Source organism: Neltuma alba, unplaced genomic scaffold, assembly GCF_004799145.2.
Source record: "Neltuma alba isolate B1F8T4 unplaced genomic scaffold, ASM479914v2 tig00002446_pilon, whole genome shotgun sequence".
Classification (NCBI taxonomy): domain Eukaryota; kingdom Viridiplantae; phylum Streptophyta; class Magnoliopsida; order Fabales; family Fabaceae; genus Neltuma; species Neltuma alba.
The window spans coordinates 1,004,379-1,073,736 of NW_021632864.1; the positions used below are offsets into that span (position 1 = coordinate 1,004,379).

Genomic DNA, 69,358 nt, shown 5'->3' on the forward strand with positions numbered 1-69,358 from the left:
AGCTAAGTGAGAACAGCTGTCCCATGTTGTAGAAGATGATGATCCCAAAGGGAGCTCAATGGGAGGCAGCCAGTTTAATTATTTAGATGATCCATACTAAAATCTTTAAAGATAATCCATACTAAAATCTATTTTTCTTCTCTATTCAGATGATAAGCGTTTCTTCTCTATTTTTCTTCACATCTAAATTAGATGATCCATACTAAAATCTTTAAAGATAAAAGTGAGATATTATAGACTCGAGTTTTTAGGAAGCAACCCTTGTAACAATAATCAGCATTATCTATTTATTATTTTGAAATTGAATGAATATTTTGTAGTTATTTTTCCTAAAACACTTATTTTCATGCCAAAAAAAAAAAAGGTCACCGAATGCACAGTACAAAGCAAAAGGATGTTGGTTTTTCCCCCCAAACAGGATGTTGGTTAGATACTTACAGCAGAACCATGCAGCCAATTTCTCCACCACGACAGGATATACTCTTAGATATAGTTTTGTCTTCCGGTACAAGAGAAGACAAAAAGCCTAAAAAATAAAACCATGACATGAGATTGAAATTTCAGGATCTTTTTTTCCTTAAACTAGGGCTGTCATATGTTGAGGAGTTGTGTCAAAAAATGAAGAAGCAGTTAATCCTTCCGAGCAAGAGTTCTATGGGTTTTTTGAGCGATATCCTTAAGAAAATAGCAAAGATGCTACTTTATCCGGCTCTAATTATAAGACTTTGTTCATAATCTACAAACAAGGTCTTGTAATTAGAATAGGAAGTAGTATATGTTGAGATAAATCCGTGTAAAAGTGTTAATCCTTTCACTTCTAAACATAAAATTTAATAAACCAGTTCATAAAAGTTTGGAAAAATTTAAAAAAAAAAACAACCATTGAATTTTAAAATGCTCAAAAATTAAAAAATGTGTTATTATTTGTTTTTTGAGTGTAATTATTTTTTTACAGGTATAGTAATGATTTAGAATTTTGAAATTCAGTGATCATATTTTAAGATTTTTTTAAAAAAAATTCAGAAAATTAATTAAATCTATTTATTACAAGTAAGAGAGGAAGGCAAAACGATAGAAATTACTTATAAACACATTTTATATAAGTTAAGATAAAATTCCTCTGACACTGTAAATTATAATTAAAAAGTTATTTATAAACGATTCTGAAATAGAAATCAGATTGTGTTTGTCCTTGAACATCGAGGTGTCATCCTTGTGAGATCGCTCATGAAGCGAAGAATCAAACCGGGGTGGTTGACTAAAGGTCGAAGGAGTCAACTATGAGGGTTTAAACTTTAAAGCAATTAGTGGGATCGAATCCTCAGGGCTTCCGCCTCTGAAACCGACCGAACGTGGAAGAAGCCATGCCGCGAGACAAGTGTCCTCCCCCTCAACTTCCACGCCTGACACGTGGCGGCGTCGCCATGCCCGCCGTCCAGTTCGTTGTTGCCTTACTATGTTGCCATGTTCTTCTTCTGTATTCTGATGCCTCCTTCTGCCCTCTTCGCCCGCCACCTCATCATCCACCTACCAACGCAACCGCCACAACCATGGCAGTATTATTATTTCTGTTTTCCTCTTTTTTATCCGACGAATCCAATTTTTATTTTCTCGCTCTTCTCCGATAATGGTAAAAACTTGAAAGACTTCTTGTGAAGGGAAAAAAAAAGAGAAGAATTATTGATTGTCTCTACCTGCATTTCTGTGGAATGTTCTTATTTCCGTCAGATTGGAGTTAGTTACAGTTGACTAAGCTTAATGCCCTGAAATGGGATTTATTTTTGGAAGTAGTCTGCTTTTCCTTTTTCTGCAACTATTTCTATTTGGAGAACAAGCTATGTTTCTTTGTAGTATTGACAAAATGTGCCGCAAATGAGAAACTTTAAAAGAATATGGAAAATGTTCTGTGAGGTAGTTCAGGTTAGTCTCAAAGCACTTCGGTTTCCGTACTAAATAGTACTACTATTACTGTGGGTTCTGCACTTTTTCATCCAACATTAGCTTTAATGATGCTTTTAATTAGTAATATTACGGACCACGGAGCCAGCTATAGTATTGAGATGGTGCCGTAAGTTCAGAAATGAAAAATAAGAATTGTAGTCTAATACTTGGATGAATTACATATGTTTTGATATTCTTTCTTTGTGTGATCAATCAGGATCATAAGAACAAATGCCAAGGTAAAGGGAAGGATACTGATGTTTCTTGCCTCAGACATTCATTAGGTTTACTCGATGCCAGCTTCTTCAATGATGAACAGGTCATTTCGTTTACTGGTGCATTTGATCTTTCTGTGTTACTTGGTGATGAAGACTGAATGTGAAGTGTGAATAATTCATGTTCGCTGACCTTAGATTGTAGAGATTGATGAGGGTGTACGTGAACTCAGTATCCCAAATATACAAGCAAATCGGAAACTTGTGGCTTCTGAAAATGGTGGCCTCCATTACCCACCCGCTTTGGTTTTCAATCCTGACTGGGGCTATCGATCCCTGAATAAAACATTTAACTATCCTTCTGTTTCTGGTACTCGGAGACCAGAATCTGATGAAGACATTTCCTTCATGACTGTAAGTTATTCATCCCCACTAGAATACTGATTTGAATTTGACCCATATTGTGTTATTTGTGACTTGTACTATTTTGTGATTTTAAACCAGGTTCTTGAATTGGCAGAACTCATTAGAACAAAACAAATCACTTCTCAGGAGCTTACACAGATTTTCCTTCGGAGACTAAAAGAGTAGTACTGAGAACACTGACATCTTGGCATTTATTTTGTGGGTGTGTGTTTTCTTACTTAATGAAGTGATCTGAATATAACACCAGGTTCAATCCTGTTCTCGAATCTGTGATCACTTATACTGAAGAGTTGGCTCACCAGCAAGCGAAACAAGCTGATGAATTGCTTGCCAAAGGAGTCTATCTTGGTAGACATCTTTTTCTAGCAAGTGAATGTTTCAAAGTGGTTCAATTTTCTTCCGTTCTTTCTTTACCATGCAACTCCATAAAGGTTAGCAATATAATGTGATGATTACTCGACTATTCTCTCTTGCATCTTAACCAACTGTAATTTATAACGAAATGTACAAGTTTATTTCCCGGTATTGAAAAATGATCCTTTTGATTTCAGTTCTTACATCTTGAACGAGATGTTTGATAATACATTTTGGATAAAGAACATCAGTTGAAAAAGGATAAAATATTTGAGTAATTATGGCCACGGGGTAGAAAAGATTTACAAGTTAGTTGACCTCACAAAAGTCCTTGCCCTGTTTGAGGCAGAGCTATAATTTAGCCTATAAGCCTAGAGAGTTGGCATGTGAATTATTTTGTTGTATATGTACTGATTTTCAGTGTTTTTTTATTTAAAATAACATTGGGTTTTCTGATAGGCTCTCTTCATGGAATTCCATATGGTTTGAAGGATATAATATCAGTTCCCAGTTATAAAACTACATGGGGCTCAAAAACTTTCAAAGATCAAGTTATTAACAAGGAAGCTTGGGTCTACAAGAGGTACCGATGCCTTTCCTAAATGTAAATGTGTAGCCACTGCATCTTTAGAAAAAGAAGGAGCTGCTGACTTACCTCATTTAGGCTAAAGGATTCTGGAGCTGTTCTTGTTGCAAAGCTTGTTTCTGGATCTTTGGCATATGACGATATCTGGTTTGGGGGAAGAACTAGAAATCCATGGAATATTGAGGAGTACTCCACCGGGTCATCTGCTGGACCGGCTGCCAGCACCTCAGCTGGTATTCCTAAGAAGTTTCATCCAATCCTTAGAATATGATCCATCAATTACTGGTTAAGAAGATTTTTTTATTGCTTGTGTTTTCCGGGGAGGTGACTTTGTTTACTGTATTACAGGTATGGTTCCATTTGCTATTGGTTCGGAAACAGCTGGCTCCATCACTTATCCTGCTGCTCGTTGTGGCGTGACAGCATTGCGCCCAACTTTTGGTACAGTTGGTCGAAGTGGTGTAATGAGCATATCAGAAAGCTTGGTACAACCCATTTTATCCTGTTCTTCTGTGATTAGATGCAATAAATGCTGTACCTTACTTGTAATATTTAATTCTTGTAGGATAAGCTAGGCCCTTTCTGCAGAAGTGCAACTGATTGTGCTATAGTCCTGGATATTATCCGGGGAAAGGATCCAGATGATATCTCTTCAAGAGAGAGCCACATCGATAATCCTTTCTCAGTTGACATTACCAACTGGACAGTTGGATACCTTGATGATGCTGAAATGGAGGTTAGTTCAGGTTCATTTAATTTCGCTAGGTCTCAGATGAGGTTTAGTATCAGATATTTCTATACATAATATTTTATCAGTATAATACGTAAGCTGAAGATACTTATGGGATAACAATTATAGGTTGTTAATGTTCTTGCATCAAAGGGTGTGAAGATGGTACCTTTTCAGCTGAATTACACAGTTGACTCTGTTCAAGGTATACTAAATTTCACAATGGATGTTGATATGCTGGCACACTTTGATGAGTGGCAACGATCAGGCCTAGATAGTGTGTATGAAGCGCAAGACCAATGGCCTACTGAACTGCGCCGCGCACGTCTAATCCCAGCCGTGGATTACGTACAGGTTCGTTCTCTCTATCTTAGTTTCCTGGCATCTTCTGCCTGGTAGCTAATGTTTGTTTTTCCATATTATGTTACACCTGGGTGAAGTAAAATCACAGAATCTTGAATCAACTGAAATATTTGGTCTAAATAATGGCACTATGAAAGAATCAAAGTGCCATGACCTTTGGATTCTTCAATTCATGTCGTTTGTCTTTCTTTCATGGCAGCTATAATCCTTGAATAATATAATTCTCCCATGTAAGCACGAATCATTCAGCATGGTATTTTTCGGCTGTATATACTTGTTACGTGGTTTCACATTTTATTCTTTGCAGGCACAAAGAGCAAGGGGAAAGCTAATAAAAGAGATAAGAGAGAGTTTCACGGTCGACGCCTTCATCGGCAATGTGACTGACTGGGAGAAAGTTTGCCTAGGAAATCTCGTAGGTTTACCCGTCATAGTAGTTCCAACAGGTTTCAAGAACATCTCCAATCCACCCCCTGGCGGCAGCAGGCGAAGAACCACCATCACCACCGGCATTTACGCTCGCCCAGACCAGGATCACATTGTATGAGTATGGCTGTAATTTATATTTAGCTGCAAGTTTTATATCTTCAATTATCACGTGACAGTGTTCTTGTGCTTGTCCTAATTTGCAGGCTTTGGCGCTGGCAATGGCATACCAATCAGAAACCAATCACCACAAACAGCGTCCTCCCATCAATGATCTTGGCCCAAATGATGCTATTTCTGATGTCTTTACCCCTCCCAGGGTCCTGCGTCATTGAACAGTACGTTGCCAAAAATGAAATATGCATGTAGGTGTGGGCACTATCATTTTCAGAAAGACCCCAAAATGGAGTAAAAGCCATGAAAGTAATCAAGAATGAGATATTTCTCTGAATATTCTACAGCTATTCCTGTGCTTGGCCGCTTGGCAATTGCTTTTGTGAAATTATATATGCTCTTGGCTGTTGTGAAATTCTATTGGTTTCGAATTTTGGTGAGTCATAATAGTGACCCACTAATCTATAAGCACCTAGAATTGCAAGCAATCATGCATTTGTTTTTCATTCGTTTTGGTAAAACAAATGGCGCAAAGTTGTAGCTCAGTCTACTGCTTTATTGAACGCCTAGGGAAAACGCCAATTGGGAACTTCGTTTCTTTCGAATCAGCAATTATATTCATGGAAAAGGATCGTTCAGAGGGAAATGACAATTGAGTCTTTTTAAACCCAGGTTGGAGCCGAGGTTAGGAAATGTGCAGCGTGTCGTATTAGACCGTGTCATGGGAAAGCAAAGAAATTAGAAATACAATAAATAGTTGCCAATATTAAGCAAGATGAAAAATTTGTTCTGTCTGACAGTGTGAATGATTTTTCTTTTCTGTTTTCTAAATCTGTTTCGAACTAAATAGGGATTTAAAAAAAAATATTACGACTCTGTTACTTATTATATGTTACTTGTACCTCAAAAGTTTAACTTGTAGTATAATTAATAATTTTTTTTAATTTTACCCCTATTAATTTAATAAAAAATTAATTAATCTCTCTCTCAACAGGGTAAATATGAAAAAAAATGGTTAATTTAATGTATTTCTTGATTTGCAGGTTTGGGAAACAAGTTACTTATAATAAAGAACAAAATGGTATTTATTAAGAGTTAAGGAAAATTATTAAATATCAGTATTTTTTTCAAATATTTTATGACGTACTCTTCTGGTCTTATCTATAGAGCAGAGAGAGAAACTTTTTTTTTTTGGTGATACAAGGAGCGGGCTCGAACCCGCACGCACACACACCACTCGGCCAAGAGGCCGGTGGTGAGAGAAATTTTTTTTGGTCTAATTTATAAGTCAATTCATTAAAATTGTACTATGAATATACTTTTCTGATCTTTAATATAAGATTCATTTAATTAATTTGATTAGATTAAGGAAGTTAGGTAAGTTAGTTAATTATAAGAAATGTAATAAATTTTTTTTAAAATACCATAATCATCTTTCTTAATATTCTATTTTTTTCTTCTACTTGATTATGTTTCATGGAGTATTCATAAAGGTAATTTAAAAAAAAATGATAAATATAAAAAATGAGTCTTGTATTTAAGATCAAAACTAACTCAATAATTGAGTCTTATATTAAAGACCGGAGGAGTAATATATTATCCTTCATTTATTATAGTATAAATAGTCTTTTTTAAGGTGTATATATTAAATAGGAATAAAATTAAAAAGTTATTGTATTTTAATGAAGAGTTAATGTAATTTAAAGTTTTTCTTAACCTATATAAAATATATTAAAAATATTTTATAAATAGTATCAGAGCAGAATGTAATTTAATAATCATTACTTCTATTCTTATAGATCCGGCATCGTGTGAATAACATATTTTCTCGTCTTGCGGGTGTTCACACATATTGAGCAAAGTGCTTGAAGATTTCAACGATGGAAGTGGGAAAAGGTGACAATTTGCATGAAGGCTATTGGATGGTAGCTTCCACTTCTGGATTGTGGTGTCCAGCTGGGAGGCCTGTGGGAACAAGCTATATAGAGATAGCTTAATAGCTATATAGTGGATGATCTAGGCTTCAACAAATAAAAAACATAGGTGCTTCTGCTAAATGCTAATCTTGTCGATATGTAGTGCAGATCAGACTTTATGGATCACATAGATGTTTTTCTAAAGGCATGATTATTCTCTTATTGAAGCAGTCGTATTTGAGAAGCATTAAATGTGAACACAAGATTCGAATATGAGACCATATAGCAGTATTTATAAGCAACTTTTGTTCATTTCCTCAAAAGAATTAGGACTTTTTTCCCGACCTTGGTGATTAGAGGATACTTTTTAGGTTAAGATCACTTCGAAATCTTGTCATCCGTACATCTAACATTTTAAAATATTTTATGATATATTTAGCATCTAAAATATTTTTTAGGCGAGGCTAACATCTTAAAGTATTTTTTTATCTCAGTGCTGCATATACTAAAAAATATTTTTAAATACTAAATATACCTAAAAAATAATTCAAGGTGCTAGATGCATAACAAAATACTTCATAGTATTAGATACATATGAGAAAATATTTTAAGGTGTTAGATGCACTACAAAATATTTTAAGAAACTAGATGCATCTGAAAAATATTTTAAGATGTTAGATTCATCTTAGCCCTATTTTTTTCCTTGTACATACTACAGTATTTGACTTTATTTATTTTATCACAAAAAAACCTTAAAAATTAAAAAATTGTGTATAGAAACCTCATTTGCTTATCAATTATTATCAAAACCCATATTAATATTGTAATAGCTCTCTATTTACAATTTTTCTATTTTTAAGGTTTTTTATGATTTTTTTCTTAAACATATATAAAAGGTTTTGTTCTATAAAAAGTAAAAATAGTTTTTTGGAGTCATCTACACACCCATGTAGCATTTTAATCCAGTATCGGAGCATAATTTATCATTTGGAAAGGCTTTTTAACATTAGCAGCAATGCTTGAACCAATACTCTCATAGGATACAAAACCAATCATTTTTTAAGTTGACAATGAAGCCACTCATTTTTGAAATAATCATGAAGTCAATTATTATCAAGCGTATCGTCAACTTTTAATCATGTTTGAATGGCTTATATATTTTCATTTATTTTCATAATCATTAAAAAATTTTTGCGAGCAATAACTTCCAGAGTTTTCCAAATAAAATATTTTTATTCTGTCTTTTAATTAATAAAAAATTGAATTGTTTGAATTAAATTTAAATGATAATATTTTAAAAAAACCAATTTATTTCTGTTTCTGTTTTTAGTCTTGAACCTCCTCTCAATAAGCATTACTTTTTCCTTCTATTTTCGCAAAGTTGTGATCTTGAATATGAATATGATATGATGCAGAGAATTGTTAGCTGGGTTCTGAGTCAGTGATGATCGGATTCGTGCACTTTCATTCTCTTCCGAAAAGAGGAAATATACATAATTTAGAAAGCAATAAATATTTATTTTTTGCCCAAGATTTCTATAAAGCAATGCGTTCTGAGGAAACATTTATGAAAAACAAAAAAGTATGTTAAGGAAACACAAAAAGTAGTTATTCCTCAAAATTCAAAAACATGCTCAACATGCACTTTTTAATTAAAGTCTCGAGTACAAATCGCAACTCAGAAAGATCCCAAAGGCGACTGCAGAGTTGAGTCCCAAAAAAAAAAGGGCGACTGCAGAATAATGAAGGATTTAAAATACAATTAATTGAAAATTATATCTTCTTGAAAAATAGCCTAAAACAAATAAAGATATTTCCTCCCTTTTTCTTTCTTTTCTGACGTGGCTTCCTCCATATATAGTTATGTACTGTGAATAATTAAATCATACATATCCTACCTTATTAATATCCTACCTTATTAATGAAAGATGTATTCGTCAATGCTAAAAATCATTTAATTTGACTTGATGGTGCAGATTAAATAAATATTTGATTCACAGGATAGATATTAAAATAAGATATGGTTATTATGGTAAGCCATTAAAATATAAAGTATATATTAAATATGAGTAAAGTTAAAAAATTATTACATTTTAATACATGGTTTTTTTTTGAGTAAAATTATAAGTGCCTGTTTGGGATCATGGTGAAAATTCCCTATAAGCACGTTTCACGTAAGTCGAGACAAAACTCTTCTCACATGTTTGTCTTATATTCCGTAAATCACTATTAAAAAACTATTTATAAGCTATTCCCTGAGATAGCTAATAAGATTTAAGATCTTTTTTTGGTAAAATATATTGGGAGTATTTTATACCGAAATAATGACTGGTATGATGAACACAATCAATTGACCGGTCAAATTTTTTTGTGCGTATTTTTAAAAATACTTTCTAAATTGTAAGATCTCTTATGGACCAGTCACAATCGAAATCCATTTAAATTGGGATTTGGTAAGGCATTTATGTTTCTAAAACTCACTAAAAGGAGGTGCTGAAAGGAGTTTGACTAGGATGTGTACTGAACTATCAATGGAGATACGTTGAAGATGTATAGGGCACTCCTCCCTAGCTAACAAGACATCCAACAAAAATCCCCACAATTGGATATCGCACGTTTTTCCCCCTTTGACTATTAGTTACTATCATTGACCCGAATAGAATCAAAGGGATGTTATTGAAAGTGCAATTTCTATTATTCATATGGAATAATATTTCAATTAATTTACATATTAACGTATCCTGTGATAAATTTGAAAATTTTATATCCAAATGGCAATACAAATTTTATTGGGATCTGAGAACTCTGCTATTTTGAGTGGAAAGCATTGGCAACCATTCATATCTTTATTTTTTTAATTAAATAATTTTTTATTGGACAATTTTTTTATATGGGTAGCAAGACCATCTATTTTCATTCCCTAGCATGATTAAAATGCAACCGCGTGCCCAAACTGTAGGTCAAACTTATAAATAAAAGTAAACATAGAGAAAAGGAGATCTTATCAATGGGATTGATAGAGAGTTTTTGTTTGTAATGGCTTTAAAAATTATAACAGATTAATAAATAACGACAAGTTAGACTGTTCGATCAATCTAACATTCAGTATATCAGACAATAGACAAATGTAGTATTTTCAATGGAGAGAATAAGATTTATTGTTATTTATGTATAATTTGTTTTATTACTACAAAAACAAATAATCCAAATATATTGTTGGATTTTGTTGACGTTATCATTCATATTCTGCTGAGTTGGGGTGTCAGCTCTGCACCCCAATGGCCCTCAAATTTGGTGTCATTTCTAAACATTTGATGTTTAGTTTCTTTTCATCGTTAGATTCTGAGTAACATTTTAATATCCTATGAACAAAAAAATAGTTTAATCTTTAATTTGTTTACGATTTTGATATCTTAACTAGGTTTGAGATTTCTGCTAGCTACAAAGAAAACATGTCAATTATTCATAATGTTGGAGAGAGGGATTTTGTCAATTATGTTAGGAAAAGGCTTTGGTTTATGATGGCTTTGAAATTGATCGACTTTGTCAAGTAAAGGACACGTAATGTCAATGAACCGATGAATAGTAAGTGGATAAGATCGTTAGAACAACCTAGCTAACTTCCAACATTCTGAACAATAGAGAATTGTAGCGTAACATGATACAGAAGATAAGAATTGTTGTTATCCTCACGTAATTTGTCGTCTTTTTTTCCCCCCCTCTTTTTCCTTTTGGATGAAACTTGTTTTTTTTTTTATTTTTCGAAATAAGTCCAAGTACACTATTGGATTTTGGTGATGTCACTACTCATATGTTGTAAATCTCGAGATACTTCCTGTGTCCCATATAAAAAGCTACGAAAATATGTTCAAAATTCAAATTGTGATGCATGTTTTATAGAAATTTGACATATCAGTTGTTTAAATTGAGTAAAATGACAATTACGTTAATAAAGTACTCTTTTAATCCTTAATATAAGACCCATTTAACTAATTTAATTAAATTAAAAAAGTTAGTTAAGTTAGTTAATTATAAGAAAAGTGACACATTTTTCCTAAAACACTATAATCATATTTCTTAATACCTCATCTCCCTCTTTTACTTGATTATGATTGAGGGAGTATCCATAGAGGTAATTTATAGAAAATTGATAAATATGAGAAATGAGTCTTATATTTAAAATAAAAACCAACTCAAAAATTGGGTTCTATATTAGGAACCGAAGGAGTATCTGCTATTTTGTTAAACGACTATTTAAATAATTCATAGTTATTCTTGATTATTTCATTAAAAGGAGTTTCTTTTTGTTTTCAAGATGTGTGAATGAAAATTCTATTTATCTATCAGCAATTCAGCGTCATAAAAGTGAAGCAGAAACACAAGATCAACAAGAGTTAAATCACTTGCTGGTCAGAAACACAAGAGTTAAATCACTTTACTAATTACTACTAGTGTCTCAGATAATAAACAGCTTTAAATTTTACTAAAGGGGTGAATCATATAATGACCGTTATTTCTATGTGATTCGTTTTGCTTCTATATAAAGTAAGCCCAAAATACATTGTTGAATTTCATTTCTATCCCTGCTTTTATATTTGTTTCCTAATTTATGATTTTTATTTCTATGAATTCCTAAAATGCTCTGTGTGTTCAATATATATATAAAAAAAATGAAATACGTGTGAATCATGCTCTCCAGAACTGGACATAAGATGCAACTTTTTGGGTTAGGCATAGTACTATATAAGATATTTTCAGACCACGTTTGAAATTTTACCCAACATTTCCCATGTTTTATTCTGCTAATTACATATTACAGCACTTCATTAATTATTTCTCATGTCTTTTTTCTTTCTGCTCATTTTCTCTCTCCCCCCCTCTATAAGTAAAGGTATTTTGGAAATATATATTTTTAAATATATTTATTACCTTTAATCAATTTAAAGTAGATTATTTGTATCTTATATACAAAATCTTAGAGTGATTAATACACGTTTTCGCTAGCAAAAAGGAAAAAAAAAAAGAGACTAAAAAGTTTGAAATATTATTGAGTAACGTGTAATTTATGTATCCCTAATGACCCTGTAACAAAACAAGTTTGAAATATATATTTTTACCATGTTCATCGAAATTTAGATTATTCAGATTGATTTTAAATAGTCTAGATTGAATTTAAATTTTTTTACGTTAATTAATTTTTTTAATTGATGCAAAATTGAATTTAATATAATCTTATAACTAACATATCTCTAACAAAATAAATTTATCATTAAAAAATTATATATTAAAAATTTTAAATCTGTATCATTCAAATTAAATTTTAAATGGTTTAGATTTCATAATAATGACAAGCACCGAATAAGGATCAATGTCTTAATCCAATGCAAAACTGAATTTTATTGTCCAAATTGCAGTAGATCTCTTATTAAGATTTGAGGTTCTTCTAGAAGAACATGCCGACTAATTCACATATTAATTTGGTTATCTTATTTTTTTGATGAAAAAATTTGGTTATTTTATTGACAAGAATAGTTTTACGCACTTTTTAATACCGTAACAGAAATAGCAGCTTTTAAATTGACTGCGTCATAAAAGGTAGGGGACAGTAATTGCTGATGAAATAATAACGATCAGTCAAAATTGATAGGCCAATCAAGTAATCAACCCGTTGGAAGTTTAGAAAACAAACAACTGTAACATTTATTAAGAGAAAATTATAAGAGTCATAGTTATTCTCATTTAATTCATTTTGCTTCTATAAATTAAATCCAATCAGCGTATCAAAAATAAATTAAGTTCAATTGTACTGTTGGGTTTGATTTCTTTTTCCACTCCTATTTTGGTTTCCTAATTTATGATTTTTGTTTCTATCATATGACTGATATGAGAATCAAGTTGTTTCACATGTTTAATATTAAGGTTATGAAAATATGTTTAGATCATAACACAAATTTAATTGAAATTGGAAATAAAAGCGATCGAGGTTGAGTAACAATGTTAATTAAAAATTTGTGGTTATTATATAGTACTCATTAGTCCTTAATATAAGAACTAATTAGTGAATTAATTTTGGTCCTAAATATAAGGTTTATTTCTCATATTTATCAATTTTTTCTAAATTACTCCCATAGATACTCCTTCAACCATAATCAAGTAAAAAAGGGAGAGAGGATATTAATGAAGATGATCATGGTGTTTTAGAAAAAATACGTCATATTTCTTATAATTAACTAATTTATCCAACTTCATTAATCTAATTAAATTAGTTAAATATGTCTTATATTAAGGATCGAAGGAGTAGTATTTATTTAAATTTAAAGTTAGATAATAATTAAAGAAAAAATAATAATAGATATTTCATATACTCTTTCCTTAATATAGGACCCAATTGTTAAGTTAGTTTTGGTCCTAATATAATACCCATTTCTCATATTTATCATTTTTCTCTAAATTACCTTTATAGATATTCTTTCAACCATAATCAAGTAGAAGAGGGAGAAAGGATATCAAGAAAGATGATTATAGTATTTTAAGAAAAATATATCACATTTCTTATAAATTAACTAACTTACCTAGCTTTTTTAATCTAATTAAATGAGTTAAATGAGTTTTATATTAAGAATAGGAAGAGTATTATTTCATTGAGCATTCGATGCTTAGGATAAAGTGTTTTAATTTTTGGGAAAAAAAAAAAAACTTAATCCGAATATCTTCTCTTCTATCCTCTGTATTCCTCGCTTCATGTTTATTAGGACTCTAGCGTGGTGGGATTTTATATGAATGGCACCTTGCGTAATTTTGCACATAAGCGAGGGTAATCTTACTGCCAGCTTACAATTCAGCTCCCCTCTTTTTTATTTAACCTCCGAGGCCGAACTAATTTCAGTATATCTCTACATTCTCCTGGTTCTCTCACTGATCCGCCGCCCGGATTTGGCCGTATCGAGCTTGGGATCTCTTTTCTGTTCATCATTTGTTGAAAAGCAGAGATTGTGATTCCAATTGTACTTCGTATTCGATCCGCGTTACGTTGCTTCGATAGATCCGAAGTGACCAGGGAGAGCCAAATTCCTCTGCACCTCTCTGATTTAAGGTATAGCTCCTCTTCTAGCCATCCATTGTTATAGATCTCTTTGTTAATATTCAATCTGTACCTCTGCATGCGCTCCAGTTTACTATCTTAGTTGTTTTTGGGCTTTGAATTGCATTTTGTTGCGGAGAATTAACGGATTCAAATTTCATATTCTTGCTCTGTTTCATAACAAACATTCGTGATTTGGCATGTCTATGGGTTTTTGTGATGGGTGATGATCGGATCCCGATAGTGTCATGCACCAGTCTGCCGCATTCAATCTCTGAGGCTTGTCAATGCCTGTGGTGATTTGTGATGTTTCCGGGTCTATTGTTGTGGATCTAAGTGTTCCTTTCCTAGCAAAATATGTAGAATTAACACCTTCTTAGTTGCTGCATCGTCCAGGTTGATTTCTTCGATTTTCTTATGGGGTGACTGCCTTTATCTATATCTGTGCTTGGATAGAAATATAAACGTCTGTATAAGCCTATATATTATGTTATATCTTGAAAGTTTCGTCTTTTTAATTTTAGAGGTAATGTTCCGAATCTTTTTGTTCGCTTGGTTGCAGATCATTCGGTAGCTGTTGAAATGGCAGCAGCCACGGGATGGTACAGGGGAAGGGTGAAAGCTGTTCCTTCAGGGGACTGCTTGGTCATTATGGCCATGGCCAGCAGCAAGCCTGGTCCTCTGCCTGAAAAGTCCATCACTTTGTCATCCCTGATTGCTCCTCGTCTGGTATGGTTTTCAAGCTGGCATTTTCTTGACTCTGTTCTGTGTATATGAAGTTGCCGACAGTTACTTTTGATGGATGTTCTGTGTGAAGTTGGACATTCAAACTTAAAAGCCGTGCAAGACTGAGTACTGATTTATGTAATTCTTTGCTAGGCACGTAGAGGTGGTGTAGATGAGCCATTTGCATGGGAAAGTAGAGAGTTTCTGAGGAAACTCTGCATAGGGAAGGTGCGCAACATAGAAATTATTGTCGTGGTTGGCTGATTCGGTGGCATTTCCTCGACATAATGCATGTTAAGTCTGACTTGATGTATTCTTTAACCAGGAAGTGACTTTTAGAGTTGACTACAACGTGCCAACCATTAATCGGGACTTTGGCACTGTTTTTCTCGGTGACAAAAATGTTGCAATGCTGGTTGTTGGGGGAGGCTGGGCCAAGGTGGGAAAAATATGAGCTTCCGTCCAGATTTTCCATGTTTAAATTATTCGTCCGTTTCTGAATTGAATAATTGTTATCCTGTTGATGCAGGTAAGAGAGCAAGGACAACAGAAAGCAGAAGTGAGCCCTTACCTAACAGAATTGTTGCGACTGGAGGAACATGCTAAACAAGAAGGCCTTGGTCGGTGGAGCAAGGTTTGTTTCCGAATTTCCCTTTATGGATTTGTTCAGCAGATAGTTAACTAGTATAAATGGTATTATTTTGGGTTATTGAATGCAGATAGAGGTTATTTTTAACCCCCAATTTTCCCATCTTTCAAAGTTAGTTGTCTAGCATATCATCCTTGGATGTCTACCCCTTGTTTTCTTGGCAAATTTGTCTGCTTATAATTTCCCTGGATTATGTCAAGACTCTTTGCTGGTGTAGAGCGCGTTTACCCTGCTGACCCTATCCAAAAGTTGTTTCGTTGGATGTTATGTGCATCAATTCATATACAAATTGTGAAAATGAGTATTCAAATGTTTCCTACCTTGAAAGATCTGATTATGGATTACCTTTTGATTTGTCACCCATCCTATTTCATGAAAGTCCTGATCTATTACACATTTTATATAACCATACAGGATGATTCCAGGATGGGACAGAAAATAGTGAATTCATAGCATCAATATTTGTTGAATTTAGAGCAGTATGCCATGTGTACGCTATATTTGATTTTGTGGCTGATTGCAGGTTCCTGGTGCTGCTGATTTATCTATCAGAAATCTACCCCCTTCCGCCATTGGTGACCCTAGCAACTTGGATGCCATGGGCTTGTTAGCTGAGAACAAGGGCCGACCCATGGAAGGAATTGTTGAGCAAGTTCGTGATGGCAGTACCCTTCGTGTGTATTTACTTCCAGGGTTTCAGTTTGTCCAAGTTTTCATGGCTGGTATTCAGGCAAGTTTTGTACAATGCTTTCACTGTTACTGCAAATCTTTTGTGCATGTTAATCATATACGTATTTGTATCTTCAATCTGAATTAGGCTCCACAAATGGGAAGGAGAGCAGCAACTGAAACGGTTGTTGAAACAGAGCTGGTAGCTGATGAAACTAATGGAGATGTTCCTGGAGAATCTCAAGCTCCACTTACATCTGCCCAAAGACTTGCAGTTTCAGCGTCTGCAGAAACTTCTGCTGATCCTTTTGCACCAGATGCTAAATTTTTCACTGAGATGCGAGTCTTGAACCGAGATGTGAGTGGCCTGCTTCTATAAGATAATATATTTCTTTGTGAATTTGTGCAAATTTTCTGAATTTTATGTGGGCATATATAGGTTCGCATTGTCCTGGAAGGTGTTGATAAGTTCAGCAATTTGATTGGTTCAGTGTATTATCCTGATGGTGAATCAGCTAAGGACCTAGCATTGGAGCTTGTGGAAAATGTATGTACTTCATTTGAGTAATGATATTATTATAATTTATTTTGTTTGGTCAATTCTTATTTTACTTGAGGTTTTATATGATAATCTGCTTCTGCAGCACACCTTTTTGGTTGGTTTATGGAAACTCTATCATGCTTCTAGCTACTTAAATATGTAATTAATTTTGGTGGGGTCCTTTGAAGGGACATACCAGTGCTTAAACTCTGAATAATGGGCATGACGGATTACTGAAGGAACTATATATTTTTTGGTTTCTAAGCATGTGCTGACCATTGGATTTAAAAGGGACACATTATGCTTGCTGTTCCTACTGGGTTTGCATTTACTCTGATGGATTTATTTAAGATGCTTTAAGCCTCTATGATTTATGTACTCTTTTTTTCCTGCCAACCTCTGATTTATATGCGCTCTGGTGCTGATGTATTCTTCTGCTTGACTGAAATATCATCTGTATATATTTTGGCGAATAGAAGGTATTCTGAGAATATCACTTTCTTTTATTCTATAATGCAGGGCTTTGCTAAATATGTTGAATGGAGTGCAAATATGATGGAAGAAGATGCAAAGAGGAGGTTGAAGAGTGCGGAGCTTCAGGCAAAGAAGAGCAGGTTAAGGATTTGGACAAATTATGTACCACCAGCTACAAATTCAAAAGCGATTCATGATCAGAATTTTACAGGAAAGGTAAACTCGTCCAAACATATCCTCATGACAAATAATCAATTGGTGACATCATCCTATAATATTTTAAGTTGACCCTTTCAGGTGGTAGAGGTTGTAAGTGGGGATTGCATAATTGTTGCTGATGATTCCATCCCATATGGAAGTCCACTAGCTGAGCGGCGAGTCAACCTGTCAAGTATCAGGTGTCCAAAGATAGGCAATCCTCGTCGAGATGAAAGGCCAGCTCCTTATGCCCGTGAGGCAAAGGAGTTTTTAAGAACACGCCTCATTGGCCGTCAAGTATGAAAACAAGTTGTGATGCTTTATTTTGATCGTAATGGGGAAAACTCATTTATATTGATCACTCTTGTTTCCAGGTGAATGTTCAAATGGAGTATTCTAGGAAGGTTGGCCCAGCAGATGGATCTACAGCTTCATCAGGGGCTGCAGATTCCAGAGTAATGGATTTTGGATCTGTATTCCTAGTGTCTCCTGTGAAGGTGGAGGGTGATGATGCCCCATCATCAGCTCCTCCTGCCGGAGCTCAGCAAACTGGGGTAAATATTGCGGAGTTGGTGGTTGCTCGTGGTTTTGGGACTGTCATTAGACATCGTGACTTTGAGGAGAGATCAAACTACTATGATGCTCTACTTGCTGCTGAATCACGTGCCATTTCTGGAAAGAAAGGAATCCATTCTGCCAAGGATCCTCCAGTCATGCATATAACTGACTTGACCATAGTGAGAATTATGATGGTTATCCTAAATTTTTTTCTACTTTCAAGGTTATAAAATATAACTTTAAACATTTTCCCCCCTTAGGCATCAGCAAAGAAAGCCAGAGATTTCTTACCTTTCCTGCACCGAAGTAGAAAAATTCCTGCTGTTGTGGAATATGTCCTCAGTGGACATCGTTTCAAGCTGTTGATTCCTAAAGAAACTTGCAGCATTGCCTTTTCATTTTCTGGAGTCAGATGTCCAGGTCGTGATGAGCCGCATTCTGATGAAGCAATTGCACTAATGAGACGAAAGATTATGCAGAGAGATGTTGAGGTAATCAAGTTCTCTCTGAATTTAATATTACTTCATTTTTGCTTTCTTTATACAATATGCATTCTGTGCAGATTGAAGTGGAAACCGTTGATAGAACTGGAACTTTCTTGGGATCCTTATGGGAGTCAAGGACCAATATGGGAGCTGTACTTCTTGAAGCTGGTCTAGCAAGACTACAAACCTCCTTTGGCAGTGACAGAATTCCTGATTTTCACCTTCTTGAGCAAGCTGAACAATCTGCCAAGAGGCAAAAGCTGAAAGTAAGAAAGGAACTATTATGGTCTTATTACTGTTTTCTCCCCCTCTTTTAAATATTCTAAGATGAATTGTTTTGCAGATTTGGGAGAACTATGTTGAGGGGGAGGAAGTGTCCAATGGTGCCGCTGTTGAAAACAAGCAGCAAGAAGTGCTCAAGGTGCTTTGGATACACTTTTCATTAGTGATCCTTATGTTTGAAAATGTGAATTACTTATCTTATTTCTATGAACTGTCAGGTTGTGGTTACCGAAATCTTGGGAGGTGGTAAATTCTATGTACAGTCAGTTGGTGATCAAAAGATAGCATCCATTCAGCAACAACTTGCTTCTCTAAACCTTCATGAACCTCCTGTGATTGGTACTTTCAATCCCAAGAAGGGTGACATAGTCCTTTGTCATTTTCTGGCAGACAATTCTTGGTACCGGGCAATGGTGAGTTGTAGCCTAAAACCTTTGCTATGTATGCAAGCTCATGCTGAAAAAATTTCGACAATTAAATAGGGATTGTATTTGGGGGTAAATATCTCCTGATGGTTGAGTCACTGTATTCCAGTTCCTCTATAAAACATAATTTTCTTCGTCCTGTATCTGCTTTTATTTTTTTCCCTTGCTTAAGATGCTATTTTAATACCATTTAATAGAACTAGGGTGGCTTTCATCTTATTCAATCTGATTTCAACCTGCAGTCTTTTTACTTGCTGGCTGAGTGTAATGATTCCTGGATTAATTAGAGTAGTAGATTACACCATGAGGCGAACTCTTAAACACAAGCTCTCTTGAGAGAACCTTGTGCAATAGCCTTCTGCAATTTAATTGCCTATGTGGTAACGCCACTGGGTGTCAAATATTTTGTGCATTGCTTCATCTCCTTTATTGTGATCACCTCCCACTAAACTGTCTTTTGCTTGTGAAATTCTATATGCCACATACCTTTTTCTTATTTTTCCCTGTTTAATACATGGCATTTACAATTGAAACTTGTAATTCTTTGGTTCCTCATCCTGAGTATCTAAAATTGAGCATTGTAGGTTGTCAATGCTCCTCGAGGACCCGTTGAATCTCCTAAGGACAAATTTGAAGTATTCTATATTGATTATGGAAATCAAGAAGAAGTAACTTACAGTCAATTACGGCCTGTTGATTCATCTGTGTCTGCTGCCCCTGGTCTTGCTCAATTGTGCAGCCTTGCATACATAAAGGTTCCAAACTTGGAGGATGATTTTGGTCAAGAAGCTGCTGAATATCTGAGTGAGATGACTTTAAACAGCGGGAAAGAGTTCATGGCCAAGGTTGAGGAAAAAGATACCTCAGGAGGAAAAGTGAAAGGACAGGGAACTGGCACAATTCTTGGTGTAACTCTTGTCGCTGCAGATGCTGAGATCAGCATTAATGCTTCCATGCTTCAGGTTTTTTTCTTGTAGCTAATTCTTTAGCTTTTAGAGCCTTTTCTTTTTTTCTTTTTTCTTTTTGTCCCAAATGCCATTAGATCAAGAAAGATTTAAACCTTTGATATGGCCACATCTCAATTTACTCCTGTCGCCTGAGCTAGTCTAGGCGGTTTTCAGAGGGCTCCCCCCCCCCCCCCAAAAAAAAAAGTGTGCGCATACCCTAAACATGCAAAATCCAATCTTCTGAACTTTGATTTCTTTCTGTGGGACTTCCAGGAAGGACTTGCTAGGATTGAGAAAAGAAATAGGTGGGACAGAAAAGAAAGACAGCTTGCCCTTGATAATTTGGAGATGTTTCAGCAAGAAGCACGAACTGGCAGGCGTGGAATATGGCAGTACGGAGACATCCAGTCAGATGATGAAGACGGTGTTCCTCCGCCAAGAAAGGCTGGTGGTCGAAAATGAATGTAATTTAAGGATGGGAGCTAATTTATGAGATAGAGCGTCTTTGAGAGAAAATGAGTGGAGGTATAGGCCATATGAACATTATGCTTTCGGGTTAGCGAGGGGAAGGGAAATGCGGTGCGTGAACCTTAGTTTTGTTTTGCCTCTGTTTTTATTTTTATATTTTAAAATTTTGTTTGTTAGGTTGAGGGGACAATTTTTTCTATAATGTCATAATAAGGTACATGCGGCAAAGTTCATTGTTACCATGGGGGATTCTAGAGACGAAGTTTCAGTTAAAAATTGTGCATGCTTGTGTTTCTTGATCTTTACAAAGCCGTTATCATGGGTTTTGCCGACCTTCTCATTAAAATTGGTCATAATTAGAAATTGTCATGGAAATGGTTCATATGCAAAATGTTCATCTTCTTCAACAAAGCATGTGTTACCCTTGAGGCGGTAGTAGGAGAGATACTTCTTTGTTGGGCAAATTAGGCCTGCACATGGGACGGGACCGGGACAACCCCGTCCCGTGTCCCGTCCCGGTTAACTGATCGGGATGCATTTTGCATCCCGCGTCCCGTCCCGCATCAGGAAGGCATTGTGGATAGGCTTCAAAGTGGGCTACACTAATGGGTTTATGGTTACAATGACCTGGTCCAAAACCTTAATTTCCTGCTAGTACCCAATGGGAATAAATTGGGCTGAACTAAATCCATTGGGCCTATGAATTTTTTGTTGAAAGCCATAGACCCTCCAAACACTTGAAACACACGAATTACACTTCAAGAGAAGGCAGGCCGCAGGGAATTGGAGACCGACAGACAGTAACAGGGCAAGGCGGCAAGCATCAAAGCAGTCAAGCAGGTGGGATCGGGCATGATGAACGGATGGAGAACAAAGTTACTTACCTGGTCCTGCTGGTTGCTTACAGAGAGTGATCGACGGAGCAAGCGACGGTGGAACCTGCGACCCGCAAGCCTGCGATTGATCAACGATGGCACCGAGCAAGGGGCTGGAAGCTCAGATTCAGAAGCTGAGACCGACAGCAACAGGCGAAAAGCTTAGATTCAGAAGCCGAGACGAGAGAGAGAGAGGCGAGAAGCTCAGATTCACCGATTCAGAAGCCGGTGAACAACAGTGAGCAACAGTGACTCGATGAGGAGCGACGGTGAACCAGTGAGGGTGAGCGACGGTGACTCGATGATGAGCGACGGTGAGCGACGGCGAATGAGCGATCTCTGACACTGTGAGTCTGTGAGCGATGGTGAACGCGCAACGCAACCATGGAGATCTCAGCTTTGGACGCTGAAGGAGGAGGAAATGAGGAATTGGGAATTTGGAACACTGAACAAGTGAACATTGAACACTAACACTCTAAGTCTCTAACATGACTCGGGGTCTCACTCTCCGTCTCGGTAATTAGACAATCATAATAACAAAAAAAAATTATTAAAAAAATTTTAAAAAAAAAACGGGACGGGACGGGACGTCCCGAAGGCTAGCCCGAGTCCCGTCCCGTCCCGGGACTTTTACTGTCCCGGTCCCGGTGGTGTCCCGTCCCGGCCTCACTCGGGACGGGACAGTCCTGTCCCTAAACCTCCGGGACGGGTTCCCACTTGAGCACCCCTAGGGCAAATAGCAGAATAAAAGATTGGCAAATCACATTTCAGGCTTCATCTGTAGCTTTTGCTTCTGCGCGTATCCGAGGCATGTCTCTTGTCCTTCGACCTTTTTGTTTCTGACGTGCACTGCAGATTGCAGAGCAATCCTATCCCTATGTGATGCAACCGCAAAAAGTTACAAATATTCGGATGCATGGTGTTGATAAAAATCTTCATAATGGCAAAAATGTCATGACGCCTGATTATTCGCAATCCACTTCTAATAAGATTTCCTTAAACCACTACAGGTATTTCACCTATGCCTTTTCCTGATATGAAGTGGACCCCTCCTGTTGGAAATACCCTGAAGATCAATTCTGATTGTGTCTTTAGCTTAGAAAACAAGTTGGCTGCCTCTATTTTCTTGGTTAGAGACTCAAACGGAATGTTGCTTGCTGGAAGAGCTATGATTACTGCTGCTGATTTTGCACTAATGGCAGAAGGAATTGCTCTTAACGATGCAATGGAGTACTCAACTGAAAATCAAATTGATGACGTGCAATTTGAGTCAGACAATCAGATTCTTGTCAACTGTACTAATACTCAACAAGAGCTTCCAGACTAAAGATGTGTTGCTATCCTTGATAATATCTTGAAATCAAGAAAAATGTTTAGGAACCATGTGGTTAAATGGATTCCTAGAGAAGCTAATGCTGCTGCTGATTGGCTTGCTAAGGCTATGCTGGATGGGTCATTCCTAGATGATTGGGTTTGAAGACCACCCGCTCCTCTTTTGAAAATTTTGCATCATGATGCTCATGGGGTTAACATTGATCTAGGATAGTTACTGGTGTTTTGCATGTCTTTAGTTCATTTTGACAGCTTTATTTTCTTTCTTTGTTTCATTTTGCTTGCACGTGAGACTTGTTTCTTCTCTTGATTAAATGAAATGGAGATATTCAGGCAAAAAAACTAAAAATAAAAATTTCAGCTATGCCTTTCCTGTGACACTTGCATTAACGCTGCTATATTAAGATGCGGGCTTTTATCACATTGGTCATCGTAAAATAGTGTGATTTATTGATTTTCTTTTACAAAATCTCATTTATACCTATGCCGAGTGTGAAAATTCTTCGCTTGGCTGTGTGTTTTTGCCAACTAGTCGTTGTTGGAAGGGCATTTGGGCCATTTATGCGTTCGGTTATTTAAAACCCTTTTTTAAAAATAAAAGTATATTTTTCATAAAAGTAACTTAGCTTTTTTTTTAAACTCTAAAAAGACGTCATGTAGGCTTTTGCCTTCTAAATGATTTTTTTCAAAAAAAGAAAGGGCTATCTTAATATGTCAACAACAATAGTCAGCCCAAAGTAATTTTTTTCATATGTCGTAGATAGTTCAAATTTAGAGTATATGCAAATGCTGGTGCTTGCTGGTCCAAAAAAGAATATGCTGATGCTGGCCCCAAACAAAAAAGTGGTATACGTACATAGTACATTTTCTGTCTTTAATATAAAACTTAACGAGACTAAATGAAAAAAAATTAAACAAAGTACTTAATTAGTATATGGTAGATAATATCTTTCAATTCTAAAATGCTTATGTATATTATTAAATTATATATTAATAAATTAAATAAATTAATTTTAAAAAATAAGTATTTTAAAATAATTTATTTAGTTTTTTTAATTTACATAGTGTATTCTTTTTTCTTCTGAAATGTATCTATTTGTTATGTTAAAAATTGAACTGCTAGTGTTGGAAAATGTGAGGATCATGATGACGATGAATCCGGATTCTAGTGCCGTACCTTATGAAAAGCATAACCTACAAAGACAGTCAATCTAGTATCTTATTGGCACCTTGGCCGACAGAGATTCTGATGTGATTTAACGCTGGCAGGCATGCCATACAAGCTTTTGTTCAATATCAACACAAAAGAGATCCAGTCCCTTCAGTTTCCACGGCCAATAGACACCCATCACAGTCCTATCTCTCTCAAGGCACTGTGATTAATCCCAGCGTGTGTTGTATTTCTATCAATGGCCATCGAAGAAAACTAACCTTCAAGGTTCTTTTGTCTTCCGGACTTCGTCTTCCGGTTATCGGCCGGAGTCTAGAAGGAAAACTACTTATGTTCACGCTCTCCAGCCAGAACTTGCTGATCATTAAACTCAAAACTAAGGTTTTGTGGTTGACAAAAAAGCAATGCGGATGCCTATGTTTTTCTCCTGTTTTAATTTCTCCCCTCATTTCTTTTTTTTTTTTTTGGGTTTTCTTTTTGGCACACAAGCGAGTTGCTGACATTTGCCTGGAGCACAAGCAAGCGTAGATGAGAAAATTGTGTGAGGCCTGTGCCCAGAAGTGCCTTCCGATTCAGAGAAAGAGAAAAAAATCGTCAAATGTACCTTCTTCCTTCTTCAAGGTCATGATTGGCCCCGATTTTTCTCAAGTTTTGGTACCATTACTTCTTCCACCAACATTCTCTCTTGATATACTTCCTCTTATGTTTTGTTAAACATTATTCCTTCAATGCCAGACGTTATGATTTAGGTTCAGGCTCATCTTTAAGCTATAGTAACCAAAATATCTACCTTAACTTTTGGGTTTGTTGCTTTGTCCTCTTGATGTTATCACAATTGCGCACACAATCATTGCTTTGATCTGTAGTTTATAATTTAAACTGCGTTGTAAAGAACCTCATGTTGTATATTTGATTTGATATGCCTCTTCTGCTTCTGTAACATGTCCAAGTAAAGTAGTTCTTACTGTGAAATTTGATATGCCTCTTCTGCTTCTGTAACATGTCCAAGTAAAGTAGTTCTTACTGTGAAGTTAGGAACATTGATTAAAAATTACCTGGTAGTGGAAGGAATTCTAATCGTCCACATTCTGCCCCATCGATTTAATTTTTCTTCTGCTTTTCTGATTTTTGAGGATATCATGTGTATTTGTTCTTTGAACATGCTCGCAGTATCTGCCTCCTAAATTTGGTCGCACAGCGTCAACCCTGGTTGACGAAGAAGCCATTGTTGAGGATTCGAGTGGACAACGATGGACGGTACAAATATCAGTTGTGGATAATTCTTATGCTTTTCACGAGGGATGGAATGCTTTTTCGTTGGATCATGGGCTTGAAGTTGGACACTTTTTGGTGTTCCATTACATGGGAAGATCACACTTTGTTGTTGAGATTTTTGATAAATCTGGGTGTGAAAAGGTTGATTTTCCCGGGCGGAGGAAGCAGAAGAAGAGAAAAAAGATCAGAATTGACCTTGATGCTAGCGAGGAATTGTTAAACAGACAAGGTTTATTATCCTCGGAGTCAGATGCGGAAAAAGTGCAAAGCCAGGACGAGGTTGTTGGAGCAAACAGTGCAGAAATTAACGAAGAGAAAACCTCAGAAAAGAGGATCCAATCTTTGTACCAAGACAAAACCTTTGAAGATCCTTGTTACTTGAAAGACCAAGACATTGAAGACAAAGAAAGAGAGAACAGGAGTCCTATGTTTGATGTCAGGTATGAAATATTGAACAATTCAGGTGCTCACAGGACCGGCAAAATTACAGGCAGCAATGAAATAGTTGTTACAAACATCTATACCCAAGATCCTTTGCTTGAAGAGATGATGGTTAATAATGGAGCAAATCAAGATCCGTTTGAAGTTGAAGTAACAAAAAGAAGTCATTTTCTTGAAGAGTTAGACAGGAGTACATTACATCCTTGTGGAGCCAAGATTCCTGAGCATCTTTTGATCCCATGTACCGTGCAACATGAAGAAACCAGAGTAAACAATCTCATCATGCCCAACTGGGAAGACCAAAAGTGCCAATTTGCTGAGAACTCAGGTAACACAGTCACTGGAGTAGCTTCATTTTGTCTTCCACAAACTGTGTTATTAAGATATCAAATAAGGGTTAAGATATAATTTTGCCTCGGGAGTTTTTAAGTACGAGGTGTGAATATCCAAAAGTTTTTTTTTTTAAAATTAAAAAGAAAGTGTTAAAAAAAGAGCAAATTTGCCTAATCATTAAAAAATTAACATTAACAGTTAATTCCTGTAATGGTTAGGGGCAATATTGCTCTTTTTTTTTTTTTAATAAATACTACCAGGTGTTATTGATTTTTTTTTTAAAAAAATTTCGGATACAACTTTTACGTGAAAACTTTCAGGACAAAATTCAAACCGTACCTTGAATAGCAAAGCTTGCTTTATACAAATTGCAAGTTTTAAAGTTTTTCTTGGGATATATTCATCACATATCTTACATTCTGTATATTGATTTTTTCCCCTTCCTTTTTTGGTCTCTTTATCAGAGACCAAGCAATTATTGATATCGAAAGATGAATATCCTTTGCACGCTGGCAATTGTGAGGATACCAAAGAGATGATCGCTGGGTTGCATGTGTCCCTGGATGCTGCTCCTATGTGCAATGGTATGTGTTTCTTCTCACTGCATGCGCCTAGATATTCGGATTGGACACTAATGTCATTTACATATGCCTTGGATTAATTAATCTTTCTATCTACAGTTACAGTGGAAATGGAGAGAATGTTTCAAAAAGAGCTCCTGGACATGACTTCAGATATGTGCAGTCACAATGATAAAATCCGGTCAATTATTGGAGATCAAGGCAGCAATTTCAGTTCAGTGAAAGCTGAACCTTCTGACTATGGTTGTCACTCAAAACTCCAGCCATCTTGGTTTAACTGTATCAACTGTACAGTAATTTTAAACTGCATGACGAAATTAAGAGTATGTGTGTATGCATATCATGAGCTTAGGGAAGAAATGTGAATCTCTGATATTCATGTGATTCTCATTTCTGCAGGATATGCCCACATGCCTGCGTTCATGTCAGAGATAGAGGGTAAAGACAATGTGACTGGGGATGCTCGTTCAGGATCCTGGGAGGAGACAAAGGCCGATCCTTTACCATAAGCCATTGAACTTAAGAAATCTGCACAAGTGGATGTAAGTAATATTAACCAGGACATATGTGCACTTTTGGGCAAGAGGAGTCATTGTGTATCTTTTTGGTTGCTGTAGATAGGGCAAAAATACCATGTTTTGTGTTACAGGTTCAAACTTGTGCTATGTATATGGGTCTGTTTGTGAGTTGTGTGTATGTACAAGACAGAGAATCTTCTCCCAATCCCTCAATTTCCTTTTTTTTTTTTGGGTATCAATAATAATCAATCTCCATCTCTTGATCATTTCTTCATCTTTAATACTTACTCATCAACCTTTCCCTTGAAGTCTTGCTGCTCCATTACATTAGTTCTGATCATAATTCGGGAAGAAACAAGCTATACAGGTTTCAGAAAGCAGTATCTCACAAAAACATGGTTGGTACTTCCAAGTTGTGGGTAGCTGTTCTATGAATGCCTAATGAAATGCGTGTTTTAGGTCTTGTTTGCTATCACAATTGAAATAATTTATAAACAAATTTTATATAAGTCGAGATAACTTTTTCTTACATATTTACTTCGTATTCCGTAAATTATAATTGAAAAGCTACTTATAAGTTATTCTAAACAGGTCATTAATTTGTCAGCTTAAATGAACCTCATGTCACTTAAGGTCACTAACTGGGAATGCCCCGCAAGCAGAATAAGGTTTCCTCCTTGGTTGGAATTTGGAAATAAATTGGTGTATTCTTCACAATTGAATCGTAGGCTTCTTGCATTTTATGAAGCTTGGAAAATAATATTCTTAATTTGTTATACACTTTAATAATACGTATATATAAAAAAATAATCATGTTATTAATCGCTTATAGATAGTACAGCTTATGAATCTCTATATAACTTATCATCATCAAGTTAGTTCGTTCCTCCAATCAGCCGCCGCGGTTGGGGTTTGGTCCAGTCGCCCCGGGACTTGTGAAAATAAGCCTCTCCATCTCTGCGTGACCAGATATGATTTCTCAATTTTCGTTCTTTTTTTAATCTTTTAAGAAAATAAATGTATGATATGAATCATTTACAATTTTTTGCATATATGTACACAATTTACTCAAATAACTAAAAAGAAGCATCCCAGAATAACAGGCATTAAAAATTTGGGAGAATTACAATCAGAGGATTTAATTTTCTTAAAATCATTGACAAATAAAACATAAGTAATGATAAATTTCAGAATAAAAACTAATAACAATCCACAGGTTCAGACTAATACTTGTTATTAAAACTTTTTGATAATATTTTTTTTTAAGATTTCCTAGTAATTCTTTCATAGTTCCACCCAAAAATTAAGATAGCATCTAAAGTTTATGAAAACATACAAGTACAACAAAAAGTAAATAATTAATTTACGTTAAATTTATACTACCTCTAATTTTTAATATAAAATCTTATTTGACTTTTATTTTGATCATAAATATAAGACCCTAATATATTTTGTCTCTCATATTTATGCATTTTTTTCAAGGTAGTCCTCCTAACAATGATAGTTACAGTCAATACATTTAATTAGTAAGGACATTTTAAGAAAGACAATATATTTATTATAAAGAACTAACTTTATTTTTTTTAATCTTTTCAAATTAGTAAATTAACTCTTATAATTAGTATTTCTCTTTTATCGTCTTTTATCATAATGTAGTGGGAATAATATTTTTGTCTGAAATTTTGCTCTCTCTCACACAAATATAAATAAACAAATCCTCGCCAACGTCCACAAAATGCTTCGGAGGAGCGGAAAAAAAGAATACGCGGCACTTCCGGAGGCTTCGGGGATTGTCGTGGGCGAATAAACTTTAGGACAAGTGTCCCTCAGCTTTCTCCTTACTGCTACGTGCCTCCAGAACTTTCTCTCTCTCAGTTTCCTCTGAAACTGTCTTCGCATCAGATGCTTCTCCTTCATTTATATACCCTTACTTACTTCTTAGAATCTTCACTGATCACTGCAACAAGCTACTGATTACTTCTCGGGTTCTCTGATTCTGACTTCTGACCTTTTCTACGCAATCAAGTTCCATTATTGTCTGCCCTTTTTGATCTGTATTAGCAATCATGGCTTCCTCGTCGACAGTATGTTCATCATCTTAACTTCCTGACTCCTTTTCTCCTTTAATATGTCATTTTTTTAATCCATATTTTGTTTCTTTTGGCGCAGATCGGGTTGGGAAAAGCACTGCTGAACAGGGGAATTCGAAGGTTGACGACGTCAACAACACCGAAGACGAAAGCATACGCTCCGGCGGCTGATTATGGCTACGCTCATCACCACCAGAAACGGGAACGGATGCCGGCGAAGGGGGACTTTGTGCCGGTGTACGTAGCGATCGGGATGATAGCGTTATCGACAGGGCTTGGGCTGGTCACGGCGTGGCATCAGCTGAGGACTTCGCCGACGGTGAGCGTGAAGAAGCAGAGGAGGGAGACCCTGCCGGAGGTGGTGGAGCCGGAGCACGTGGCGGAGGAATCCGAGAAGTTCTTCAAAGGATCTTTCTTCAGGAGAATTGCACATATTCAGGATAAGAACAACCCCGAGAAGCATGTCATCCCTGATCCTATCCGCAGCGATGCTTATGCTTCTCCTCGTAAAATTGAAACTCTGAAGTCTGTTGGAGTTGATCCTGCACAAGTCTGATCCTTTCCTGCCTTTGTCATGAAGTTGTATGTACATATTTGAAAAACCTCACGCAAAAAAAAAAAAAAAGAAGGCTGTTTGGAGCAGCTTTCGTCTCTTTGACTTGTTTTGAGACCAGTAGGAAAATAAGGTTAGGGATCTCAGTTTCTGTTGTATTAGGGTTTTTACTAATGAACACAAGGCAGTGTAATTATGCTCTGTTCCCTCCGACCTTGTAATATATAGACACTTCTAAGCAAACTCCTGCGTCAATTCAGATTCATGCTATATTTTCGACGAGAGGTGGGAGAAAAAGTGAAAACTAAAGCTAAAATGTCTGGTTCAATGCCGCTGAGCTTATAGAGTGCAATTGGATCTGAGTTGGGCGAGGGTGAATGGAAATTAGATGGCACTTTCCTTACTAGAAGTGGCTTCCATGTAGATTTTTGAAGTGGGGGAAGTTGCACATATTGGTTTGTAAGATTATAGGTAAAAGAATTAATGAGAAGTGTGGCTAAAGTGGGGGGAGTCATGTGAGTTTTGGAATTCTTTTGGTCAAGTTTCAGAGCTTTGATGTTTACGTCAAATAGCAGTCACAAGAATTCCCTCCAATATGAGACGCGAAAAATGGTGGGATGCCTGTATTATCTTATGAGGGTGACTTCATAAATTCCAAGTTTTATAAGAAGGTTGATTCTCTGTATTTAAAATCTAACCTTTGGTGGACACAACTGAATTGCGCTGTTTTTCAGATATCTCCAATTCCTTTGTTTGGCCTGGGTGGAGGATCCTCCTTGAAGCGGAGGAATCTAGGATCATGCATATGAAATTGAGGATTCATTGAAAGTAGCTTCAATTGGTTGAGAACAAGATAAGGAAAATGATTTGTTGATACGTCTTGGAATTAACTTGCTGCCATCAAAGGAATATACAAGTCAACCACAGCACACTCTGTTTCTGTGTAGTACTCTGTTTCTTGCCTTGTGGAAACCCAAGTTCTTCTGAGCTCTCTCCCTCAACAGCGAGCTTCTCTGTGAGAACAAGCTCTTGATGGGAGGGAATTCAGAAGGCGTTTGGTTTTTCAGAAATCAGAATTCAGGGAGGTGAACTCATGCTTCTGTGTATTAGCTTCTTCTTTCTCCTCTTTTGGTCAGCCCTCGCATCACAATCTCTCTAAGCTCCTCTGTTTCCCCAGTGTATGGAATTCGATGATTTAAGGAACATCTAATAAATCTCAATATTTTTTTTTAAACATTTTTTTCTTGTCTTTAAAACTTAGTGTTAATTTATGTCAATGAATTTTGATGAGCTTGCAATTTGTACCTGGTAAAAAAAAAAAAAACTTGCAATTTGTAAGATTTAGTTGATTTTCTTACTTTACTAACAGCGTAATGCATAGGTGATAATAGACATTTTAAATTATACTTTGAATACAATATTAAGGTGTGTTAATTTAAAAAGATTTAAAAATTAGTTTAGTTAATTATTTATAATAAATATGAGCTGGTTTTGTTAAAATATGCTTTTAATTATGTGTATTATAATAACTTCTTGATAAAAACTCTACCTGATGTTTAGAATTTAAATAAATCTCTTGTCTGGTGTATTCACCACAACTAAAGATAGCATATCATTTTATTTGGTGTAATTTAGAGTATTTTAAATCATTTTAAATTTGAGCATTAATCTCTATTAAGTTAATAGTGTTAAAATTAAAGCCTTTATCATAAGTGTATTTTTCAAAATTTGAACTAGTGTTTTCATTACCATCTTAATCAACAACTTATTGATAAGATGATACTAATTTTGATGGGGTTGAATTTGTCTTTAAATATAAGAGTTCAGTCCTCCTTGTCTTCCATTCCCAAAAAAATAAAATATTTATATTGATTGCATGGGATTTTCACCAAAGAAAAAAAATCTAAATCATCCTATGCATATAACTGAAGAGGCTAATTTAGAAAAATTAACATAAATATAAATAACTAACTTAAATAATTTTTTTTGTTCATATTTTTAAATTAATTATTTAATTTAGGAAGGATTGGGGATTCAGCTGAAATCTTCGTGACCCAGACAACGAACTCAAGGACCAACCAACCTTCCTCCAGGCTTGATGAGTGAGTCACTAATAACTGTTTATCCGAATATACGGGCCCATGGGCCGTACATGGAGCCCATTCAAACTCTCAGTTGGGAAAATACTCGTAAGATTAAAATGAAAAATATCCGAGGTTTCATATGGACAGCGGAAGGAATGATGCATTTTGATTACGTGGCAGGTTTCTATTGGATGATGTCTCGTGGCATGTGAAACCATTGGCTGAGACAGCGCGAACTGAGTCTCACGGAGATCTATAAAGTAGAACAGACCGGTAATACCTTCATGTTCCAAGTTCGAATTCTGAGATCTTCCAGATCTCTTTTGTCCGAGTTTTAGGGTTTTACTGTGAGCTTACCTGTGAGGTAGTCGGAAGAATTGAGGGCGATGGGAGAACGGAAACGGATCCCTATGGGGCTCGCTGTGATGTTCCTACTGTTTGCTTGCTCTTCGATTCAGTTGCTTTCTGCTTCCGACGATAACGATGATGCGGTAATGGAAGCTCAATTTCGTGGTTTATTTGTTTTCTTCTTCTTTCTGTTTTTTTTGGTTCCGTTAAGCTTGATCTGTGATTCTCTACAAGTCTAATTGGCGAATTGTTGGCGTTTAATGTGGTTTAGATCTTCTACGAGTCGTTTGACGAGAATTTTGAAGGGCGTTGGATTGTGTCCGGGAAGGAGGAGTACAATGGTACGTATCTTCCATGACTTACTTTTATTTTTGGTAGAACACAAATTTTTCTTTGTGGTCGTTTCGAGGATTGCTTCCAATGTTATCTCATGCGAGAAAATTGGCTTCAGTTCTTACGGTTTGTAATTCTTGTTTTCAAAATATTCTAACACGTTTCTTTGATATTGGATAACATATGTTATCGAAGTTGAAACAAGCTATGTAATCATTGTTTATCGACTCAATACTCACTTGAGTGGTAGTTTAAAATTATTAGTAGTTTAAAAGAATTTATCGTCCAACCTAGTCTCGTGCCACTTGTAAGTCTGAATCCACATTTGCGGCTGCATGTGCTTAGGAAATGGTTAACAGGGCAACAGACCGAATGCCGATTTTTGGGAAACATGTATAAAACGAAAACGGATCGTGGATTTCTAAATCTGATTTGAAAAAGTTCTTTGTTTAATTTAGATCAGTATAATTTCAGAACAAATAGTTAGATAATGTAAGGATTTGTTGTGAACCTATACCGAAGGCTGATTGTTTCTGGTTAGACTGCTTCTTCAATTATTATACCTGCACGAAACAAAATTCTAGGCGTGACATGGACCTTCCTCCAAGCTCAATAATTGATTACTTCTGTGTTCAAGCATTCTGCAAACTTGAGAAATCTCTCAATAATTATCATCAGAGTAGCACGAGGTGTTCTAAAAGTCCGACCATCCATTTTATATTGGCGTGGGTGTTGTATCTAGGAAACAGAAATTAGTGGGGCTGCTATTTATTTATCATCTAGTTTTAAATTGCGTTGTGTTATGATGGAATGCGTTTACGGTTGTGTAAACGGATATTGCTTTGGCTTGGTTAAATGCTCGTTTGAGCAGAAAGTTAATTGATCAATTCCTTCTCTGTTTGATTCACCCAAGTTTGAAACTTATCTGGATTTGCATTTTGGGTTTAGGCGTCTGGAAGCATGCTGCGAGTGAAGGCCACGATGATTATGGACTTCTTGTCAGTGAGCAAGCAAGGAAATATGCTATCGTTAAAGAGCTTGACAAGGCTGTGAGTCTTAAGGATGGAACAGTTGTTCTCCAGTTTGAGGCTCGCCTACAGAATGGCCTTGAATGTGGTGGTGCGTATCTCAAGTATCTTCGACCCCAGGAGGCTGGATGGATACCAAAGGGATTTGATAATGAATCTCCGTATTCTATTATGTTTGGTCCTGACAGGTGTGGGGCCACAAACAAGGTTCACTTCATTTTCAAGCATAAGAACCCCAGCAGTGGGGAATACGTGGAACACCATCTCAAGTTTCCCCCTTCTGTCCCATCTGACAAACTAACTCATGTCTACACTGCTGTATTGAAGCCTGACAATCAATTACAAATTTTGATTGATGGGGAGGAGAAGAAAACCGCTAATTTCTTGTCTTCTGAGGACTTTGAGCCTCCACTTATCCCTGCAAAAACCATCCCTGATCCTGAAGACAAAAAACCTGAGGACTGGGATGAGAGAGCTAAAATTCCTGACCCAAATGCAGTTAAGCCAGATGACTGGGATGAGGATGCACCCATGGAAATTGAAGATGAAGAGGCTGAGAAACCTGAAGGTTGGTTGGATGATGAGCCAGAAGAGATAGATGATCCCGAAGCCACTAAGCCAGAAGACTGGGATGATGAAGAGGATGGTGAATGGGAGGCTCCAAAGATTGATAACCCTAAGTGTGAAGAGGCTCCTGGATGTGGTGAATGGAAGAGGCCAATGAAGAGGAACCCAGCTTATAAAGGAAAATGGCATGCCTCTCTTATTGATAACCCCAATTACAAGGGCATATGGAAGCCGAGGGAAATTCCAAATCCTGATTACTTTGAACTTGAGAAACCTAATTTTGAGCCTATTGCCGCAATCGGCATTGAAATCTGGACTATGCAAGATGGCATTCTGTTTGACAATATTCTGATAGCAGACGATGACAAGGTTGCAGAATCCTATCGGGAGACGACATGGAAGCCTAAGTTTAATGTCGAAAAGGAGAAGCAGAAGGCTGAAGAGTCGACTGCCAGTGAGAGTTCAGGCTTCCAGGTAATAACAGTATATGACAATTTTTACTTCGTTTCTCTCTGTTCCTTACTTCTTTCTACACTCCTTTTCCTTTCTTCATATGCATTAATTAAATCAAATTTTTATTTTGCAGAAGAAGATATTCGATCTCTTGTACAAGATCGCAGACATTCCCTTCCTAAGCGCTCACAAGTCCAAGATAATCGTAAGTAAAAAGAAAAACTAATATCTTTCCATTTGGTACAATTGTCGGATGACATTTTGTCTAAACTCCATATTTTTCTCTGCAGGAAATCATTGAAAAGGGAGAGGCGCAACCTAATGCGACTATTGGAATTCTTGTGGCCATTGTTGCTGTCTTCTTGACAATTTTCTTCAAGATTCTGTTTGGCGGGAAGAAGAAGCCTGTGAGTTGTTGAACTCCTTTGTTTCTCTTTCTTGTAGGCCTAGTTTACAGATGGGTTCATTCCTGATCGCTATTTGCTTTCTAATGCAGGCAAAGGCGAAGAAGACTGCAGAATCCGCCGAGGCGTCCAATGAGCAAAGCAGTGAAGCGAAGGAAGAAAACAAAGAGGAGGAGGAAACATCTGCGGCTCCACGCAGGAGAACAAAGCGAGATGATTGAAATGATGGAAACAGTTAATCCCATATCATCAAAGCACATAAATTTTGAGGGTAAATTAGACATTTTATTAGGCTGAGCTGGTCCTTCTCTCTCTATCTCTCTCCGTTTTTTTTTTTTTAATATTTGGGGGAAGAATTGAGTATTTGAGTTACTTGACGCTGTACAATTTATTTTCTTCAATATTTCGAGTTAGAATGGAATACTTAGCACCATTCGCGTTGTTATGCGAGATGTTTTATTCCGACTTCTTTGTGCCAAGTAGGCTAAATCCTATCGAGTGTTTTCGGAGCCCAAAATATGCACGTTGGCCTTTATTTTCTGTCGCGGCTCCTTCTGAAGATTAAAAATTGCAAATTTCTCTCGTCTGCGTCAATTGAAAAATTTTCCTTTGCGCCTAAAAAATATTTTGATTGTTACATTTAAAGATGTAAAATGTTTTCTCTCGCAAATCTTGTTATGGTTATGGTGAATTATTATCTGTTATTGTTAGCGGAGACCCAGAAGTGGGTATTGCATGCCAAGGCTCTTGGTTATTGAATATTGATAGCCGAATGAGAGGTGAATGAGAATACTGTAAATTTTGTTGTTGCTTTAATTCATCTTAATTTTTTTTTTTGGTTACATAATCCATCTTAATTTTAATTCTTGATCATTCATTATTTAATGATTCAAGACAAATGTTATATTTGGTACGAAGTATTAAAAATGAAGGATAAAAATTAAAATTATGATTAAAAATATATGTTAAAAAGATGCTTAGTATAAATGATTTCTTATCATATAGAATCACGTAATTTCATATAAAATAAGATTGGAGAATATCACTTCTTTTTATGGTATTTTCTAATTCCATATATATAGATTTGTCTAATCCTAAATATCATACAATTACTTATATTAAGAGTTGTACACTTTCAACTCAATTCATATCCCTCAACGGGACCAAAGGTGTTGATTGAGACCTGGAGTAATGCTGATAAATTAAAAAGGTGGGATGAGGAAAAATGCAAGGTTTTTTTATATTTTTTTTGTTTTGCCAAGTGCAAATCTACAAATCATAAGATCACGATGGTTGACGGATTTGCACGGCCAATCAGCATAAATACAAATTAGTAATGGAAAAAGTATTTTTTATAATTAAAAATCTCAAACGCTGAAAATATCGCCCTAAGGCTATCATCAAAGCCTCCCTTTTATAAAATGCACTCGTAGGGCCGTGAGAAGCGAGGGTTCGTAATATCAAGACTCGTTGTTCAATACTTCAATCACAATCACGATTCCTCGACACTTGAAGCCAAACAACAAGAAGTTGCTTCTTGTCTCATTTTTTCCTCCGTTTGATTCAGGTTCTACCTTGTTCATATGGGTAGTTGGTCATGGTAGTTAACTGTTTTATGGATATGAGCAACCAGAGATTTCAAAAAGACAGGGGTAGAAGTGAAGACAAATTCATCTGTTGCTACACACATACATATTGCATAATAAAGAAGTCTAATCAATTTTTAGCAGAGCCTAATTCTTATAACTAATTTATTCCTCTTAATAACAGAATCACTTAAATTAACTAGTTCTGTCTTCTTGACATTAAGCAACTATTACCTTCGATCCTAATCATAAGACCTTGTTTATAGTCTATTAAGGTCTTATAATTAGAACCAAAAATAATATATATTAATTACTACTTGTAACAGGCTTAGTAAGAATTTAAAGTAAATATCTTTCGAAAACGTCACTCCTCAACTCATAAAAGCTTGGTGCGTTTGGGTAATATACTGTTCCCACAAGCGGGAGGGCTGAGTTTGACCTTTTGGGTGGGAATTGTGACAGGTCGGATTCATTAAAAACCCAGACCAAAAAACAAAAGGAAAAACAAACCAGGGATGGTCCATGTGCGTGTTTATTACCCAGTGACCAACGAATGAAGGGCTCAACTACAAAGGAGAAAAAAATCCGAATGAAGGGCCAAGAAAAACGCGTGAACGGCAGGATTCGAACCTGCGCGGGCAGAGCCCACATGATTTCTAGTCATGCCCGATAACCACTCCGGCACGTCCACGCTGATGTTGCCCTGTCTTAGTACTAGCTACATACTGATAATTAGAGTGATTTATTAATCCATTTCATGACTCTCAAGAAATATATTTATGTATTTTTCTTTCAACTCATTTCTTACTTTCCTGTATGTGAATATTTAGTACAAGCTACATACTGATAATTAATTCTTGTTATTCCTCTAGTCCTTGATATAAGACCCATTTAACTAATTTGATTAGATTAAGAAAATTAGGTAAGTTAGTTAATTATAAGAAATGTGACACGTTTTTCCTAAAATATCATAATCATCATTCTTAATACCCCATCTCTCTTCTATTTGCTTGTGGTTAAAGAAGTATCCATAGGGGTAATTTAGAGAAAATTGATAAATATGATAAATGGATATTATATTTAGGACCAAAACTAACTCAATAATTGAGTCCTATATTAAGGACCGGAGGAGTATTTTAGTTCCAAGTTAAATGTATCATTTACTGTTTTAGTATAATTTTAAAATTAAGTAATATTACCTCTAATTTTAAACATAAGAGTTAATTTATAGTATAAATTGTATTGCAAACTAGCTTTTATATTTATGGCTAGAAGTAATATATAAATATAGATAAATATTAATTCATCTTAGTTGTACCTCGGTCTCCATCATATTTTTATCTCTAAGCATAATCTTGAATTCACAAATTCATGACTCATAAACAATTCCCATATTAACTATGAAATTTTCAAGCCAATTAAGCAAATCAGAGTTATAAATATAATAATAAAAATCTGTCCTTTACTTCTTAAACTAATAAGAATTTCAAATTCACTGTTGCTTACTTTCTGGCACCAAACACCAAAGTCAACTCCAATCTCAAATTACCAGACATTAACCAACCCTACCAAAACTATACCATGACATGGGAGGTTGCCACTTAAAGATCAATTTTATTATTGTGGAATGCTTTTAATAATCGTTAGCTTCTTAGAGAGTAAAGGTCTAAAGGAGCAAGATTCCCAGGCAGATCTCACTATACTATAAGTGTTTATAATGCTCACGCTATTCCTTGAAGAAGCTGTCCTTTCATTTATTATAAAACTGAAACACTCTTGAGAATAGAGTTAGAGACTCAATGCGTTGAGGATTTTCAGATGTGGTGTTCGTCGAGCAATCTCAGCCGTTGATTAAACAAAAGATGCCACATGACTGAAAATGAACGGTTGAGATTATTCCACGCACGCCATGCAAGGTTTTTCTGATGCACGGAATCAGCATCCATTTATCTTATACCATGACTTCCAGATTTAGTGCGTCCGCAATAGGTGTGGACGGTGCCAGTGCTAACTTATTTTGCCCTATAAAATTGGAAGTGCTTATTTATGTCCTTATTCTCTCTTGTCTGCTTTTGACATCTGTCAGTACCTTTTATTATTATTAATATTATTGTTATATCCAATGTCTGGTTCATCTTCACCTCTACATAATGCTGGTTTATTCTTTGATAGGATCTGGGGCGCTTCAATTATGTGAAGAAGAAAAATGCTTAGATGAGTTGAGATAGTCGTTTGATTGATAATGCTATCTGATGATAAATTGTCTTTTTCACAAAGTGCTGTTAGAAAAAATTAATGTTTTGAGTCTTGTGGCTTTGGCATGCCTCTTCAAAGCGTATATAATTAGCGTGGGATGAGCATGCTGATAGTAATTTTAACGTTGATATCATTATATTCCCAATTTTTACTAAAAAATTGTTGAAATAAGGTTCCTGTTTTTGTTCTTGTCTAAAGGGATAAGAATAAACATAGGCACAAATGGGTAATGGAGGTGATAGAATCCATTCTGGGAATAATTTTCTTTAGAAAATGTATTTCTTGTCTGCTTGGGCTGATCTGTTCCATTTTGTCTGCTTTTTCTATTATTTTTTCCTGATATTCCCGAACTCCACTGATTAAAAAAAAAAACTTTAGTTTTATCCCTTACATTCTCGTAGATTGATCCCAACTGCAAGTATATAAACGCCTTTAGAGAGGACGGTTGGAAGAACAAGTAAGAATCCCATCGTGTTCATTTCCTTCCCAGTACAGAAACCTGATCTCAACCCAGTAACAACAAGGCTATGGAGAAAGAAGAAAATGAAGAAGAAGAAGATGATGATGGCTGCATACAGAACTTGCATGCTATGCTTATAATCTACTCTCTTCTCTCTGTAATTGGTAAGGAGAGAGAAGCAGAGAAAAGGCAAGTCATAAAAGGCAAAGGGAAGGCAAAGCCTTTCTTCCAGTTTTCCATATATCAAGCTGCATCTCTGTACTGGTCATATCAGACGGTATTTGCAGTTTCCGTGCAAAATCAGTGTTTGCTTTGTTGAATCTCCAAGGCCATGGTGCTCATTTAGTTTTCCCCTCTGTTTCTTCACCCACTCTTCATAATAGATAAGTCATTCTGAATGTTTCACTCAGAAACCTTTGTACTATTAACATGACCAAGCTGCAGAAACTTGAGGTGTGGTGAGTAGCTTGAGATCAGGGTTTGTAAGCTTCAGCTACCTGGTTTGTTGGAAGCCATGAATAAACTGTGTTACTGTTGGCTGTTCACATACAGCTTAGATTTTTCTGTTCTTTTGGGAAAAGCTTATCTTTTCAATTTTATACCTTTTTACGTCCTCTCCTTGTAGAGAACAAGGATCATGATTATGAGGTTTTTCACTTCTATGAGAAGAAATACAGAGGTGCTGCAATGTCATAGAAACAATCTCAATATTCATTTATTTGCTGAACAACACGCACAAGTACAGGTTAGTAATGGTGGGTGTAAGTAATTTGTGCAAAAGAAAAAATTGAGTTCTTCATCATGAACAAAGAAAAGGACAGAATTTCACCATAAAGGGGGGAAAAAAAGAAAAAAGAAGAAAAAGACAGAGAATGCCATCTATCAATCTCTTTCACTCGTAAATATATTCATTTGAATAACAAGTAAGGAGAGAAGCATAATCTGACTTTTTCACCTCCTTTTTAATGGCATAACCAAATAAAGGAGGCAATCACATATCAAACATCGAGGCATGATATAACCCTAATTTCTCACTCAACTTCCAGCTCCGGTAGTATGGGGCAAAATTTTCTGGCTACAAAATTGTGATTTTAAGATATCTATGGTAAAATTTACTAACGATTCTAAATCTGCCTGATATTGAAATTAGCTGCGTGGCCTCAGGCCATAACCATAACGTCTCTAATCCAGATCAAGTCTCTTCTTCATGTTTTCATAGACCAAGTAAGTGATGCTTGCAGATGGCACAACTTTGAGAAGATTAGGAAGAAGTCCTTTATAGAAGCCTCTGAACCCTTCATTCTGAAAGGTTCTCCAAAATGCATCAGACATTCCCTTGTAAGCAGCAGATGTGTTGGCCCGTTGTGCCTGCAATCTGAAAATCGCGATAATGTAGTATCAGAGCAGAACCAACATGAAATAACAAGAACAGTTTTTTCTTTTTAAGTAAGCACAACTATCTTCCGGTTGGAGGCCTGTTGATAACAAGAACAGTTCTAGCCTGCAAGAATAACTATAACATTGACATAATTCAATACCTGGTACGGATAACCTGTAGAGGGTATACACAAGTAGCTCCAAGAGCTCCAGAAATTGTTCCACATCCCAGTTGTACAAAAGGACCAGGTTCTGTTACAGTAAAAAAAAAAGACAAGAGAGAAGTTTGAGTCCATCAAGTGAATTTTCTGAAAGGTGAAAATTAATAATTTAACAGATAAAGCCAATTCATAAGGATACAGTGGATATCATATTACCACTATCTTGAAGAATATATCTCTTAGATATGTCTTTCAAGGTCTCATATGCAGTGAGATCAATGCCAGCGTAAGGAATTATACCAAGAAGAGATGGAACAAGCCCTCGGTAAAAAGCTCGAGGCCCCTCTTGAACCCATATGTCCTTTGTCAGAGTCCCAAGCTTAGGAGCCCTTCCACCTTCAGAAGCACAAGTCTGTAACCTAGTTTTAACGAGATCCATTGGATAGACAACAGTTTGTGCAACTGCCCCAGCCATACCACCAGCAAACAACCTTCCACTCATGCCAATATTCGCATCTCCTTGAGCATCTCTGATCACGTTTTTTAACATTTCATATGTATAAAATTTGATGGCACTTTCCGGTGCTACCTTCACAACATTTAATCCATTACCCCGGAAAAACCCCAATAAACCATCCTGCTGCCATATCTTCTTTATTGCTGGCATAACCGAAGCATTTGTGGTCTGAACTTGTAAGACAACCTTCAGGCGATCGAGAGGAGCAGTTGCAGTACGAGAAGCAGCTCCTGCTATTCCCCCTGCAATGAAGTATTTACTTTGATTCACATGCTTGCTAATACCTTCTGGAATGACAGCCTGTTCTCCAATGTCTACGAGGTATACCCTCTCCCAATGGTGATATATATTTTCAATAGTTGCTTCATGAGGATAGAGTAGAAGAAAATCTCTCCATTCTTCAAAAGTGATAATTCCATTATTATCTTTATCAACATGCTCCACAAAGCGAGCAAGTTCCTCATCATCCATCTGGATCCCTGCAATATAGAAGCAACCATGGTTCATGAATAATATATTACAGAAAGAATTGAAATAACATGGTGGAAAAATCATCCGCCAAAAGCAAATAAGAACAGAATCTCCAAAATGTATCAAAGTGACAAGACAGATTTTTCCATGTAAAAAAATTTAATCAAGGAGAGAAGTCTCTGAATATACAATAGAATAAACCATAAAAGATGGAATCAGGCATCCCCATGCGGATCAAAAGACTAATTTTCAGATGTAAGATAAAAAACAAAAAGGTTTCTCAACAAAAGAGGAAAACTCCCTATCTTAATTACAGTATCCACGCCAGTTTGAAGTGGCTGTGAAGTGTGGACCACCAAACAAGCATCACTATACTTTCAAACACTTCTACAACGACTTCAACTTCCCATTGTGTAAGTTTCTCAAACGTGATGTTAAAGCCACAGGCAATGAAATTTAGGGAGACATAAAGTTCTATAATTACGTCTTGACAAACTTATGCAAAAGGACAAGGGTAGAAAGCCACGGAAAACAAATTGGATCGCTAAAAACTCCAAGGTACAGAAGCATACAGAACAAAAGAAAGGAAAATTATAATAAGTAAGATACTGGTGCAAGTAAAAACAGAAACGTAGCGTAACAGAAGGAAGGTAACATCATAGCAGTCAATGACAAAGACAAAAACGCGCGCGCGCACGGAAAGAGGGTCACCAAGAAGATTACCAGCCTTAACAAGTGCATCCCAAAGCTCTTCAGGAAGAATGCAGCCATTATGTTCGACATCAATAGCTTGAAAGATGCGGTAAAGTTCTAATTCCTTATCGTCCATGTATCGTCGGAATTCATGGTAATCAATTCTCCCATCCCTGTTGGCATCGCAGACCTTAAAGAGCTCCTTAGCGTACTTATACTCCGACGGAATCTGCAGGGCGGACAGGCCAGCCTCAATCTGAGCATAATCCAGATACCCCTTATTGGCAGCATCGAAAAAATTGAAGAGGCTACGAATTCGAAGATCTCTCTCGTCTTTGGTTTCACGTAAAGCAAGGAGGACATGATCAATCGAAACCGATCCCTTTTTTCTGACGGAATTGTTACGACCACCGCCTACACCGCCATGATCGCTAGCTTGGGCGACGGTGGAATTCCCTAAAGCCTTGGATTTCGCTTTCGGGTCCACATTGGAATAACCCACACGATCGACGTCCATAGCCTGGCCAGCCCCAGACATTCTTATATGCCTTCGATTTTGTAGAAAGAAACTCCCAATGGATTTTGAGCTTAAACTAAATTTCAAATGCAGCTAGGTGAACTCAGTAGGGTCAAAATGTACAGGTCACAATAACATGACCTCCGATAGACACCTGACTAGTTACTACACCTTCGTGTTCAATTATATCCAGAAATATCAATAGAAAAATCCTGCTGGTGATAGCGATTGAACTGAAGGCCAAAATCTCGTCACGACGAAGAATTTACCTGAAACCGAAACTTACAACTGGGGACAGTTTTAACTTCCGCTTCAATCAATATCAGTAAATTGAAGAACAGCGTTGTGTGTACTGGTCCCCAATGAGCCAATTAAACTAGCTTTCTCTTCTTCCTCGACAATTATGGAAGCACAAAGGAAGAAACTTTGACATTGTCCTCCAGAATCAAAGACCTTTCTTAACGTTAATTGTCAAGCACAGTCCTGAATTTGACGGGGTTTTCCACAACAAAGACGGGTGAGAGAGAAAAGGGGGAAGGGTAGGGAAGGAAGAAGACAGGATCTTATTGGATATTCTTCCACACAAGTGCAACAATCTGACCTTGAATCCGTTGCCCCCATACAGTTGAATGTTGATGGTTTTGCCGCTTCCTGTGTACCCCAACGATGGATTTACCGAACCATCACCATATTAAAATGATGCGAGATGTGGGTTGGGTTGGATGGGCTTGAAGTTGAAGGCCTGGACACCTTATATAGCTCCACCGTTCTAGAATTTAAAAACCGAGTAAGCCTGTCAGCCGGTGACACAGTGGTTGAAGACTTTTCGTTTCAGTCAAGTTTGGTGATTGGTATATTAGTTTTCAAATTAGGAATGTGATAATTTCAAAATCTTCATTGAATCTTGGTCAAAAATAAAATAGGAAATTCTCAGCGTATGGTAAATGCAAGAGCAGTGTTTTGATTTACTTTCTTATTTTATTTGGATGTAGTGTGTAGTTTATTATCTGAAATAATTAAAACTTATCATTAACTAAATCGTTATGATTAAAAATAAATTGATTTATCCATTGGCTGAATGAATATTAATTGATTTAATATATTTATTTCTTATTTTTATTAGAATTAAAAGTTAAATTTTTAGTTTAGTTGTTGTGAAGAGGATTGGATAAATATTAAATAATTTTGTATGATAAATATCTAAATTACACGAATAATGTAAATACATTGACGATTATTTAAAAATATATGTTACAAATAATTTACTTAATCATTTAAAGTGATGAAAAGATCACTTTTTAAATTTAAAAAATTTTATAGAATAATTTAATAAAATCTAAACGACTGTTGAAGCAAAGAATAAACGTATGAAATGTTTAGATAAAATTAAAAATTTTCAATTATTTTACATTTGAAATATGTCATATTTTAAATATAACACCCACTAGGTGCCTTTTTTCATTTAATGTGGGTCTAATAAATTATATTATATTTGATGAAAGACATAAAATTAAATCTGTAGAGTGATTTTTCTTGGCCAGTTTATTACAGAGATTAGAGAGGACTACGGTTAATTCGTTTGCTTCAGTTCCTAGATAATGAAAGGATGGCCTTATTTGAATTTTGAACCGCTGAACATAGCAGCAGCCCATAAAAGAAAGTGACTCCCAACAACATCAGTAAGTACATTATAAAAAATATTATATTTGTTTTAATAATACTTTATTAAAATATTAAAATTTTAATATTTAATACTCTTCCGATTCTAAATATAAGACCTTTATACACACTAGTATAAGGTCTTATATTTAGGACAGGAGAAGTAACTTAGATACTATTGTTATTTACAAATCTTTACGCACAACTTACAAGTCGATTTTTAAAATTTAGAAATCCTCCAAAAATTTATTGACTCCTAAATTTTGAGTTTTGTGTATATAGTTTTTTTTTTTTTTGGATTTCTCCATCCGGTATCCCAGGGCAATAGACATCTTTCAGCCGTGACAGCGGCCCCAGACTAATCCGGATCGAAGGCTTGCAAGGAACCTTTCGGTCGGCGCCCTCTGGCCCCTCAGGGTGCTGCGTTCCCACGACTCGAACTCGAGACCCGTGGTTAAGTTAGGACAGCCCCAGCCAGCTGACCTAACCCCTCGGGGTTGTGTATATAGTATTTTTAAAACTTTAAGTTGTGCGAATAAATATTTTTGCCACATTGTTCAATTAAAAAAATTAAAAAAATAAATAAATGAATGACAGGATATTTTTGCATAAATAAAACAGCTTAAAGGGATTATTCTCAAGTTTAGAAAATAGAAAGACTATTTACACAAAATCCAAAATTTAACATTGTTATGATAAATTAGCTTTTTTTCCCCCCTCTCAACTTGATTTAATTTTCAAAACATGCCACACAGTAAATGATTAGTTTTCCAAAATGTTAGGTGGAATTATGGCATCAAAAGTATATGCCTCTCTTTTCTTTGTACCTTCATTTAAATCCTGCATGCTAGGGCTCAATTACAGATGGCTTAAATTAGAGAATGACTTTGTCAATAAAAATATATCGAGTATATATTTTTTAGATCACATTCAAATGTTGTCAAAACTTAGTCCAATTCAAGAGTCTCCAACATTACATCACCGTTGGTAAAGTTTACTCTTTTGATGATATTTATATGTTACGTTCAGTATGTTTTACATAAACTAAAAAAAACTTTAAACTTTGTTAACTCTCATTTAAAATTTATCAATTTTTTAAATTTATTTTTGTTTAATATATATTATACTTTATGTAAACAAAGTCAACACAATAATAAATTAGAAGTAAAATTGTACATTTATATGAAAAATTTTTTTATTGTCGTATAAATAAAACCAAAAAAATCCTCTCTCTATCCTATAAATAAGACAAAAACAGTAGTAAACTACTATTATTGCATGTGTTTTGTAGTATAGTACTACAAACACGCTACATATTAATTTATATTTTTTTTGTGAAAATATTAATCTATACATTTGAACTACACACATATATATGTATAAATATATTTATATAGTCTGACAAAAATAAACTACATGCACATAAAGCAGGGGAATTGATGGCTGTGGAAGGAGGGAGCCGGAGGAAGCGGGAGCAAAGTTAGTGGGAAGAGGACCTAAAGTATAGTTCAACGACGTTGACCGAAGAGCATGGACCAGCCACGTGGCACGCGTTGACCAGGCCTTTCTTTGTCTTTCCCAGAGCCACAATGAAATGAATTTGTTTGTTTTACCCGAAGGAAACGAATCCACCTTCAACTCCGTAACACAGACATGGGGCACAAAGACAAAGAGAAATCCAAAGACAAGAAGGACAAGCGTCGCCAAGAGATTTCCCTTCTCCGAACCATCCCTTATTCTGATCACCAGAGGTTCTTCTCTTCTCTTCTCTTTTGAACATACCCGACAGTTATTGCGGTTATTACAGTTATAAATCATAGTTCAGTTTTTAACAAAAAGAGAGGATTCGCAGGTGGTGGTCCAAGGAGACGGTTGCTGTGGTTACGGGAGGAAACAGAGGAATCGGGTTTGAGATCTCCAGACAGCTTGCTGGCCATGGATTGACCGTTATACTCACATCCAGAGACGCAAGTGTGGGCGTTGAATCCACCAAGGTGTTGCAAGAAGGTGGCCTTGACGTCGACTGTCACCAGCTTGACATATTAGACTCCGCATCCATCAGCAATTTTTCTGAGTGGTTGAAAGAAAAATTTGGCGGTCTGGATATTCTGGTCAGTTTTAGTTTCAAACTTCAAACTTTGTCCTTCTACCTAACAGTTCAAACCGTCAAGATTGGTATTATGATCATTTTTATGTGTGCATCAGATAAACAATGCTGGTATTAACTTCAACTTTGGATCTGATAACTCTGTTGAGAATGCCCGAATCGTTTGTGAGACAAACTATTTCGGCACCAAGAGAATGATTGAAGCTATGATCCCATTGATGAAGCCTTCTTCTCACTGTGCTCGCATTGTCAATGTCAGCACTCGTCTCAGTCGACTAAGTAGCAAGCGAAATGTAAGCAACTAACTCTTTATTTTCGCTTGCGCGCGCGCACACACACATATATATGTATGGCAATGAATGTATTTTTCCGGTTCTAAATATAAGACCCATTTTATAGTGTAAATTATATTATAAAATAGGTCTTATATTTAATACCGGAAGAGTATTATGTATAAGTGATTGATTGTTTTTCCCATTTTAAAGTTCTACTATACCACCCTCTCCTGTTGATTAATCTATGACCTTTTGGTTTTTACTTCTGTTCCATATGAAAATAATCAATAACATACATATGGAATCCTACAATATGAGGGTAACAATGGAAGATTTAATTAAATACTTGCCATGTTAGAGGATCTAAAGCTGTAATTCTCAAAAATTACGAATAATTGACATTAAAAATTACTATTAGTAGAAAAGAATATTAGGACTCTTTTAATTAGGAGGTGAGCATAATAATGACAACTAGAAAGAGTCATCACCAATAAAAAAAACCCCGAAGAGTAGTGAATTAGATTTTCATTTGTATCGTTCTCACTCAGTCTGCCATCTTCTCAATAACCTTTCATCAAGATAATAAATAACGAAATAGACTGAATATGAACCTTAACTTCAATTGGTTAACAAGCCACACATTCAGGATATTTTAATTGGATAACCAAAACATTATAATATAATATGAAATAATAATTAATATATGAAACACTCATCTTCCCTCTCCATTAACAATCTACATCTTCATATCCTTTCATTGGAATGTAGAAATACACGAAAGTGACTCAATATCAGAAGCATTCTTAGTCCTCTACAGATGTTGTTATTTTGGCTGTGAAAACTGATTTATGGATTGAGTGAGTGGCAGAAACTGGAGAATGAAGAAGTGAAGGCACAACTAAGCGATGTGGACAACCTGACAGAGGAAATGATAGATGAGATGGTAAACAAATTTCTGCAGCAAGCAGAGGATGGGACATGGAAGGAAGGAGGATGGCCTCCATCACACACAGACTACACAGTATCGAAGCTGGCTGTGAATGCCTATACAAGGTTCATGGCGAAGAAGCTATCAGAGAGGCCAGATGGTGAGAAAATATACATAAACTGTTACTGTCCAGGTTGGGTGAAGACTGCTCTCACGGGCTATGCAGGGACCATCACAGTTGAGGAAGGTGCCGATACTGGAGTATGGCTTTCCCTTCTTCCTGATCAAGCTATTACTGGAAAGTTCTTTGCAGAGAGAAGAGAGATCAAGTTTTGAGAAGCTTATATTAGTTATAGAGCTTCACTTCATATTGCTGCCACATTTAGATGCTCCAGAAAGAATCTCGATCAGAAATCTGGTTGTGTGAATGGGAAGCGATTTGTTCATGTTATTTGCACTGAGATGAAAATGATAGATACTAGAATGGACCTGATGAAAGTATTGATGTGATATTAAGCACTTAAATGATCGTGGGTTCAGAACATGTTTGATTATTTTAAGCATAAGTTAGCTGGCCAGCAGTTTCAAGTTGTTTCTGGCTTTATGCATCATGTTTAGCACTTTTATTTATTTATGTATTTATTTTGTTTTCCAGAGGTAAATTCCTTCTTTTGTATCTGTGATGTTTCATTATAGTTCAAAGAAAGGACCGATATATTTATAAACGCATTTTATTAACAAACACCTTGCAGCTAAGTGGTATGTAAATTCCTCACAGTGCGTTCTAAATTTTGTGTGATATAACATGGAAGATGGTGCTATGGTTAAGTGAATTTTTGAGGTACATAACTTTTTGTTATATCTATTGCCATCCTTCACCTTTCATCACAGAGGAGGGGAATGATTACAGGTAAAGGGATAAGGGGTGAGCTTTTGCCATATTTTCTCTTTTTATACTTTATAATACATTTGGTTTTTGAACTATACGTCGGGAGAATGAGGTTATGGATCAAAACAAGTACATCAATGAAATAATTAACACCTTGTCAAATACTCCTCTAGTCCTTAAAAGTAAGACCCTATTGTTAGGAGAATATCAATAAGGTTGATTTGAAAAAAAATTAATAAAAATATGAAATAACTTTTATATATAGGATTAATATCAACTCTCTAATTAGGTCTTACATCAATAACCAAAAGATTTTTTTTCCTTATTAAAAATTTTAAAATTATAACAATTTTCAAAAACTACACATACATATTGTAAAATAAAAGAGATTTTGGAATAGAAGAAGTAACGGTGTTGACTTGAATTACTATATTTTCCATCCAAACCTAAATGGCAGAATTTGATAGCTAATTGTTTATATATTAAAAAAATTAGTTTAATTATTTGTAAAAAAATGTAGACTAATTTTTTTAAAATATATGTTTTAATTATTCCTCCGATCCCTAATACTACCTTCAATCCTAATTATAAGAGCTAATTAACGAATTTGAAAAGATTAAGGAAATAAGTTAAGTTAGTTATTTGTAATAAATAGGTGTTGTCTTTTCTAAAATATCCTTACTAATCAAGCTTATTAGCTAGAACGATCATTATTAGAAGGATGACCTTAGAAAAAAAATACATAAATATGAGAGACAAAGTGGATTGGGGTCTTATAATTAAAACCAAAATAAAAGTCAAACGAGGTCTTATATTAAAGACCGGAGGTAGTATAAAACATATTTAACTAATTTAATTAGATTAAGAAAGTTAGGTAAGTTAGTTAATTATAAGAAATATGACGTTTTTTTCTAAAACATTATAATCATTTTTCTTAATATCCTCCTTTCCTCTTCTACTTGATTATGGTTGATGGAGTATTCATGGGGATAATTTAAAAAAATGATAAATATGAGACATAGGTCTTATATTTAGAACCAAAATTAACTCAATAATTAAGTCCTCCTATATTAAGGACCAGAGGAGTATTATTTGTATTGGAAATGCCCTACTAATCAAAACATCTCCTTTAATATGTGGAATCAATAGAAATAATTTGAAAAAAAAGAGAGTTAAGGCACAAATTTGTTTTGCAAGTTTTCATTTAAGAATGTTGGCTATTCAAAAATCTTTTAATGCAAATTTGTCTTAAAATTTTAAAATCGTAGTAATTTTGCCCTGTTAACAGTGAATCACTATTTTAATTATTAATGATAATTGTTTAATGGTAAATGACAAAATTACTACGAGTGTTTGGACTGACATTGGGCAAAACTGACTTCTAGCTCAACTGATTTTTGTAACTGAAATTAGAGTAAAAGTCAGTTAGAGTATGTTTGAATAGGTGTTTTTAAAAAGTCAGTTGAAAAAATTAAAAATTGTTTGGATGATTAATGAAAAAGTTAGTTTAATTGTAAAATGACTGAAAATGACATGAACTTTATTGAATAGTAGTGTTTGAAATTTTATGTTTTTAATGTGATAGTAGTTTAAAAAATACGTAAAATTATTATGATAAAATACAAATAGTTTATTTATGAAATTATAAAATAAAAATATTTGTTATGAAGAAAAATTTAAAAACACATTGTAGATATATAATTAAATATACATAATGGACAAACATGAATATCAATTAAAATTCATTTGGTCTGAATAAAAACTCATTATGCTAATGAAGAAGATAAGGCAAAGAGGAAAATGTGAGAGTAAATCTAGGATGCTCATTTTTAATAATCACCGTTTGAAAAGTCATATTTTTCTCCGTTGAGTCCAACTGAAGTTGAAGGTCAGAAGTTGGTTGGAAAAGTTAGTCCAGCCAAACAACAGTTTTTGTCCAACTAAGTTTGCAACCTCAGTTTCATCATTTTTAATGAGCTTTTGGTATTTGTAACTGTGATCCAAACATAATATATATTTTTAAATTTTTAAGGTAAATTTGTATTAAAAAAATCCTGGATGATCATAATCACTCTTAGAATAAATTTACATTTTAACTTAAAAATAAATTAAAGCTTTATATTTTGATTTTTTTTTGTCTACTTTCTCTTTTAAGTAGGAGTGACTAATAAATAAGGGAGAATTATAATCAGGTTTTAATAATTTTTTAATACAAATTTACCTGAATGACATGACATTTAATAATCACAACTACTAACTACCAACTACTCTCATAATGACACCTAATAATGGCAACTACTCCACTTATTACAAGAGGACGAAATAGACTACAGGACAAACTACTTTAGTAAAAGTGGATAACGACATAAAGTAGGATTCTGGCGGGTCCCACATTATCTTCAGAGTATCCCAAAAAGGAGCTTTTCTGATAATGATGTTCCCTAGTCTTTATAGATAGGCTCGTGGCTAGGGGATAGGTTCATGATGCCTTCTGGGTCAGGGTCATCTGAGTCATAGTGTCTCCTTGAGCTTCTTGAGTAGTAGTAGTCTTCGAGTTCTGGATCAGGGTCTTCTTGGTTAGGATCCTGGGATTCCCCTGCAAGGAATGGGAGTTGTGGCTGGAAACTTGGCTGAGGGAGATAGAGTCCTTCAGGCTGAGTGAGTTGAATTTGTGAGTCGTTGTCACCGTCATAAGGGTCTTCGGTGGCTTCTGTCGGTGGAGGGACTTGTGACCTATTTGGTGGAGGTCTGACAGCACTCAGGATGAAATCTCTCTGGAATTCTTCAAGTGTTGTGTTGCTGGCAGACGGTGAGTTTGGAGGGAAAGGTCCGAGAGATAGACATGAAGTGTCTTCTCCCGTGTCAGGCTGGTTAAGTGCAGTTAATGTCTTTCCAATTTTTTCCATTAGCAATGCTTCCCTTCTTGGCCATGAGGGGGTGGTGACCTGGAGGATCAGACGGTTGTCTGTGTAGAGCCTCTGGTTAGCACTTATTCCATAGTTCCTGAAAAAGGTATACAGACAGAAAAACCTTTTTTGTTTGGGAGTTGGTAAGTCCCAAATATTATGTTCTTTGAGAATTTTCCAGAGTTTTCCTCTCCAGTAGGGAAGAGGAGCTATCATCTCAAAGAGTGTGGTAAGAGGAGAGTTTTCATTTCTGATGTCATTCAGGTGGTCATGGACGACTACAGCTGAGAAGGCTATGGCACAGGTGTAATTGGCTGAGACAGACCAGATGTACCATAAAAGTTCTTCTGGTATGGGTCCTTTGATAATGGGAACAGTGAGGTAAGGAGCATCGGCATCAAAGTGCTGAGGATAAGGGTGGATTCCAGTATCTACAAAAACACGGTGGAGCCAGTAGAACATAGTACTTCTGGCAAGGTTTTGGACATCTGCTGGAGATTCAGGACGGGATCCAGGAGGGAAAATGGTGGCTCTCATTCTGTGAGGCATTTCTGGTTCAGAGATGGTTAGGATGAAAAGAGGTTGAGGTCTGGAGAGTGACAGGAGTTTTGGAGGCTGGGAAACTTTCTGAGGTCTTGTGAGGAAATCTGCTATGATGTTCTGGTGTCCTTTGAGATGATGAACGGTGAATTTATAGCGAGAGAACCAGTCTTTCCATCGGAGTAACTGGCTGTCTGGCAAGGTCTTTCCCTTGGGATCAAGCATTCTTGGAAAAGACGTATTGTCCATTTCTACTCTGAATTGATAAGGACTGAGATGGAAGCTGAACTTCTCGATTCCTCTTTTGACAGCAAGGATCTCCTTGTAGGTAGCATGATAATGCTTTTCTGACTCCTTGAATTGTCCGCTTGCATGTCCACAGTAAAATCTCTTTCCATCTATCTCTTCAATTAAGACAGCTCCCCAAAAGTCATCACTAGCATCAGTCTGGAGGATTCGCAATCCTCTGTCAGGGATCTTTAAAGGAGGTGGTTGCTGTGCAATTCTTTTGAGGGTCTTGACAGCTGAGGTCTGCTCTGTCCCCCACGCGGGAGGATTCTTTTTGAGAAGTTTGAACAGCTGGCTGGTATGATTTGACACATGAGGGATAAAATCCCGAAGATAATTAATAATCCCCAGAAATTGTTGGATTTGCTTTGTGGTGAGATTATCGTCTGGGAATTTGAGTAATTCTTCTGCAATGTGTGGTCCAGGATAATACTGACCATTTTCAAAATGCATTCCGAGAAATTCTATGCTGTTGACACCTATTTCACCTTTCTTTGCCGACAACATAATCCCGTATTTTTCAATTATTTCCCCGAACTGGGTCAATAAAAGTTTATGGGAGTCCTCATCTTTTGAGAAAAGTAAAAGGTCATCAATGTAAATGAGGAGGTTATCAAGCATAGGTTCAAAGATTCTGGTCATGGCCTTTTGGAATAGTGATGGGGCAACCTTAAGCCCAAATGGCATGACAGTCCATTGGTATTGGGCATTTGGAATACAGAAAGCAGTTTTGGGTCGATCTTCTGGGTGGATACCCAATTGCAGAACTTCCTCAAGACTAACAGGAACATTAAGAGAATGGTATCAAAGTCTCAGCGATTACCAGAAGATAGCAGCAGCCAGAGTTGATAATGCAGGAACTCTCCTAGGACTCATTCATAAGGAATTCATTGGTGACTTCCAGATCATTAACAAAAGGCATCGCCAAGAATACTTTGAGATGAAATGCTGCTCTTTAGACAAAAGAGACTTGCAGAAACATTTCCAGAGAATGTCTGAAAAATACTACATGCTTGGAGGAGCCAATGATGTCAATCTCAGGCATACTTTTATTGCCTCTCTTCCAGATGAATTGCAACCAGAACTTCATAGAGCTATCAATGCACTCCATAGAAACATGGCTGACATTTCCATTGGAGAAATATATCAGTTGGCATTAGCAACTGTGGATAAGCTCTGTGAACAACAGAAGTTCTTCAAAGGAATGCTGAAAGGACAGTCAAAGCTCAGGCATGCATGCAAGAAACAACATCTGAAAATAAAGTGCAAGGATAATAAAGATTGCTCTTGTTCTACCAAGAAAAAATCTCACTATCGTCGATTCAGATATCCAAAGGGTTCTTACTCCAGGAGAAGATCCAGAAAGCCTTTCCTGAGATACTTCAGGAGGCGCAGACCTTACTCAAAGAAATCTGACAGGTGCTACATATGCAAGAAAAAGGGGCATTTTGCAAAAAATTGTCCTAACAAGACAAAAAAGGATGTCAAAATGCTAGAACATTTGCAGACTGTTCTCATGATCGATGAAGATGAAGATGTAGAATCCGTGATCGAAGAACAAGATGCTCAGGATGAAGAGACACAATATATTCTTCCTTACTCTGAAGATGAGGAAACTGATTCTGAATCCTTTTCTCAAGAAGATGATAGTCCTCAAGGGTATTTATATTCCCTTGAACAGCCTGTGCATCCGTCTCCTTTCCTTGGTTCCGTGGCTTCTCAGCCAGAACACAACAAAGTCACTCTTAAGCCAAATGTCAAAATTCATATCCTTCCAGGAAGATATGAAAAGCCAATTCCTGTTATTGCCTTTATTGATACTGGAGCATGCAGAACCATCATGAATCCTGATATTCTTCCCCCTGAAGCATGGATCCCTTGTGATCAACTTTTCTTTACTGCTGATTCAAAGCCCTTCAAGATTGAATGGATAACTCGCAGGAAGATTGGTATTCAATTCTTTCCAGGATGTGTCCTATGGATGAAAGTTCTTGGTAGTGATCTCCCTGGAAAAGACATTCTTATTGGATTTGATGCTTATAATCATACTAGGAATCTTCAAGTCCTGCCTAAAGGAATTAGATATAAAAATTTCTTTAGTGCATATACTGAAGTTCCTAATCTCTTTGAGATCCAACAGGCACCACCAGGATATGAAGATATTCGAGATCATCTTCTCAAGTTTTGTGCTGATAATCATCAACAGTTCTCTCATCCATTTCCATTATGGAAAAACCAAGAGTTTTTCATAAAACTCCCCTTCAAGAAAAATGAAGACATCAGCCCCACAAAGGCCTCTCATCCAGGAATGAATCCAGAAGATCTCAAGCTCGCTAAAGAAGAATGTACTGCACTTCTCAAACAAGGCCTTATTGAACCAACAAAATCTAATTGGGCTTGTCAGGCATTCTATGTTGAAAAAAGATCAGAAATCAAAAGAGGGAAGAAAAGGTTAGTCATTGACTATAAGCCTCTTAATATTTTTCTTCAAGATGACAAATTCCCTTTACCAAAGCCCAGTTCACTTACAGTCCATCTTAGAGATGCAAAAATCTTTTCCAAGTTTGATCTTAAAGCAGGATTTTGGCAATTGGGTATCCACCCAGAAGATCGACCCAAAACTGCTTTCTGTATTCCAAATGCCCAATACCAATGGACTGTCATGCCATTTGGGCTTAAGGTTGCCCCATCACTATTCCAAAAGGCCATGACCAGAATCTTTGAACCTATGCTTGATAACCTCCTCATTTACATTGATGACCTTTTACTTTTCTCAAAAGATGAGGACTCCCATAAACTTTTATTGACCCAGTTCGGGGAAATAATTGAAAAATACGGGATTATGTTGTCGGCAAAGAAAGGTGAAATAGGTGTCAACAGCATAGAATTTCTTGGAATGCATTTTGAAAATGGTCAGTATTATCCTGGACCACACATTGCAGAAGAATTACTCAAATTCCCAGACGATAATCTCACCACAAAGCAAATCCAACAATTTCTGGGGATTATTAATTATCTTCGGGATTTTATCCCTCATGTGTCAAATCATACCAGCCAGCTGTCCAAACTTCTCAAAAAGAATCCTCCCGCGTGGGGGACAGAGCAGACCTCAGCTGTCAAGACCCTCAAAAGAATTGCACAGCAACCACCTCCTTTAAAGATCCCTGACAGAGGATTACGAATCCTCCAGACTGATGCTAGTGATGACTTTTGGGGAGCTGTCTTAATTGAAGAGATAGATGGAAAGAGATTTTACTGTGGACATGCAAGCGGACAATTCAAGGAGTCAGAAAAGCATTATCATGCTACCTACAAGGAGATCCTTGCTGTCAAAAGAGGAATCGAGAAGTTCAGCTTCCATCTCAGTCCTTATCAATTCAGAGTAGAAATGGACAATACGTCTTTTCCAAGAATGCTTGATCCCAAGGGAAAGACCTTGCCAGACAGCCAGTTACTCCGATGGAAAGACTGGTTCTCTCGCTATAAATTCACCGTTCATCATCTCAAAGGACACCAGAACATCATAGCAGATTTCCTCACAAGACCTCAGAAAGTTTCCCAGCCTCCAAAACTCCTGTCACTCTCCAGACCTCAACCTCTTTTCATCCTAACCATCTCTGAACCAGAAATGCCTCACAGAATGAGAGCCACCATTTTCCCTCCTGGATCCCGTCCTGAATCTCCAGCAGATGTCCAAAACCTTGCCAGAAGTACTATGTTCTACTGGCTCCACCGTGTTTTTGTAGATACTGGAATCCACCCTTATCCTCAGCACTTTGATGCCGATGCTCCTTACCTCACTGTTCCCATTATCAAAGGACCCATACCAGAAGAACTTTTATGGTACATCTGGTCTGTCTCAGCCAATTACACCTGTGCCATAGCCTTCTCAGCTGTAGTCGTCCATGACCACCTGAATGACATCAGAAATGAAAACTCTCCTCTTACCACACTCTTTGAGATGATAGCTCCTCTTCCCTACTGGAGAGGAAAACTCTGGAAAATTCTCAAAGAACATAATATTTGGGACTTACCAACTCCCAAACAAAAAAGGTTTTTCTGTCTGTATACCTTTTTCAGGAACTATGGAATAAGTGCTAACCAGAGGCTCTACACAGACAACCGTCTGATCCTCCAGGTCACCACCCCCTCATGGCCAAGAAGGGAAGCATTGCTAATGGAAAAAATTGGAAAGACATTAACTGCACTTAACCAGCCTGACACGGGAGAAGACACTTCATGTCTATCTCTCGGACCTTTCCCTCCAAACTCACCGTCTGCCAGCAACACAACACTTGAAGAATTCCAGAGAGATTTCATCCTGAGTGCTGTCAGACCTCCACCAAATAGGTCACAAGTCCCTCCACCGACAGAAGCCACCGAAGACCCTTATGACGGTGACAACGACTCACAAATTCAACTCACTCAGCCTGAAGGACTCTATCTCCCTCAGCCAAGTTTCCAGCCACAACTCCCATTCCTTGCAGGGGAATCCCAGGATCCTAACCAAGAAGACCCTGATCCAGAACTCGAAGACTACTACTACTCAAGAAGCTCAAGGAGACACTATGACTCAGATGACCCTGACCCAGAAGGCATCATGAACCTATCCCCTAGCCACGAGCCTATCTATAAAGACTAGGGAACATCATCATCAGAAAATCTCCTTTTGGGATACTCTGAAGATAATGCGGGACCCGCCAGAATCCTACTTTATGTCGTTATCCACTTTTACTAAAGTAGTTTGTCCTGTAGTCTATTTCGTCCTCTTGTAATAAGTGGAGTAGTTGCCATTATTAGGTGTCATTATGAGAGTAGTTGGTAGTTAGTAGTTGTGATTATTAAATGTCATGTCATAATGACGTCTACTATTACATCTACCCGTCATAATGAGGTGTACTATTAGGACTTTGTCATGTAGTGCCCCCGAGCGTCTATATAAACCCCACTCTGCCATCAGTTACAGGCAGAAGGAGTTGTATCGACTTCCTTGTATAATACTAGTGTGCTTTCCTCATGAGTTCTCTCTAAATTTCTCTCTTCTTCTGAAAGCCTCACTTATGATATCTTTCTTCTGTCGCCAGAGATTCTAAGTATGCTCTGCACTTGCCTCTTTAAGAGGATCCTGTGCATCAGAAAATAGAATCCGACCACGATCCATGAAGGAGTGTTTGGTGACAATCTTTCCAGTTATCCTAGATTTGGTATTCAAAGCTGAGAGTCCTAACGTGGCCCGTTGATGAGTTGAGAATGAGTGGCCTTACCTGGACTGAAGCCTTGGATATCAGACTATGTTAGCTTGGTCCGATTCAGCTAACACCCCCGAGTGGTATCAGAGCCACCACAAATCTTGACAGACGTGAGATATCATTAGTGAAGGTGAGTAAGAAGATATCATCTTATCATGAGTGAAACCTCAAACAGCCTTGAACCCGTTCGCCTTTCTTCTTCCTTCATCCCACAGAGACTTCCTTCCTCTGTTCGTAGAACTCTTTCCAGAAAAATAGAAAACCTTGTTGAGATAGATCATCTTCCTGAAGATGCTAGAGTTCAGGAAACAGATCTACCTCTTCTCAGTCCTTACAGTCTTTATCATCGTACCAACCGTGTCACCAGAAATGTTAGAAACCTGATTTCCACCCGAAGACCCCATGTTAAAGAAATTGTCCAGTCTACCAGACTAGAAAACTGTGGTCTTCCTGCCTCTTCCTCTGAACAGTACGTCAATATTGATATACCTCAACCTTTGATCAATGAGTGGATAGCCCAAGGTTATACTCATCTCCATATTGGTGCTGTACGTCTTATCCTTACTCTCCATGGGAGAAAAGGAATCCCAGCCACTGCTAAAGTTGCTCTAGTCGATACTACTTATACTACCTACAGTAATGCTTTGATTGGCGCTGTACTGACCACTCTTAGCAACGGTAGTGTCATCCTTACTATGGCTCCAGACTTCAACATCAAGCTTTCAGATCCAACTTTGACGGACAGACTAAAAATCCAAGTCCAGATAGTTGGAGCAGAGCAAGATCCCAGAGCTATTGCAGCAACTCTTCATCATCAAGTCATTTATAGACTCCAGAATCATGCTCTTGATCTTCATTTTCCAAACTCCACTAAAGATGCTCTTTATGTGGTTTCTGATAGAGCTGATGATACCTCCATCATCCAGATTCCTCGACAGATCCCAAAAGAAGAACTTGCTCAGTTGATGCCTCTTGAGTGGATCACCAATTATGAAAAACACTTTCATGGTGTTCAAAGGGATGTTCATACTTCTACTCCTCCTGAGATAAAAAGACTTCCAGACGGCACAGTCAAAACTGTCTTCACCAAGCCTGGCCAGGAAGGTTCTTCTGTACCTTCTGGACGAATTTTAACCATCACTCCAGCCTATCTCCCATCTAAGCGAGACCCTCCAATTGCTTGGGTAGATCAGAATGCCAAGCCATGTTATGTGTCTCACATAAATGGCCACTTCATTTGGGATCATGCACCAGAAGAATGTGATCCTGATTGTGAGTGTGATACACCTTACTGGTGGGAAGCATCAGACGATGAAGATGAAGATGGATGGTCTTATCCCATCAGATATGCCATAAAAAAGAAGAGAAAGGAGAAGAATACATCTCCTTGTTCCCACAGACGTCACCATCGCCACCATGATGATGATGATCATGGTCCGAAGCAGAAAGCTAGAAGCTGGAAGGCTCCTGTCTCTACTGTTCCTTCTAACAGATTATCTCTATATGATCTGCTTAAAGAAACAGGTCACGAAAATCTCCTCCCTAAACAGAAGCCAGATCCAGTGATTCCTGTCATCCAACAATCCATCCCGTGTATAGCAATGATGGATCCGTATGAGCAGGATTTTCCTCCTCTTGAAAGAAGAACCAACAGAGAAACAAAGGTTACAGCAAGACCTTTCTCTGTTCCAACAGAAATCTCTCCTACTGGTGAAGCTAGACCAGTCTCAGCAGCAGAAGAAGTTCTTAACTGGCAGACCCAGAATGCGATCGGCCAGAATAGAACTCTGACAAAGATTGATTCAAAGCTTGACTTGCTGACTCTCAGAACTGATACTCTGACGAGCAGGCTTGACCAAGTCTCTGATCAAGTCAAACAGCTTTATATGACTCTAACTTCTCAGGCTTATCAACTGGATGCAGATCTGAAGAGATTTATCGAAAAGGGATACATTGGACCAGAGTTTACCAGGAAAGAGCAAGAACTGTCACAAATCCGAAAGGATTTACAAAGAATCGAGTCAGATATAGCTAAAGATCATTCACAAACCATCTATGACCCTTATCCATCTTACCCCTCTAGTTTTCAACTCCCACATATCCAGCATCACCTCCTTCTTATCCCAGAGAATCTGATTACAGCAAGGTTTTCAAAATGTCTTATCCTATTTTAAGACAATTGAGAAAACCCCGACAACCAACTCTTTCACCCATCCAACCAAACCCTCCTCCCAAACCTCCAGTACGACCACCTCATTTCCCTTCATCTGAAAGACTTTTCTACCCATCATCCTCATATACTAAACCTATTGAACCAACACCGTCCTCTCAAGGAGTTGTAATAAGAACTCCACCATCATCTCCACCAAAACAAACTCCTCCTCCAGACAGAGAAAAAAGAAAAGAAGTTGCAGATCCAAACAAAACCATAGCCACTTTCCAAACTGTGGATAAAGATCAGTCATCAACAGATGGAACCTCTGAACCTGAATCTGATTCCTCTATTGAGTACAGTTCTAACTCTGATCCGGAGATATATCATGCTGATATCTCTAAAGTAGCAATGGTCCAGCCAGATCCCACAGTTGAAGATCCTATTGATGAAGACCCATCTGTTCCTCAAACACCTGAGCCAAGAAGAACAGACTATAAACCTACTACAGGTCCATGGTTCACTTTTGATGATCTCCCTCCGGAAAAATGGAGAGACAGACTCCATGAGTTCGGAGCATGGATTGACCTGCAGCTTGCCAGGCATGATGCAACTCTTGAGGAAGTTCTTACAGAATTTCTCTCAAGACTAACAGGAACATTAAGAGAATGGTATCAAAGTCTCAGCGATTACCAGAAGATAGCAGCAGCCAGAGTTGATAATGCAGGAACTCTCCTAGGACTCATTCATAAGGAATTCATTGGTGACTTCCAGATCATTAACAAAAGGCATCGCCAAGAATACTTTGAGATGAAATGCTGCTCTTTAGACAAAAGAGACTTGCAGAAACATTTCCAGAGAATGTCTGAAAAATACTACATGCTTGGAGGAGCCAATGATGTCAATCTCAGGCATACTTTTATTGCCTCTCTTCCAGATGAATTACAACCAGAACTTCATAGAGCTATCAATGCACTCCATAGAAACATGGCTGACATTTCCATTGGAGAAATATATCAGTTGGCATTAGCAACTGTGGATAAGCTCTGTGAACAACAGAAGTTCTTCAAAGGAATGCTGAAAGGACAGTCAAAGCTCAGGCATGCATGCAAGAAACAACATCTGAAAATAAAGTGCAAGGATGATAAAGATTGCTCTTGTTCTACCAAGAGAAAATCTCACTATCGTCGATTCAGATATCCAAAGGGTTCTTACTCCAGGAGAAGATCCAGAAAGCCTTTCCTGAGATACTTCAGGAGGCGCAGACCTTACTCAAAGAAATCTGACAGGTGCTACATATGCAAGAAAAAGGGGCATTTTGCAAAAAATTGTCCTAACAAGACAAAAAAGGATGTCAAAATGCTAGAACATTTGCAGACTGTTCTCATGATCAATGAAGATGAAGATGTAGAATCTGTGATCGAAGAACAAGATGCTCAGGATGAAGAGACACAATATATTCTTCCTTACTCTGAAGATGAGGAAACTGATTCTGAATCCTTTTCTCAAGAAGATGATAGTCCTCAAGGGTATTTATATTCCCTTGAACAGCCTGTGCATCCGTCTCCTTTCCTTGGTTCCGTGGCTTCTCAGTCAGAACACAACAAAGTCACTCTTAAGCCAAATGTCAAAATTCATATCCTTCCAGGAAGATATGAAAAGCCAATTCCTGTTATTGCCTTTATTGATACTGGAGCATGCAGAACCATCATGAATCCTGATATTCTTCCCCCTGAAGCATGGATCCCTTGTGATCAACTTTTCTTTACTGCTGATTCAAAGCCCTTCAAGATTGAATGGATAACTCGCAGGAAGATTGGTATTCAATTCTTTCCAGGATGTGTCCTATGGATGAAAGTTCTTGGTAGTGATCTCCCTGGAAAAGACATTCTTATTGGATTTGATGCTTATAATCATACTAGGAATCTTCAAGTCCTGCCTAAAGGAATTAGATATAAAAATTTCTTTAGTGCATATACTGAAGTTCCTAATCTCTTTGAGATCCAACAGGCACCACCAGGATATGAAGATATTCGAGATCATCTTCTCAAGTTTTGTGCTGATAATCATCAACAGTTCTCTCATCCATTTCCATTATGGAAAAACCAAGAGTTTTTCATAAAACTCCCCTTCAAGAAAAATGAAGACATCAGCCCCACAAAGGCCTCTCATCCAGGAATGAATCCAGAAGATCTCAAGCTCGCTAAAGAGGAATGTGCTGCACTTCTCAAACAAGGCCTTATTGAACCAACAAAATCTAATTGGGCTTGTCAGGCATTCTATGTTGAAAAAAGATCAGAAATCAAAAGAGGGAAGAAAAGGTTAGTCATTGACTATAAGCCTCTTAATATTTTTCTTCAAGATGACAAATTCCCTTTACCAAAGCCCAGTTCACTTACAGTCCATCTTAGAGATGCAAAAATCTTTTCCAAGTTTGATCTTAAAGCAGGATTTTGGCAATTGGGTATCCACCCAGAAGATCGACCCAAAACTGCTTTCTGTATTCCAAATGCCCAATACCAATGGACTGTCATGCCATTTGGGCTTAAGGTTGCCCCATCACTATTCCAAAAGGCCATGACCAGAATCTTTGAACCTATGCTTGATAACCTCCTCATTTACATTGATGACCTTTTACTTTTCTCAAAAGATGAGGACTCCCATAAACTTTTATTGACCCAGTTCGGGGAAATAATTGAAAAATACGGGATTATGTTGTCGGCAAAGAAAGGTGAAATAGGTGTCAACAGCATAGAATTTCTTGGAATGCATTTTGAAAATGGTCAGTATTATCCTGGACCACACATTGCAGAAGAATTACTCAAATTCCCAGACGATAATCTCACCACAAAGCAAATCCAACAATTTCTGGGGATTATTAATTATCTTCGGGATTTTATCCCTCATGTGTCAAATCATACCAGCCAGCTGTCCAAACTTCTCAAAAAGAATCCTCCCGCGTGGGGGACAGAGCAGACCTCAGCTGTCAAGACCCTCAAAAGAATTGCACAGCAACCACCTCCTTTAAAGATCCCTGACAGAGGATTACGAATCCTCCAGACTGATGCTAGTGATGACTTTTGGGGAGCTGTCTTAATTGAAGAGATAGATGGAAAGAGATTTTACTGTGGACATGCAAGCGGACAATTCAAGGAGTCAGAAAAGCATTATCATGCTACCTACAAGGAGATCCTTGCTGTCAAAAGAGGAATCGAGAAGTTCAGCTTCCATCTCAGTCCTTATCAATTCAGAGTAGAAATGGACAATACGTCTTTTCCAAGAATGCTTGATCCCAAGGGAAAGACCTTGCCAGACAGCCAGTTACTCCGATGGAAAGACTGGTTCTCTCGCTATAAATTCACCGTTCATCATCTCAAAGGACACCAGAACATCATAGCAGATTTCCTCACAAGACCTCAGAAAGTTTCCCAGCCTCCAAAACTCCTGTCACTCTCCAGACCTCAACCTCTTTTCATCCTAACCATCTCTGAACCAGAAATGCCTCACAGAATGAGAGCCACCATTTTCCCTCCTGGATCCCGTCCTGAATCTCCAGCAGATGTCCAAAACCTTGCCAGAAGTACTATGTTCTACTGGCTCCACCGTGTTTTTGTAGATACTGGAATCCACCCTTATCCTCAGCACTTTGATGCCGATGCTCCTTACCTCACTGTTCCCATTATCAAAGGACCCATACCAGAAGAACTTTTATGGTACATCTGGTCTGTCTCAGCCAATTATACCTGTGCCATAGCCTTCTCAGCTGTAGTCGTCCATGACCACCTGAATGACATCAGAAATGAAAACTCTCCTCTTACCACACTCTTTGAGATGATAGCTCCTCTTCCCTACTGGAGAGGAAAACTCTGGAAAATTCTCAAAGAACATAATATTTGGGACTTACCAACTCCCAAACAAAAAAGGTTTTTCTGTCTGTATACCTTTTTCAGGAACTATGGAATAAGTGCTAACCAGAGGCTCTACACAGACAACCGTCTGATCCTCCAGGTCACCACCCCCTCATGGCCAAGAAGGGAAGCATTGCTAATGGAAAAAATTGGAAAGACATTAACTGCACTTAACCAGCCTGACACGGGAGAAGACACTTCATGTCTATCTCTTGGACCTTTCCCTCCAAACTCACCATCTGCCAGCAACACAACACTTGAAGAATTCCAGAGAGATTTCATCCTGAGTGCTGTCAGACCTCCACCAAATAGGTCACAAGTCTCTCCACCGACAGAAGCCACCGAAGACCCTTATGACGGTGACAACGACTCACAAATTCAACTCACTCAGCCTGAAGGACTCTATCTCCCTCAGCCAAGTTTCCAGCCACAACTCCCATTCCTTGCAGGGGAATCCCAGGATCCTAACCAAGAAGACCCTGATCCAGAACTCGAAGACTACTACTACTCAAGAAGCTCAAGGAGACACTATGACTCAGATGACCCTGACCCAGAAGGCATCATGAACCTATCCCCTAGCCACGAGCCTATCTATAAAGACTAGGGAACATCATCATCAGAAAATCTCCTTTTGGGATACTCTGAAGATAATGCGGGACCCGCCAGAATCCTACTTTATGTCGCTATCTACTTTTACTTTATTAAAGTAGTTTGTCCTGTAGTCTATTTCGTCCTCTTGTAATAAGTGGAGTAGTTGCCATTATTAGGTGTCATTATGAGAGTGGTTGGTAGTTAGTAGTTGTGATTATTAAATGTCAAGTCATAATGACGTTTACTATTACATCTACCCGTCATAATGAGGTGTACTATTAGGACTTTGTCATGTAGTGCCCCCGAGCGTCTATATAAACCCCACTCTGCCATCAGTTACAGGCAGAAGGAGTTGTATCGACTTCCTTGTATAATACTAGTGTGCTTTCCTCATGAGCTCTCTCTAAATTTCTCTCTTCTTCTGAAAGCCTCACTTATGATATCTTTCTTCTGTCGCCAGAGATTCTAAGTATGCTCTGCACTTGCCTCTTTAAGAGGATCCTGTGCATCAGAAAATAGAATCCGACCACGATCCATGAAGGAGTGTTTGGTGATAATCTTTCCAGTTATCCTAGATCTGGTATTCAAAGCTGAGAGTCCTAACGTGGCCCGTTGATGAGTTGAGAATGAGTGGCCTTACCTGGACTGAAGCCTTGGATATCAGACTATGTTAGCTTGGTCCGATTCAGCTAACACCCCCGAGTGCATGGATTTCATAATTCTTTTTTTTTTGGGCTAAGTACAGTATCCTTCTCATTAGAGTCAGTCCTCTGCGAAACCCTATCGAGCACTAAATATGAATACCTTTTTCAATAGGGATTCAAATTTTTATTCGCCATATTCTATAAACTAGCATATTTCGTCAGACCTAATTCCTATTGACGATTTCACTTTTTTTTTTAATAGTGCACAACTAGGAACAAGCCAGGCCCTTCACTTAAAAAGACTTAAACGGGCTGGCCTGATGGGCTCAGCCCGTTTGACAGCTTTGAGGGCCAGTGTTTTTTTTGGAGAAAAATGAAAAAGGCCTTGTTTTATGAAGGAAGAAACACAGGCCTAGGCTTGGAAACTGAATGTGGAAGCCCCTTTTAAGAATCTGTCATGGGTTATGCCGATATGGGCTGGATATTTGTTTTGAGGCCCAAAATATTTTGGAGATTTCAATATATTAAAACGTGGGGGACTTTTATTTTCTTTCTTTAAAAAACGGAGTAATCAGTAGTCAACCAGAAAAATGTGGTAATGCTTTAAATTTTTTAATCAATATCAATATTAACTAATATTATCGGGGCAAAAAATTTATGGAGAGTCGTATTTTTCATAAGTTTAAGATGATGTGCTGGCAAAAAACAAAAATAAGTTTTAAATGGTGTGGCTTATTTCAAACTCTGTAAAGCTAGCTGTTTGAGGCCTCATTTACTTGTATAAAAATAAATACATATAAAAATAGAACAATATTATTTGTATTAACTTTTTAAACAATTCGATATTTCAATATTTGATGTGGCTATTTTTGAGTTGGTTAGGGAATAAAAGCTAAAATGAATGCAAGCATATACTTGCATTTAATGCACAATCAATTTAGATAAAAACATGAAAATTAAATGAAGAAAAAATTAATGAAAAAGCAATATTGTTATTATTATTATTATTGTTATTGTTGTTATTATTATTATTATTATTGGTGGATTTTTCATATGTAATATTTAATATTATTGAGGCAAATTTATGATATAAGCGTGATTTGAATCGGATGGTTTTAGAAGGTGCTCCGTCCTTATCTAAAAGAGATGGGGTAGCATTGAGTGGTCAGTGTCATAGGAAGCTACATGTGTGGCCATTTATGATGACATATGCATATATATAAATATTTTCTGGTTTCATAAATTTCATTTATGCACAAAAGTTAACAATACTAAATCCCTCTTCATCTCACATCTTTTCCTCTTTTCTCTTTTTGCCCTCCACAACACTGATGTACTTAGCATTATTCACCAAATTAAAATTTAAACATTGTCAATATCTAAATTAGTTAATCATTCTATCATTTTTAATTTACAAATTTCAAATTCAATATTTTATCTTTAGCCAAAAAAAAATCAATATTCTGTCAATTATAGTCGAATAATTAGGAAAACACTAAATACAGTATATTTTATTTTCATTGGACAACACAATTTCATAATTAGGAAATACTCTATCCCGTTCTTAATATAAAAACTAATTAAACATCAAATTGTATTATAAATACAAAATTTTAATTTATTTTATCTATCATATTTATCACGTTCTCTACGTTAATTTATATAACTTATAAACTGGTATATATTCTAATTTTGGTAAGAAAAAAAATAAAAGATTATGTATAGATATTTTAGAAAGATCATATTGCATGTATTATAATTAACTCACTTTCTTAATCTATCCAGATTTATTAAGCAGCTTTTTTCAGGTGAAAAAAAATTAAGCGGCTTTTAAGTTGATCAGCATTCTGAATTTGACTGTGCAATGGCGTGTTAATTTTTTATGAATATGGTTCCAAAAGTAACGTCTTTTAATTTAACATAAAAGTCGGTGGTCAAAAAATTTAACATAAAATTTCAGTAGTTACAACTACTGCAAATAAAATCAAGATCTTTTACCCCAAAAAAAAAAATCAAATCAAAATCTGAGCTAAGTCTATTTATTGATCAACGAACTACAAATTCAATACATACTTTAATACCTATGATAATTAATTAGATTACTATCAATATCATACAGACAAGGTCTTTGATCAAACAATATATTATGGTCGGCTATCATCCCGACGGAACAAACAAGTTTTCTAAAAATAAAAGCACCCCTGTAAATTTAGATATGGTCTTGTTTTAATTTGTTTTGTATGTTTTTATTTTTGGCCAATACATATCTATTATAATCCTTTTGAATCTTGTTCCTATTATTTGAAATTTGAATTACTAGCTCCAATTCTTAATGAGGCCCAATTGATTAATTTATGAAGATTAATGGAGTTAGTGAATTGCTTTAAAGTACTTGTATTTATTGTTTTTTTTAAAATTAATTTGTCTCACTTATACATTAATATACTACTTCCGGTTCTTAATATAAAATTCAATTAGCTAATTTGAAAAGATTGAGAAATTTATTAAATTATTTAATTATAGTATTTGTTATATAATCTATCTAAAATACTTATATATATATAGTTAGATTATAGTTATTGCTCAACGGTTAAATATTATTCTAGGCTAAACATGGTAAGTATATCATATTCAAATGAGATGTACTTCCGGATAATATATCTACACATAACATTATAGTTATAATAAGATGTATTAAATTATATAAGCTGCAATTAACTTAATTCTTCTTAAGCTATAGTTTATTACTCCCTCCCTTTTTTAAAAAAAATTTTGTCTTCTTTAAGTAAAAGTTTTGTTTTTATTATCTTTTTTTTTTCCCCAATTTATTCATGGCTAATGAAGCGTGAGGCCGCATATTAATTAATATTTGTTTAAATATATCCATATTTTTTTAATTGAGCATAATTTCCAAATGTAGAAAGCAAATTACATCTAGTAAACGCATACTACTAAAGTTAGAAATGATTTTAAAATATTAATTAGATTTTTTAATCAATGTGTAGATACCTTAAAATTAGATGTAAAAACAGTGTGAGCAGACCAAGTGCAACGTATAATTTTGAAAATCTTAAATACAACGTACTTTACTTATTGTTTCTTAATATAAACATAGATTGTCACCAAATAATAATTATTTTTATCCACATTTATACGCGCACATATCAAAACATTCTTACAATCTGACATAGGCTTATAAAATACTACCTACGCTTTTTAATATAAAAATTTGTTTAATTTTTATTTTTTTTGTTAAAACATAGATATCTTTCTATTAGAAACAATCATATTCAAAGTACTGTCGAACACTAAATGTGGCACTTCTTCCAACGGGGATTCGAACCTTGATTCGTCACGTTGTGAGAGATTAGCTTCTTCTGCTAGACCCAACTGCCGTTGGTTAATTTTTATTTTGATTTTAAATATAAGACCTAAATCTATTTGTCTCTCATGTTTATCTATTTTTTTCTCAAAGTAGTCTTTATACTAATAGTAATTATAACTAATACACTTAATTAGTAAAAACATTTTAGAAAAGATAACACTTATTTATTACAAATAATTAAATTAATTAAATTTTTTGATCTATTCAAATCTTTTATATTAAAAATCAGATGTAGTAAATTAATATTACCTCGCTTTTCAAGCTTTATAGTGAAGAAATGCCAATCATCCTAATTACAAGATTAATCTATATAATTAATGTAATTAATATTTAAAAAAAACCCTACCTTTCTTTTGTTTTTTGTGATTTTCATGCTATTTTATATAAATTCTGCAATTTCATTCCTCCAAAGTTGTAAATACAACAATAAAAAGCTTGAGACAAAATTTAGTTCGATTTGCTTTCTTAAGCAAATCAAGTTAACATTTGCCCTAAATCTCATGTCAATCTCACTAAAACAGCTTTGTAACATGCGCCAAACAAAACAAAACCTAGGTAAAAGAAGTCAAGTACAACACTCAGCTGCAAGTTCTACTTCTATGGACAATCCACTTTCCATCTTTCCACCGACGTCAATATCACTACTCACTCATGTTCATGTCCTTATAATTTCTTACTTGTTCTTCACCAATTCAACTTTTTCTTTGCTTCAAAGCGAAGTTCCGATTCTCTCTCATCCCTTTCTGCAAATCCTCCATTCTCACTTCACCCACCCCAACCACCATCCTCTGTAATCGTCCTCCTTCTCTCACCGCCTCGTTCTCCACGCTCTCCCATTT

At 36.4% G+C, this 69,358-nt stretch overlaps 8 protein-coding genes and 1 non-coding gene across 13 annotated transcripts in view; 6 read left to right on the forward strand and 3 right to left on the reverse strand.

Annotated features, from left to right (window-relative positions):
- Nucleotides 1-1,360: 1,360 nt before the first annotated feature.
- On the forward strand, nt 1,361-5,657 carry LOC114727880 (glutamyl-tRNA(Gln) amidotransferase subunit A-like). Its single transcript, XM_028914656.1, has 12 exons — nt 1,361-1,556; nt 2,159-2,260; nt 2,355-2,570; nt 2,661-2,743; nt 2,830-2,930; nt 3,396-3,519; nt 3,601-3,755; nt 3,871-4,007; nt 4,088-4,258; nt 4,382-4,606; nt 4,923-5,156; nt 5,248-5,657. Exons 1-12 carry the CDS (start codon nt 1,365-1,367, stop codon nt 5,374-5,376), a joined length of 1,869 nt encoding a protein of 622 aa, XP_028770489.1. The 5' UTR covers nt 1,361-1,364; the 3' UTR covers nt 5,377-5,657.
- On the forward strand, nt 2,249-20,875 carry LOC114727860 (ribonuclease TUDOR 1-like). Its single transcript, XM_028914635.1, has 19 exons — nt 2,249-2,260; nt 3,767-3,768; nt 14,056-14,164; nt 14,715-14,881; nt 15,032-15,106; nt 15,204-15,317; nt 15,408-15,512; nt 16,051-16,257; nt 16,345-16,554; nt 16,636-16,743; nt 17,257-17,427; nt 17,509-17,706; nt 17,784-18,146; nt 18,228-18,458; nt 18,530-18,718; nt 18,796-18,873; nt 18,953-19,147; nt 19,744-20,121; nt 20,380-20,875. Exons 4-19 carry the CDS (start codon nt 14,735-14,737, stop codon nt 20,566-20,568), a joined length of 2,958 nt encoding a protein of 985 aa, XP_028770468.1. The 5' UTR covers nt 2,249-2,260; nt 3,767-3,768; nt 14,056-14,164; nt 14,715-14,734; the 3' UTR covers nt 20,569-20,875.
- A 3,385-nt stretch (nt 20,876-24,260) lies between these two features.
- LOC114728144 (uncharacterized) lies at nt 24,261-27,374 on the forward strand. Of its 4 annotated transcripts, XM_028915014.1 has the most exons (5): nt 24,261-24,606; nt 25,123-25,996; nt 26,466-26,585; nt 26,682-26,825; nt 26,982-27,374. In XM_028915014.1, the coding sequence occupies exons 1-5, from the start codon at nt 24,481-24,483 to the stop codon at nt 27,089-27,091; spliced, it is 1,374 nt and encodes a 457-aa protein (XP_028770847.1). In that variant the 5' UTR covers nt 24,261-24,480; the 3' UTR covers nt 27,092-27,374. The 4 variants fall into 4 exon arrangements, with proteins under 4 accessions (XP_028770847.1, XP_028770832.1, XP_028770839.1 ...); XM_028914999.1 differs by lacking the exon at nt 26,982-27,374 and having other exon boundaries at nt 26,682-26,947; XM_028915006.1 differs by lacking the exon at nt 26,982-27,374 and having other exon boundaries at nt 26,688-26,947.
- A 1,503-nt stretch (nt 27,375-28,877) lies between these two features.
- On the forward strand, nt 28,878-30,428 carry LOC114728534 (uncharacterized). Its single transcript, XM_028915448.1, has 2 exons — nt 28,878-29,184; nt 29,270-30,428. The coding sequence occupies exons 1-2, from the start codon at nt 29,167-29,169 to the stop codon at nt 29,744-29,746; spliced, it is 495 nt and encodes a 164-aa protein (XP_028771281.1). The 5' UTR covers nt 28,878-29,166; the 3' UTR covers nt 29,747-30,428.
- Nucleotides 30,429-32,117: 1,689 nt separating this feature from the next.
- Nucleotides 32,118-35,500, forward strand: LOC114727974 (calnexin homolog). 2 transcript variants are annotated; one of them, XM_028914767.1, is made up of 6 exons: nt 32,119-32,318; nt 32,447-32,516; nt 33,457-34,577; nt 34,690-34,761; nt 34,847-34,963; nt 35,053-35,500. In XM_028914767.1, the coding sequence occupies exons 1-6, from the start codon at nt 32,214-32,216 to the stop codon at nt 35,179-35,181; spliced, it is 1,614 nt and encodes a 537-aa protein (XP_028770600.1). In that variant the 5' UTR covers nt 32,119-32,213; the 3' UTR covers nt 35,182-35,500. The 2 variants fall into 2 exon arrangements, with proteins under 2 accessions (XP_028770608.1, XP_028770600.1); XM_028914775.1 differs by lacking the exon at nt 35,053-35,500 and having other exon boundaries at nt 32,118-32,318; nt 34,690-34,765; nt 34,847-34,952.
- A 1,655-nt stretch (nt 35,501-37,155) lies between these two features.
- TRNAS-AGA (transfer RNA serine (anticodon AGA)) lies at nt 37,156-37,237 on the reverse strand. Its single transcript has one exon. It is a non-coding gene; the product is annotated as a tRNA-Ser (tRNA).
- A 2,273-nt stretch (nt 37,238-39,510) lies between these two features.
- LOC114728571 (calcium-binding mitochondrial carrier protein SCaMC-1) lies at nt 39,511-43,780 on the reverse strand. The gene is made up of 4 exons (XM_028915482.1): nt 42,512-43,780; nt 41,017-41,796; nt 40,801-40,891; nt 39,511-40,637 (listed from the first exon to the last, which is right to left on the reverse strand). The coding sequence occupies exons 1-4, from the start codon at nt 43,017-43,019 to the stop codon at nt 40,445-40,447; spliced, it is 1,572 nt and encodes a 523-aa protein (XP_028771315.1). The 5' UTR covers nt 43,020-43,780; the 3' UTR covers nt 39,511-40,444.
- Nucleotides 43,781-46,310: 2,530 nt separating this feature from the next.
- Nucleotides 46,311-48,524, forward strand: LOC114727568 ((+)-neomenthol dehydrogenase-like). Its single transcript, XM_028914266.1, has 4 exons — nt 46,311-46,408; nt 46,510-46,768; nt 46,863-47,057; nt 47,908-48,524. Exons 1-4 carry the CDS (start codon nt 46,311-46,313, stop codon nt 48,301-48,303), a joined length of 948 nt encoding a protein of 315 aa, XP_028770099.1. The 3' UTR covers nt 48,304-48,524.
- Nucleotides 48,525-68,965: 20,441 nt separating this feature from the next.
- Nucleotides 68,966-69,358, reverse strand: part of LOC114727559 (F-box/kelch-repeat protein At1g23390-like) — a 1,462-nt gene continuing 1,069 nt past the window's right edge. Inside the window, exon 1 of the mRNA XM_028914262.1 lies at nt 68,966-69,358. This exon is cut by the window's right edge and continues 1,069 nt beyond it. Within this exon, the coding sequence (XP_028770095.1) occupies nt 69,212-69,358 (147 nt within the window). The 3' untranslated portion in view covers nt 68,966-69,211.

What these genes read in the sequence shown, in the direction of transcription:
- LOC114727880 (XM_028914656.1), top strand. Translation starts at nt 1,365, where the DNA reads ATGCCGCGAGACAAGTGTCCTCCCCCTCAACTTCCACGCCTGACACGT. An exon ending in AAGACATTTCCTTCATGACT is followed by an intron (nt 2,571 to 2,660) that starts GTAAGTTATTCA and finishes ATTTTAAACCAG; the next exon opens with GTTCTTGAATTGGCAGAACT. An exon ending in GAAGCTTGGGTCTACAAGAG is followed by an intron (nt 3,520 to 3,600) that starts GTACCGATGCCT and finishes TACCTCATTTAG; the next exon opens with GCTAAAGGATTCTGGAGCTG.
- LOC114727860 (XM_028914635.1), top strand. Translation starts at nt 14,735, where the DNA reads ATGGCAGCAGCCACGGGATGGTACAGGGGAAGGGTGAAAGCTGTTCCT. An exon ending in CACGCCTCATTGGCCGTCAA is followed by an intron (nt 17,707 to 17,783) that starts GTATGAAAACAA and finishes TCTTGTTTCCAG; the next exon opens with GTGAATGTTCAAATGGAGTA. An exon ending in AGCAGCAAGAAGTGCTCAAG is followed by an intron (nt 18,874 to 18,952) that starts GTGCTTTGGATA and finishes ATGAACTGTCAG; the next exon opens with GTTGTGGTTACCGAAATCTT.
- LOC114728144 (XM_028914999.1), top strand. Translation starts at nt 24,481, where the DNA reads ATGAGAAAATTGTGTGAGGCCTGTGCCCAGAAGTGCCTTCCGATTCAG. An exon ending in CCGATTTTTCTCAAGTTTTG is followed by an intron (nt 24,607 to 25,122) that starts GTACCATTACTT and finishes ACATGCTCGCAG; the next exon opens with TATCTGCCTCCTAAATTTGG. An exon ending in TGCTGCTCCTATGTGCAATG is followed by an intron (nt 26,586 to 26,681) that starts GTATGTGTTTCT and finishes TTCTATCTACAG; the next exon opens with TTACAGTGGAAATGGAGAGA.
- LOC114727974 (XM_028914767.1), top strand. Translation starts at nt 32,214, where the DNA reads ATGGGAGAACGGAAACGGATCCCTATGGGGCTCGCTGTGATGTTCCTA. An exon ending in CGGGAAGGAGGAGTACAATG is followed by an intron (nt 32,517 to 33,456) that starts GTACGTATCTTC and finishes TTTTGGGTTTAG; the next exon opens with GCGTCTGGAAGCATGCTGCG. An exon ending in GTGAGAGTTCAGGCTTCCAG is followed by an intron (nt 34,578 to 34,689) that starts GTAATAACAGTA and finishes TTTATTTTGCAG; the next exon opens with AAGAAGATATTCGATCTCTT.
- LOC114728571 (XM_028915482.1), bottom strand. Translation starts at nt 43,019, where the DNA reads ATGTCTGGGGCTGGCCAGGCTATGGACGTCGATCGTGTGGGTTATTCC. An exon ending in GGATGCACTTGTTAAGGCTG is followed by an intron (nt 41,797 to 42,511) that starts GTAATCTTCTTG and finishes TCTATATTGCAG; the next exon opens with GGATCCAGATGGATGATGAG. An exon ending in CTACAGGTTATCCGTACCAG is followed by an intron (nt 40,638 to 40,800) that starts GTATTGAATTAT and finishes CGCGATTTTCAG; the next exon opens with ATTGCAGGCACAACGGGCCA.
- LOC114727568 (XM_028914266.1), top strand. Translation starts at nt 46,311, where the DNA reads ATGGGGCACAAAGACAAAGAGAAATCCAAAGACAAGAAGGACAAGCGT. An exon ending in CCTTATTCTGATCACCAGAG is followed by an intron (nt 46,409 to 46,509) that starts GTTCTTCTCTTC and finishes GAGGATTCGCAG; the next exon opens with GTGGTGGTCCAAGGAGACGG. An exon ending in GACTAAGTAGCAAGCGAAAT is followed by an intron (nt 47,058 to 47,907) that starts GTAAGCAACTAA and finishes AGTGAGTGGCAG; the next exon opens with AAACTGGAGAATGAAGAAGT.